The sequence below is a fragment of the Eucalyptus grandis genome, chromosome 8 (assembly GCF_016545825.1).
Source record: "Eucalyptus grandis isolate ANBG69807.140 chromosome 8, ASM1654582v1, whole genome shotgun sequence".
Classification (NCBI taxonomy): domain Eukaryota; kingdom Viridiplantae; phylum Streptophyta; class Magnoliopsida; order Myrtales; family Myrtaceae; genus Eucalyptus; species Eucalyptus grandis.
Genome location: NC_052619.1, coordinates 24,835,285 through 24,907,373, shown reverse-complemented (window position 1 = coordinate 24,907,373; position 72,089 = coordinate 24,835,285). Strand labels below are relative to the sequence as shown.

The following is a 72,089-nucleotide window of genomic DNA, read 5'->3' as shown; positions in this document are numbered from 1 at the left end:
AGATTGCTAAAGCTTAAACACCATTCCATTGGGGGAGTCCCAGCCTTAGACGGACAAGACAGAGGCCAGCTTAGGGGCTGATTGACTTAACCGAATAAAGAAAAGTGTGGTTTTCCCATGAGCTTTCTCTTTCTTTAAGTTGTTAGTGAGAAAGCAGAGGAGGATGATCTAATGAAATATCTTCAGCGACTTTCGACATTTTCATGATGCATACGGCAGAAACTGTGGCACCCACACATCAATCCAAGCGCGCCAAGTGCTGTCCAGCTAATAAAAGCGTAAAAAGGAGCTTTGATGGGGCCATCTTAAAAAGCAAGAGGACAATATTTGCGTAATAAATTGCAATTAGATTCTCTTTGTCCACTTATTAGAAATTTAATAATATGTGTGTGTGTGTGTGTGTGTGAGTGTGTGACTCAAGTGACTCACGTCCACGCCGAATTCAACATAACCGGGTTTTTTTTTAAGACTGCTCTAACAGCATGATGATGGGAGGAGCGGACCTATGTCTCTCCTTTCCAAGGATATGGCATGTGCAGCATACAAAAAATTGGAGTGAATCACATGAAGTAATATTAAATTGGATTCCAAAGATTTTCTTGAATAAATTAAGACACGTGATCGACAACTCATTTTGTCAATTATTTCACGACGCGTTGATGGATCCATCGTCAAAGTTGATGTGCTTTTCCAATGAAAAGGAAATATTAATCTTTCTTTGAGGAGTTTTAAGAAGACTAAGACTTACGAATTGACAGAGCTTACGGGTGCTTGATATGATAGAGTATGGATGTATATTTAAATAATTGGACTGCACCAATAACATTAAATCAGAATCTAAATCTACTAATGATATATCAATTAAATATCTAAATCTACTAATGATATATCAATTAAATTGAACACCGACCTCAACAAACCTAGTATTTAATTCGTGTAACCAGGAAGAAAAAAGGAACCTTTTTAAGTTAAATGGCCAAGAAGCCTGTATAAATAACCCTTTGAAGCTTAGTCCAATAAGCAGTACAAGTCTCATCCAAAACGACAAGTGAAAAAAAGAAAAACCAGGCTATCATCTCCCTCCTCTTTGCCTCAAAGCCATGGCTTGTGACAAGAGCTTCTCCAGCAATTACATGCTGTTGAGCCCAGAGAAAGTCGGTGTCATCGATCTCTTTCGCATTTTGATCCACAGTGATGTGGGCAACAGAAAATTCGTAGACTCCTCCGGGGAAGCAGAACAGAGCTTCCAGCGGAGGTGGATCATGTTTGTATCCGTTCTTGCGCAGAAGCTCCTGCTTCTTGTTGCCAAACCCCTGTCTGGGATCGGCTGGGCGATCGAGTTTTGGTTGAATCTCTTGTCGAGCAATCAGAACTTGGGAGGGCTTCTCGTCAACTACCTTCGAGGTTGGTTTGCGTGATTAGTTATTACTGCCTTCGAATTCCGAATGCGAGAATGCGTTCATGGCATGTATGCACGACCTTGCTTTTGTTAAAACAATTGTATATTTGCTTTATTACTTCATAACCATGTTCGAGGTCTCTCTACCTCGCGCTTTACTCGGCCTGTAGCATATTTGCAAAGCTGATGGTGCATGATCATTTAAAATATCTTTCGCTCACCGATACTGACATCGGGGGTTGTGTTGGTTGCTAAAAGATTTTGCTTGTTTTTGCTTTTGGCAGTCGAAGTCTGATTTTTGTTTATTATTGAGCATGTAAAATGTTTGAGTCACACGCATGTGCAATTAATATATTCTAATTTGGTCATAGTTCATTAGTTAAAGTGAATGTGTATCTAAAGGTCTGCTTGTTCTAGTCAACGGAAAAGTTTTTTCTACCAAAACTTCAATTCATAAAAATTATTTTCCTTTTAAAAGAGCTAGAAAACATTTTCTCCAATATTTTCCTAGTCTTAGGGTCCTTGGTCAATGAAACTTTTATTCTTATATAAATAATTTAAAAAATTATTTTTTAATTATATTTATTAAAAATGAATTTATTATTATTTTTTTCTTTTTCTTTTTTTAATTCTTTTTTTCCTTTCTCCTTCTTCCTTCATTGGTTGCATGCCATGACAACGACCAGTAGCCCAATGAATGGCAATGATAAGGGGCATTGAGCTTGAGTTTCGGCTGATCTAGGCAAGCTTAAGCTAGTTGAGGCCACTAAGCTTGGGACTCACCAAATCTAGGTGAGCTTGGGCTCAGCTAAGGTCGGTGAGCTTGGCTTGTGGTTGTCGCCGGTTAGTCGTGGCGGAGAAAGTTGAAAAAAGAAAGGAAAAGAAAAGAAAAAAGAAAAAAAAGAAAAACAATTAGAAGTTTTCACTATTTTAGAGTTTTTCAAATGATAGAAGATAAAAATAATTTATTTAAGTAGATTTTTTCGATTGGATAAAGTGAAAAAAAAGGGGACGTTGCCTATGTTCTTCAATTCGAGATTCAATTCATAGGCATAGAATGGCAAGTTCATCGAGCTTTGATTGATTTCCTTCGAGTTTCCGCACATCAAACATACTGCTGTGGAAGCTGTTCACAAACTAAAAGTATTGGTAGACTATTAGACTTCATTATCAGTCCATAGGATAGAGTTGATCATGGATTTAGCTGTCCACAGTGTTGGGAATGACTAATCCCCGAAAAACCGGATTCGACACTAAATCGAACCCCTAAATCAATGCGGAAGACGAAGCCGGGAAAACACGTATCACCGATCGTAAAGCACACCACGGAGTCGAGCGTGCCTTGTTAGCCACAGATTAAACACCAATGCTGAAGATCAAGGAAGAAATTCTTGTCTGTTCGATCCGATGACGACTTGAAGGGAAGAAAAGTGCGCCGTGTGCTTACTGTTCTTCGTTTTGGGAGAGAGAGAGCGTAAGGAGAAAAAGCGTACGTTATTTCCAACTTATGCCTTTTCTCTCTCTCTCCTCCCTTTTATACCTTCCCCCTCCACGGGCCCTATTCCCGTGGGCCGGGCCTTTTGGGCCCAACTTGAGCGGATGGGCCTTAAGCCCATCTCATAAATCCATCATCTCTCACTCGCACATGGTGGTGCAAAAACAACATGGGCGGATAGGCCCTTCTCGGCCCCATCGAGAAAAATCCATCATAGACTCTCACTTACCATGGTGGGCCAAACATAATCCTCTTTTCCTCTCTTCAACATTCATACCGGTGAATAATCCGTGCGACCAAAGCATACTTTGAGAGCTCGTTGCCATACATCGTTAGGAATATATAGCAGCTCATAATGGGCATCACATCCAAGTAGATTTAGTATGCAAGCACCCTAGATCGATCGATCACATTTATATCTCTCTTGATCTCTTTCAAACAATGATATATTGTATTCACAATTATGATTATCACAAAAACAGTCATAATTGGTTAACCGGTGAATACAAAAACTACAATGTGATTCTCCAAAAATCAATCTTCCTCTTCCCTTCAAACTCTCAATTTCAGTTCAGCTTGCTTTTCTAGAAATGCCCCATTAGATCAAATCAAACTCATAACCATTGGCAACATCCTAAGATAGCAAACACTAAATAGAAATTTTGAGAATAAGTAAGAGTCATGAGGGGACAAAAAAAAAATTGAGGAACTCTTTTCCTCAAGAGTCTCACACGACATAAAAAAAGTTGAGATCAAACTTTTGCCACTCTTATTGGTCGTCTCATGCATACGTAGTATGAAATACGTATTACGGTATTAACTCCTTTCCCATGGAGCGTATGTCTACACCTTTCAATACCGTACAGATGATAGTTCAGACATACCCAATGTCTAACTTGAGTTCACGTATCTACTCATTTACAAAATTCATCGAACTCACATCCGGCATCATAGACGAGATAAAGTAAAATATGTGGGGTATTTTACTCTCGGACATAGTAAGTATTATGTCCTCATCTTAACACCAGATTAAGGCGACATACGTGTTTTAAGCTTGAGCTCTCGATTATCACCTAGATAATAAGCTTAAAAACAGTCTCATCTCTATTTATCACATAGCAAATAGAGGCGATTACCCGTGTGAGTGGGCTAATCTTTTATCTGTCCGACATACTTCTTAACTTAAAAAATAATGCACCGAGCATTAAGATGCATAAAGATCACATAAAGATTCATAGGCATTAATGATGAAAACGCAAATTCATCAAATTGTGAACACTTAGGAAATTACAATATTTAGTACATCGGTCTCTCTACGAGTCCTAGAGATTTCACATGGCCACAAAGTACATCTCTAGGTATTGGCTTTGTTATAGGATCTGCAACCATTATGCGTAGCATGTACTCTAAGTTCACATCCTTTCGTGCAACCATATCCTTGACAAAATTATACTTGGTATCTATATGTTTGGTCTTGCCATGATATTTGGATCTTTAGTGTACACTTTTGCTACTTGATTATCATAGTTAACTAATAACAAATCTGCAGCACTTCCAACAACACCTAAATGATCCAATAATCTCTTAAGCCAAACATCTTCTTATACTGCTGCTGATAATGCCACGAACTCAATTTCCATCGTGGACAAGGCTATACCCTTTTGTTTCTTACTGCTCCAACATATGGTGCAATTATTCGGTAAGAAAACAAACCGAGGTAGATTCTCTTTCATTAAATTTTCCTCTCCAATCAGCATCGAGAATAGCCTTTGAGTTGCAGATCCTTTCCATAATAACTCAGCGTATAATCAGCAGTCCCCTTTAGATACCTTAGTATTCTTTTAACGGCTTTCCAATGTGCTTGACTTGGATTGGATTGGTAACTATTCATCATTCCAACTGCAAAGCATATGTCGGGTGTTGTACACATCATAGCATACATCAAGCTCCCAACAGCACTAGCATAAGGAACATATTTTGTTTGTTCCTTCTCTTGTGGAGTCCTTGGACACGAGCCTATGGCTCAATCCTTCACCTTTTGCAATAGGAGTGTTTATGGGTTTACAATCCCATATCATTCATCTCAAAGTTGGAAGACAACTTTGTCTCTTGACAAGTATTAACTAACTCCATATTGCTTCCGGCAATTAGTATATCATCAACATATAATGATATGATCACAAATTGATCCTTGGATCTTTTGATATATATACAATGATCCTCATCTATCATTGTAAGATCATATGCTATTATGGCATTATGAAAACGTATATATCATTGTCTTGACGATCGCTTAAGGCCATATATCGACCCCCAAAGTCGACATACCTTTTCTTCTTGGCCTTTCACTATGAAACCGACAGATTGTTCCATATTTATTTATTCCTCTAATTCTCCATTGAGGAAAGCAGTCTTTACATCCATTTGATGTAACTCAAGATCCAAACTAGCCACTATTGCCGAATTATGCGAATCGAGGTAAATCTCAATACAGAGAAAATGTATCTTCATAATCAATATCTTCCTGTTGATTATACCCCTTCGCCACAAGGTGAGCCTTATGCCTTTCTATCGAGCCATCAGCATTTCGCTTTATTTTGAGAACCCACTTGTTCCCAATAGCTTTGTGTCCTTTTGGAAGATCAACCAGTTCCCAGACTTGGTTTGATTTCATTGACTCCATTTCCTCTTTCATTGCATAAATCCATATTTCCTTATTAGGGCAATTCAGAGCCTCATTAATATTTCTTGGCTCATCCTCATCTTGTGGAGCAACCATAAAAGTTTCCCCTTCAATGTCAAAACGTCGACGGGGAATACTTTGGCGACTTGTTCACCTTATGGGAGATTGTACACTTAGTACATCATTCCCCATCATGCTCCCACTTGGATTAGGTAATGATGATGTCGTCACATTTAGGTGGTTGCAATTGAGAATGAGTTGAATTCAATTCATTACATCTCATATTACTCCCACTTGGACAAACTCCACTGACATCATTATCTTAATCCAAGGTTTCAAATAGGGAGTAATTTTCCCTATTTTGCCCCTCTTAGAAAATTCATCCACTAAGGATATGACATCCCGTGATTCAAATTCAGTTATGCTCCCACTTCCCTGCTCACCTACGAACACATACCCTTTCGAGTGTTCGGAGTATCTCATGAAAATACTCTTCTTTCATTTGGGACCATATTTCCCAAATTTGTGAGAGGATTCATTATAGGCAGCACAACCCCATGACTTAAGAAAACCTAAGTCCGGTTTTCTACCTATCCATAACTCATATGGAGTGGAACTAACTGATTTAGAAGGCACCCGGTTAAGTATTTAGGCAGCAGTTAACAACGCATCACTCCAAGAAGTGATATGTAAGTTAGCATACACCATCATGGACCTAACCATTTCCAGTAGGGTTCTGTTTCTTCTCTCCGCAACACCATTTTTGTTGAGGAGTATATGGAATAGACAACTGTCTTTCTATTCCTTTTTCATCACATAATTTTCTGAACTCATCAGATAAATATTCTTGACCTCGATCGGATCTCAATACTTTTATTTTCTTGTCTAATTGATTCTCTACCGGGTTCATAAACTTTTTGAAACAACTTATGCTTCAGATTTATGAGAAATCAGATAGACATATCCAAATCAAGTAGAATCATCTATAAAAGTGATGAAACAAACAGCCCCTTGCCTTCCTCTCATATTCATTGAACCACAGACATCAGAATAGTTAAATGCAGAGGAAATTCAGCTCTTTTACCTTTTCCAAATGGTTTCCTTGTCGTTTTCCCTTCTAGGCAATGCTTACATATAAGCAAATCGACTTTTTCAATATTGCCCAACAAGCCCTCTTTGGCTAGTCTTTTCATATGTTGTTGGCCCATATGACCAAGTCTAGCATGCCACCATATTCACATCATTATCATATAAAGTAGAAGACGTGAAACAAGGGAATAACATATTGACATCACCACAGTCAACATTTAGTACAATAAAACCATCCGAAAGTGACCAAAAAATCATAGTAGTTTGTATCCAAATACAAATCTACACATCTATTATGGAAGTTCATACTAAAAACCAAGCTTAACCAATGCATCAAAACAGACACTTAAATTTCGACGAATCTCCGGAGCATATAGAACATCATGTAGGAACAAGTTGCGTCCACCACGCATGTTCAATTGGCAGGTGCCAATCCCTTTAATTTCAGCTCTGGAGCTGTTTCCCACATAGATCCACTTAGTTCCGGTTGGTATCGTCGGAATTCTACGAAGGATCCTTTATCCTTCGCTACATCATGTTGCTCATGAATCTACAGTCCACAAAGGATTGGATTCAGCTAATAATGCAGAACTTGACACATAATCAAAGTTCTCAAATGTACAAGAGGTGTTTACCTTTTTCGGCTCACAACAATTGCGAGCATAGTGACATTCTTGTCACAATTGTAACACCTCACCCTTGACATTTTCTTCACTTGAGGACGTTTTCCTCTCTTGTGTTGGTTAACCCTTGATTTCTTGCAATAAGGACTTGATCATTTGCATGCCCATATATTGAACGAATCAATACGCTTGCGCTTAGAGCTCAAAGCCCTTTCGAGCTAGAACCAACATTGCCAATGTCTATTTTCGGCTCAAATGCCGACGGGCGATCCTCTACTAGCTCAAGGTGGCGCACGGCATCCTCTAGATCTTCCATAATATGGTCAAGAGCTTCTAGTGCTTCTAGCTTTTCCAGCACATATTGAATCTTCGTATTCAATATTCCACAATCGTTGCCGTTCATATCAGCAATTATGTTCTTAGTTCTTTGAAACCATTGATCCGAACACATCGAGACTAATATGCACGAATTATTAATGCCTATCATTTATGCATCCCTATTTGCACAGACTCATCATATTAATGAATAATTTCAAGTAAGGCTTGTAATCAAAAGGTCACTTTGTGTTTCCAATCATCCTCCAAAGTCCTAACTCAAAATTATTATTAATATAATTGTCTTATGCAAATACATTTTATGAAGTTACAAAAACTTCTATTACTACCCACATCTAACTACCCACAGCAACCAGCAGTAACAGAAAGCAATATATAATAGAATATCGAATAAAATAACAACGCTTTCACATGATACAACTAACATATCGGTTGCTACATCAACAACAATCAGGTAGTAAACATTACATAATTAATCAAAGAAATAATTAGGGAAAGTCCCTTCTAATCTATCAGTCAAAACATCTGAGAAAACCGAAGGCACATTTGCCAACCATGGAAAAACTTTTGGAGAGCTCTTATGTCGCCACCAAGGCGCATTCGCTCTCGCGCCATGTGGCGCTCAATCTAAGGGTTGAAGTTTTGGCCAACTCAATCCTATAGTATTCTCTTACAAAAGTTTCCACTAGACCCCTATAACCCGGGACCACGTTGACCTCCCATAGCCGATCTAACACTGCTTGCCATTCAGGTGGAAGAGTGTTCATCAAAGCCGGCACCTTCTCAAAGTCCGGCATAAGGTAACCATTCCAGATGATTTCCTGTATCATCTGATTGACCTTGATCATGTGTGATACTAAATCACCATCAAGCCACCGATAATCAGCTAACTCTTTCATCAGCCTTTTCAGTCTAGCTCTTCCTTCATCCGTTGTTGGGATTGCGGGTATCCGTGCATAACGCATCATAGTTCCGCAACAAATGCGTAACTAAAATGGATCACTTATAATCCATAATAAACAAAATGGAAAATACATAAATTTCCATGATTCATGCAACAAATGCAGAATAAAAATGGATTACTTACAACCCACACAGGCATAATGGAAAAAAGAAACAAATTCCTTTTTTTTTTTTTTTTTTTTTTTTTTTTTTTTCAGGTCAACGGTCAACGGTCAACGGTCGTCGGTCAACGGTGGTCAACGGTCGTCGGTCGGACCGGTCGGACCGGTCGGACCGGACGGACCGGTCGGACCGGACAGACCGGTCGGGCCGGTACGGGCGAACCGTCCGCACGTGCCGCGCGCGTGCGCGGGATGACGTCACGCAGACGTCACCCGGCACGTGCCGTGAGCGTGCCGGGCGTCGCGGTTCGGGTCGGGTCGTCGTCGGTCGGGTCGCCGGGCGGTGACCGCCCGGCGAAACGTCATCGGCGATGACGTCATCGGTGACGTCATCCGGGCGGTTACCGACCGTTGGATGACGTCACGGTGACGTCATCACATGACGTCAGCACGCGTCGGTCCGCGGACCGGCGCGTGCCGTTTCGCCGGTCGCCGGCGCGCACGTGCCGGTTCGTCACCGGCGCGTGTGGCGCACGCGCTGGCCATTGCCAGCGCTTCGGGCGCGTGTGGCGCACGCGCTGGCCATTGCCAGCGCTTCGGGCGCGTGGCGCCCACGCGCAAGCGGCTTGTGGCCGCGCGTGTGGGCGCGTGCCGTGTCGTCCGACGGCACATAACATGTCGCCGGACTCGTCTCGACGCCGCATTTCTCCCAGTACTTTCTGAATTTGTTTTTGACATTCGAAAACTCATGAAAATGGCCGAAGAAGTCTCGGGTGTCGGGATTTTCGCCGGTTCCGTACGGCCGAAAGTTTCTTCGCGAAAAACTCAATCAAAAACATCGGAATTGATCGGGAAAAACGTGAACCTGGCTCTGATACCAATGTTGGGAATGACTAATTCCCGAAAACCGGATTCGACACTAAATCGAACCCCTAAATCAATGCGGAAGACGAAGCCCGGGAAAAAACACGTATCACCGATCGTAAAGCACACCACGGAGTCGAGCGTACCTTGTTAGCCACAGATTAAACACCAATGCTGAAGATCAAGGAAGAAATTCTGGTCCTGTTCGATCCGATGACGACTTGAAGGGAAGAAAAGTGCGCCGTGTGCTTACTGTTCTTCGTTTTGGGAGAGAGAGAGCGTAAGGAGAAAAAAGCGTACGTTATTTCCAACTGATACCTTTTCTCTCTCTCTCCTCCCTTTTATACCTTCACCCTCCACGGGCCCTATTCCCGTGGGCCGGGCCTTTTGGGCCCAACCTTGAGCGGATGGGCCTTAAGCCCATCTCATAAATCCATCACACAGTATAAGCTTGAGTATAATTGTTGAGTTTCTATATATTTTATCGATTTCTTAGATTTGGTTCACTCAAACAAAATCATTTTCAAAAGGCAATTTAACATTTTCCTAAAAATGACTGGGCTTATCCAATACCTAATTGGGCTCATCTGTGCCCATCTATTGATCAGTCCACACGAGAACAACTTCTTATGAATTAGTTTACCAACCAAGATTTGGAAAACATACCTAGGTGAAGATATTGATCAGCAGTGCACTGCTCAAAAGCAGTAGATGCCTATCTAATTGTTTTGACTTTGTACTTGGAATGATGTTGACTTATAGTGTGGGGTTGTGAATAGGGAAGGTGGTGATGCCCCGTAAAGAGTCGGAAAGCTTCATATCTTTCATTGGCAATTTGGACAAGAGAGTGGAATTGGACACCTGCCTCAGTCCTGGTGAGCAAGAGTACTATGCGGCTCTCTCCATGATGGCTTCCAAAGCATCCTACGAAAACGAGGCCTACCTCCGAACGACAGTCGCCCAGCATTGGCAGGTAAACCAGAGAGAGACAGAGAGAATCTAAGACACAAATAAACACACCTCAATTTACATTTGAAAGCATGGATCATTTCATGACAACGTCAAAACATAAGAAGCTATGACCAGAAACAAGAAATCACAGTGTCAATCCGTCCGGAATACACAATGTGTGGCTTAATCAGTCCGTGAGAAATAATTCTAACCAATCAATCATACTTTATGCTCAAGAACTTAGTTGACTAAGTTCCTAATACAAGCTGAAAACAATGAATTTTGTCGATTATAATAATTATCTCTGTTGTTTCGTGCAGATGGAGTTCTTGGGGTTCTACGACTTCTGGAATGGTATGGAGCTATACAACAATCTCTGCATCTGTAAATAGTATACCAAGATGATAAGTGCCATATGTCTTCTTCGTTTTTCTTTTGCAGATTATGTAGATAAAATAACCACACAAGCCTTCATGCTACGTGACCGTGACACCATCGTGGTGGCCTTCCGAGGCACGGAACCTTTCAATGCGGACGATTGGTGCTCGGACTTTGACCTCTCGTGGTACGAGTTAGGACACACTGGGAAAATCCACGGAGGTTTCATGAAAGCCCTAGGGCTCCAAAGGAACGAAGGCTGGCCGCAAGAGTCTCCCGAAACGAAGCCGTTGGCTTACTATGAGGTAAGGAAGAAGCTAAAGTCACTGCTTGGCGAGAACGACAAAGTGAAGTACGTGTTGACCGGCCACAGTTTGGGAGGTGCGTTGGCGATACTCTTCCCAGCGATCTTGGCCATGCACGGGGAGACGGAGCTGATGGAGAGACTGGAGGGGGTCTACACATTTGGCCAACCCAGGGTTGGAGACGATAAGTTTGGGAAGTATTTGGAGGGGGTCTTGGAGGAACGTAAGATTAAGTACTTTAGATTCGTTTATGGATATGACATTGTGCCTAGGTTGCCTTACGATAATAAAGCTTTCATGTTCAAGCATTTCGGGAGATGTTGCCACTTCAATAGGAAATATGAAGGGAAGGTAAGGATCTCTCTCTCTCTCTCTCTCGTTGGTGGCTAAATTAGTTTCAGCGAGGTTAATTTTATTAGCTGGCGGATAAAATTGTTCTAATGGTAGCTTTAGTTAGATGCTAAGTAAGTGCATTAAATATTTTGCTGAAATTCAGATTTGGATAAAGCATGTTCCATTGGATTAGCATTGCTTCAGAAAAGTTTGCGGCCTTTTAAAGGCGAGAAGACTAAAGAAATCATTAACCTCACATAGCATGTTGTAATTGGATTAGACTATTCATTTGAATTTATCGTTTGCTTAATTTCTGATATGCAGATAGTCGAGGAAGAACCAAACAAGAATTATTTATCGCCTCTACATGTGGTATCAATGATGACGGACGCGTGGCATGAGCTCATAAGAAGCTTCACCATTTATCGTCAGATTGGACCAGGCTACAAAGAAGGATTGTTGTTGAGGATTTTTAGAGTGATTGGCCTGCTAATTCCAGGCATACCAGCTCATTGTCCTCAGGATTATGTAAACGCTACGAGGCTAGGAGCGCCAAAATTATTCCGACACCAACAATGACTATGGATAGTTAAAGCTCTATACAATGGAAAATTATCTCCTGAGATTGGATCACCAAAATTAATCAATTGTATTGTAAGAAAACAAACAACTATGCGGTTGATTTCGTGAGGACCGTAACCAATGGTCTATCCCACTCCTTATACTTATCTAGTATGTTATATAGATATCATTTGCTCATTTCCTAATAACTTTGATGCATGTATGCCCGCCAGACTTCCTCAGCACGATGGAGATTTCAAATCGGTCAAAGTAGCCATTACAAAGGTTATTATCAGCTTAGAGCGTTCACTTAGAGCTCATTAATGAATTTCGCTCAAGTCAAAATTGTCTTTTGGAACTTACTTGATACTTTCTCTACTTAACCAAAAATGGCACACTCCATCTGACTTCTGCAGAATGTTTCACCGTGGATTTAAAGGCCTAAAATTGGCTCCGACAAATTAATTTGAATTGAATAAAATTGACATATAGTCTTTGTTTCCAAGTACACAGAGTATTGCCCACTCCATCTATAGCATGAAGTTCTTCTATAATGTGGTCCATCTAGACTTGACGATTTCACCAAATACCAATTTGTTCAACCGTTGCACTTATCCTGACAAACACATTGGTGTACTCATGTTATTCAAGTGATACCACATCCCTTGGTCCTTCAAACTCCAGTTCTTTGCACTTATTTTTTTGTCCTCCATTTGCGGACGAAGATCTCCAATAACACGGATGTCTTGTTCTTAACAGTATCTCCAATAACACAGATTTCCCGTAGCATCAGTTGCAATGAATTTGTGTATGTAGAAGATATTTTGTCTTCACATTCAAATATACCAATTAGTTCACACAGAATGTTTTGTCATCTTTCAAATACATTAGGAGTTCCTCAAAAGGCGCTCAAGGAAGCCACATTTGGACATGATAGTGAGCGCGAGATGAGAATAACTAAACTTGTCAAAATTAGTTAGAAGCCATTCCTTTTCTCGAGTCACTTAATAGATTAATTCTCACGAAAATAATATTTTGTAAATGTTTAGGTGGATGCCATCCGCAGAAGTTGACGTGTGTTATGGTATAGATAAATAGAATGAGATTTCCTTTTCTTTGTTAACCATATATTTACCTTTCTTGGCGGTGATAGATCTCCATACTTTTTCAATTGTTAGTCACTTTTCCCAGTTCAAGTTCGAATTTCTAGATCATTTTTCTTAAAATTTCACTCTGCGATAGATTCACATGATTGTTTCACGTAATATTCGATGTCAGCTTGGGATATTCAAATGTCATTCTCATAGATCACAAACAATCTAAGAAATGTTTAAAACACAACCTTTGATGTACATGATTTGTATTTTTAAGACTGCAACGAAGACCACTTTATAGAGCTCAAAGAAACCCTTGTTTAGTTCGGCTTTCCAAGGGGCTCTAGGTCTCCAAAGCCTCTTGGGGAAAATATTTTGTGTTTGATTCACACTTTTGAGTCTCCATTTGCCAAATGCTAGCATTTGGAATGCTGAAAGCCCAAAGCAGGTTCGGACCTTCTTTGGGCTCTCAGCATTTTGGAATGCTAGTCTAGGGTTTAATGAATTTTTTTCTTTCCAATATTGCCCTTACCGATAATAATGTTTTCCTCTTTTATCCTCGAAAAATATTGTTCATCGCCTTCCTTCTTCCTCGCGAAGCTCAGTTGGTGGACGGCTAGATTTGGCCGCCGAGAAGCCTCACCTGAGGTCGCACGACCTAGGCGATGCTTGAGTCGCGCGGCCTCAGGCGACGCTGCATGGGTCGCACGATCTAGGCGACGCCGCCTAAGGTTGAGCGACTCAGGTGGACCCAAGCGATGCTGCTTGAGGTCGCGTAGCCTCAAGCGGCGTTGCCTGAGGTCGACGCAACCCAGGCAGCTAGGTGGCGCAACCCAGGTGTCGCCTGAGGTCACCGACCTCAAGCAAGCCGCCTCCCCACCACCACCGCCACCGCCACCGGTCGCCTCCCCATCGCCACCAACTGCATCCCCTCCACCACCAGCCACCTCCCCATCACCACCAGCACCACTGCAAGCAACTACATCTCCTCCTCCCTTTTTCTTTTCTTTTCTTTTATTTTTTCCTTCTTTCTTTTCCCCTTAAACTACTTTGCAAAATATACACAAAAATGGATTTCCAAACACACTTGCATTCACAAAATGTCCATTCATTCAAAGTTACTTGGGGAAATGCAAAGCCATTTTTCAAAAGTTGAACTAAACGGGCCCAAAGAGTCATAACTACCCAACTCTTAAGAATGAGTGAGAAAATAATCAACATGAACATGGGATTTGGGGAATCACACGTCCAAAAACGTGCCAACACCATCAGGAGAAAAATTGCTCGCGAAATGTAAATGGTCTTTTTACGTATTAGGGATGTGATTAGGAGTGTGCAAAACGGAATGTTTGAATTGGGAACTGCCGGATCATACCAAACTAGCCAATTTAGTCCTATTTCCAGGAGTATTGGTCTAGTTCCCAATTTGTAAAAGTGGAACCAGTCTTTGGGCAATTCTATTCCCTTGGAATCGATAACCAAACTAACTAAATATATATTTTTATTTTATTGTTTATTCAAAAAATAGTAAAATATGACTAAACACTATCTTGGTTAGGTTTAAAGTTGTGGAAAAAAATAATGAAAAAAAAAAGTAGTATGAAAAAATAAGTGATTAATTCCATTAGATTTGAACCGGAATCGGATCAGACCGATGGTCCCTAGGACCAATTGGTTTGATCCCCAGTTCCAATTTTTGAGAACCGGTTCTCTCTATCTAATTTTCGGTTTCACTTTGGAATTGGATCGGATCGGGAACCGATCACCTCGATCACTCCATTTCCTTCATCGGAACAAATGCCTTCAATGGGAACCACCATTCCCCAAAGCCCAGACCATGTTGGGCTTAGAGCCCAACGGTAGGCCGTAGGCCCTCCTTGATGAGGAGCTCCATCAGGAGCTGAAAGGTGCGGATTACGTGGGACTGCTGTTCCTGGCGAGCGAGCGAGGGAGGGAGAGAAGAGGAGAGAATTCGCGAGAGAGCCATCTGGGTTTTTTAGGTTCTTGAGAATTTGAATCAGATCCGAGGTCAGTTGAGCGCGTGGCTTCTTCTTTTTTCCTTTCCTTTCGTTGCCGATCTTGGTACCTTGTCGTTGAAAAATTGGAGAAATCCATGAGCTTTTCTGGGTATTCGATGATGACGATGATGATGTTGACGATGTTTGTGTGTGAGAAAGAGGTGCTGTGGTCTTTACGTGCAGGCGATTTGGATGTCGAGTGTGAGGAGGAGAGGTGTAGAAGAGTGTGTCCTGTGAGGGCCGAGACGAGGGCGAGGTTAGTCTTAGGGTTTGTGTATCCCGTTCTTGCTGCGGCCCTGCTTCTTGTTCGGTACCCATCATGGAGCGAAAACTTGTGGTGAGCATTTCATGTTTTTTTTTTTTTTTTTTTTTCTGTTTTTTTTTATTGCTGCTAGCTTATTTTGATGGTATTTGATCTTAATTATTGGCATTGCAATTTTAGGTTTTGGGTATCCCGTGGGAGGTCGACACCGACGGATTGAGAGAATATATGAGCAAGTTTGGGGAATTGGAGGATTGTGTTGTGATGAAGGTTTGTCCTTGCTTCCCTCTTGTGATGGATACCTGGGTGTTTCTTGTTTTGTTTAAAAGGGAAGAGTTGGATAGTTTCTTTGTTAAATGGTTCAATTAGGATTCTCTCTTTCTCCTATTTGTTACATGATGTGATTTGATGTAAAATCTTAGTTTGAATTGCACTTCCATCTTTTTGTTTTAATGGGTTTGGTGGTTGGGTTATCCTTTCTGATGGAACTCCATCCTATTTTTCTTGTTTAAGTTGCCACAACAATTTCTTTTTCCTTTAACTGTTGATGACAATGAGGTTGAGCATGGCCTTTGAGAGGTCAATAGAAGATTGATGATAGCTCAAACTTTGTAGGATTTCAGACCAAGTTGACTCGACTCAAAGCTGTCTTTCTCTTTGTTTTTTCCTTATCCATTTCTATAGCATAATGCAAAATTTGGTGAGCGTTCCACTGGCAGTGCCCGCTGGTTTCGCACTTATCATAGGATTGTTTCACCTTTTCTCTTCTTATGTAAATGCTAGTTGAAAGAATTTTTGTTTCCATGATTCTCCAGGAGCGGTCAACGGGCAGATCTCGTGGTTTTGGGTATGTAACATTCGCAACAGAGGAAGATGCTAAAGTAAGTGTTTTCCGAATGAGCATATGTTCCAGAAAGCAGCTACATGCATTTGATGAGCTCTGGTTGACATCTGCAGAGTGCACTGTCAGGCGAGCATTTTCTAGGAAACAGAATACTAGAAGTGAAAGTAGCTACACCAAAGGTTTTCTTTTACTCTTTGTTACTGTTTGTTACATTTAATAGTTTTTCTTTGTCTCCATAGAGTGGCTCTTGTTCTGCAAGATTATAGTTAATTAATCTGAGTCAGTTTTAACCTTTAAAGTTTACCTTGTTATCATAAGTTCCTTTTCCTCATGCAGGAGGAGATGAGAGCACCTCCTAGGAAAGCTACTCGGATATTTGTAGCTAGGATCCCACCATCTGTTACTGAAGCAACCTTTAGGAGGTACCTAACCTTTCCTGGAACATTCATTTCTTCACTTTTATGCCGAATTCATTGATCAAAATGGACAAGCTAGATATGGCGAAAAAAATAACTTCTTTTGAATGTGCAGCCACTTTGAGAAATATGGTGAGATAACGGATTTATTTATGCCCAAGGTACTCTCTCTCCCCCCCTCCTTCTCTCTCTCTCTCTCTCCCCCTCTCCCTCCCTCTCTCCCCCATGTGCTTGCTCTGGTGTGCTATCTGCTCCTATTTTCTCGTGTGTGAACACGAGTGTGCGCCTGTGCATCTGTTACTTTGCCTTATCATGCAGCTCAGCTTTTTCTGAAATTAACACAGCTTATTAGGTGACAACTACTATACACTGGTCTCTATCAATCTTTTGCAGGATCACGCCACAAAGGCACATCGTGGAATTGGTTTTATTACTTATGCAAGTGCAGGTGAGATCATGTTACATAAGCCTTTTACTTACATGTGGTTATTCTAGTATCATGCTTTCTTGATGTGGTGCTATTGGATAAAATTTTTAGAAGAGGATTATTTGGAAGGTGTATGTGCTGATTGTAAGGGCTGATACTTAAGTGATGTGTTTCTCATGCACTTTATACGATAGAGTTTCTGTATTGTGCAAATTGCGCATACTGCCAGCTGGAGTACATATAATTCCATATTTGGAAAACAGCAATCTTTCTTGCACGTATCTTGCCCATCTAGAATCACAAGGTGTATAAGAGAGAGATTGAGGATGGCAGAGTGTAGCTTGTTTAAGATTTAGAATGTTGAATATCAATGGAGAGCATGAAGAAGAGAAAAATATCATGAAAAAAGGAGGCTGTTCTTTGGGAACTCTATATTAGATTATGTTTGTTCCCCCTTTAAAAAGCATGTTTTTCTGTATTTTGTCTGCTGAACTGATTTCAGTGAATCAATTTTGCATGAAGTTAATGTGCGTCTGTAATAGCTGTAAAGTAGCAAAGTGAATTTATTTTAGGAGAAAAAAGCAAGGTAATGCATTCTTGTTAAAATTTTGATCATCGTCATCACCTGAGTGAGTCTGCAAAAGAAGATCATACAATGTTTAGTGCTATCCATTTCTTGAGGGTTGTAGAATCAATAAAGTTAGGAAATGAACATAGCGAGTTGTGGCTGCACTGGGATTCAAGATGTTCTCTGTGGCTTTTCCTGTGTTTCTCATAATATGTTTTCAAGAAACAGTAATAGCTCATTTTTCGACAATAGCCTGTGTATTACTTCGGAGCCGACACAATGGATGTCCTTGGAACTTCTTTCTTGAAGTTAGTTATTGATCACTTGAAAAATCGCCATGTGATTCTCTTCAATGAAAAACTATTTCTTTGTGCAATGATTACCATATGTCAAATATCTAGAAATATTGTGTGCTTTTTCATAATCTCTCACTATGTTTCATGTGGGATTGAGGGTATCATACTTAAACCATTCCGGTTCCTAGCTTGACAGCCAAAGTTGCTACAAACAGTGCGAAAAGTCAAATCCAAAAGCTTAAATTGTTAGATAAAGGGATACTATATACTAATGATGCCACGATGAACCCCTTAGACAAGTGATGTGGCATAACATTTAAACACCCTTGCTTACTTGCAAAGTGAACTAAAGTCATGTGAAGAGCACATGTGGAACCAAAGAATGTGGAACTGCAAGCAAAAGAGTAAATGGGGCATGATGGATTGGAACTTGCTTTTGATAATACGCTAGAAAATCAAACTTAGGTGGAGGAAGATCACGTGCATGTAAGGCCAAGAGAAATCCTCTGAACAAGTGATGTGGGATAACACTTCACAAAAGGAAAGTACAAATTTCAGTCAATCAAATGTAGAGATATAAAAAGATAATCTAACCTTTGAGTTATGTAATATCCATGGTAGTGCTCGTGCGAACCCATCCTGAATCTCTGTTGTCACCTTAAATGTTGAGTGTTACTTTACATTTGTCCTCTTTTGCTTTGGATAGTTGACATTTGAGACCCGAAAGAATCCAGTTGATGCATTCCTAGAGCCTATATTTTTCCCTTTTGCTTCCTGTGTACTACTATTCATTTGTCCTCTCAGCAATTTATGTTCATTAATCTTCTTATGGATGTCTTTTTTTCTTTGATGCCAGATGGATAGGGCAATGTGTATCGTCTAGCTGATCCATTTGATTATATTTATTGTGTTTACCTTTAGTACTTTGTATTTTGGGTGCTTTTGTACTGACTATAGTAATATGGAGATCATAGAAGTCGATCTGCTTTTGATTGTACAGACTCTGTGGACAACTTGATGGATGATACACATGAGCTGGGAGGTTCTGCAGTAGTTGTTGACCGAGCAACACCAAGGGCAAGTTCTTTATCATGAGTTTGTAGTTTGAAATTTCCTTTTTCTTTTATTTTCAAGAATTGGGTCTAAATATATTATCTAGAGTCACATAAGATACAGATGTATGAGCACGAGATTTTTACTCCATTTACAAAATGTACTCTCAGGAGGAGGATTTCAAACCAATTGGCAGAAATGCACAGGGTGGATACGGTGCGTATAATGCTTACATTTCTGCTGCAACTAGATACGCAGCCGTTGGTGCTCCTACCTTGTATGACCATTCGGGCTCACTTTATGGAAGTAAGCTATTTCAAATTATTACCATGTATATTACTTGCTTATGGAGGCATTCATAACTCTGTTTGGTTATGATTTCGGACTAGGAGGGGAACCTGTGCGAGGTCTGGGGAGAAAGATTTTTGTTGGCAGGCTCCCGCAAGAGGCAACTGCCGATGATCTCCGCCAACATTTTGGGAGATTTGGCCGTATTGCGGACGTTTATGTTCCTAAAGTGAGCAGCTAATTAAAAAATAAGGTTAAAACTGTGAACTCAAATTGTAATCTAACGATAATAGTAATGGCTTCATTCAGGATCCAAAGAGATCTGGCCATAGAGGCTTTGGTTTTGTTACGTTTGCTGAGGATGGTGTAGCCGAGCGCGTCTCTCGGAGGCCTCATGAGATCTGTGGACAGCAGGTATGGAAAATGGATCTATTAGTGTCATAAACATAGTTCATGTATTTCATCTAATGATTCTTGTATTAGACATTATGGGATGTACTATTAGGCTTTGCTTGGAGGGAGGGGGGAGAGAGAAAATAAGAGGTGAGGAGTGGAAAATTATGCGAGAATGAATTTGAGGGTAAGTGCAAAATCTTCTTCAGCCACCCATGATTTTCTTCTCCCTTCTCCTAAACAAAGCATCAAGATTGTGTGGAGAGATGGATCAGCCTTACTGTCATGGGAATTCTTCTAGTCTGATTGACTTATTAAAAAGAATCTTTCTAGTCTGATGCATTTGTCTTTGATCTCCATAACTTGGTACTAAAATTCTAGACAGGGTGATGCATGAGGGAGAGGTAGTAATTTTGTTGCCAGCTACAGAGGTCAGGTTGTGATTACTGATTGTAAAAGAAACTCACCTAAGTCTGATTTAAATTTCGTAAGTGGTGTGGACTATTGTTATAGGGACATGAATTGTTGGATTCTTATATTTTCCCTGGCGTCAAGCTTCTGGATTTTTCTTTCAAAATGCTTATATGTGCTTGAAACTTTGTAATCCATGTTTGTGTGAAGAATAGTTAGTCTTTTGTTATGTTATTAGCTGTGTATGATTTTTCATAGGACTTGGTGAGGTTGGACAAATCTAACAATTGCATACAAACACTAATATGTGGAGCATCTTCTTTATTCAATTATCTTTGTTGTGCAAGCAGTTGCAACCTTGTGCTTTTGGAAATGATCTTTGGAGAGACACATTAATCATCAATTGGCCCCGAAGAGTTTCCTATAGTGACACTATATTCCTTTTCCATGCTAAAAAAAAAAAAAAAAAAAAAAATTCCTCTTTTTCAGAATGCTTGAATTCCAATACTGCTATTAGTTGGCCTATTCTTTCATATATCATTGATAAGTTAATAACGGAGTTCTTTTCGCACACTTGCTATTTAGGTTGCAATTGATTCGGCAACACCTCTTGATGATGCTGGCCCCAGTGGAAGCTTTATGATGGGTAGTGCAGAGCCCTTTGGGGGCTATGGAGGTCCCATGCGCCCTTATGGCAGGATGTATGGAAGCTTTGATTTCAATGATGTAAGTATTAACTCTTTTGCATAACTCAATCCAGGGCTTTTCCTGTTTGTTGTGCCACTTTTGCTTAATTCTTTTTCTTTTTTCTTTTGGTTTTGTTTCTGCCGTGCATCTGAAAGGGAAGAAAGTAGTGATTTTAATGTGTTCACTGATTCCTATTTGTCTTCTGCAAATGACTATTTTTTTAAGCTTTAATCATGTGATGAAATATTTTTGAGAAGAGATGTATTCGTGTAATTTAACCTGCTTTACAGTCTTTAATGCAGTGGGGCGGCTATGGACTTGGTGGAGGGAGACCTTCAAGAGCGGATATGAGGTACAGACCATACTAGGGCTTCAGGGGGCTTTGGTATTATGTGCTTGGGGGTCAAAATGACAATGACATGCCGTGCATGCGGAATGTCGTGGTTACTTGTTTCTGAGAGCTTTTGGACAGATAAGATTGTCATCAGGTAGAAACAGAATGTCTAATTAGCATTATGGTATTATTACACCGCTACAGTTTGTACGACTCGTTTTTGAAGTGTGACAATGTTAATTACCTGACTTATCTAGTTGATCATTGCAGTACAGTCTGCACAAATCTGTAGTGAAAAAAGGATGTGCCCCTAAGTTTGGATGTTCACATTATTGCTGGTCCGAAATTTGGTAAGGATCTTGTTCTCAACTGCCCTGAGGACATTACCAAAAGTAGAAGGTATATATATGATTAACTCAACAATTTGACAATCGGGAGGTACACATTTTGAGAAATTTATCGGAACAGAACGGGAGAAATTATACATTTCATGACTCATAATGGCGTTTTCCGTTTGAATTTGGTTGTTCAACGGTGCATAGGGAAGGCATTGCATTCGCTTATGCATGTGATGTTTTGGTGTGTGCTCCCTTGCTATGTAGCACCGACATGTACACGCAACACGACAATTTTTTAAAAATAGAGAATTTCGACACGTTCCGACACGTTATATATTATTTATTTTTATAATAATAAAAATAGCCTAGAATTAATTTACACGAAAAATATTGAATAATATCATTCATTATTTTAATTTGTTACAATAATACATAAAACTTAGAGGAAAAAAATATTATTTAAAAAAAATGTTGATGATATTTTTAAATTTATTTATTTATCATATATGGCATTTTTATTACTTCTTTCATAGTAAAAGACTTTAAAAAAACTAAAAAATTATAAAAAACAAAACTGAAAAAAAAAAATTGACTCGTGAGTGTGTATATTTATAGCAATTTTATTACTTCTTTTATTACTTCTTTTATGTATATTTATATTTTGACCCCTCAAGTATTAGAAATTTTTAAAATTGACCCGTGCGTGTCGGAATTATGGTCGGAAGTCATTGCCTACGGACTCGCGTGTTGGACCAGCGTGTCGAAAGAGTTGACCACGTGTCGGAGCGTGTCGGACACGACACGAAGGTTTCCGGAGAGTGTCCGTGCTACATAGCTCCCTTGTATCATGTTTGAGATCTGAAGTACCATTACCCTTGTAGTTAGTGTTCTCAACAAAGTAGACAAGATATTAGGTGTTGTTTGTTATCCGAAAAGGACTTCACCTAGGGCTCCGTTGTCATTTATGAACTACACATGGTAATAAAAAAACTCATGGTTCAGCTTCTAGAAATCGGAGATTAGCCGGTCCTGGTACGTCTGATCAATGTCGTCACGGGAGATGGATAGCGAGTTTGGAGAGACACATAGGGATAACTTAGAAATTCGCAGTTACAACAATATGGGCACTGAAGGATGAGCTTGACTAGGCCTTTACCTATAAACCATCTCTTATTTTCATACTTACATGGAGGTGACGATTGTAAAGTGTAACGTTAGGGATAATATAGATTGCAAGATACTCGTCGGTTCTCAAGGGGTCGGAGCGAATGATCAGGACTTCAGTGAGGCGAGTTAGCATACTAGTTATTGTTTTCTTTTACTGTACCGAAAAAAAAGAAAAGAAAAGGAAAAAGAAAAATGCATATTTGCTAATTTAGGAACTTCTTTCAATATTGCTCCTTACATCTAGTCATAGCTGAAAATATCTGGATTGAAATGGCTCCAACCAAAAACCGTCCTTTTTTCCTTCGAAGTTATGAACAAGTATGAGGGGCCACAATATGCTTGAAGCTTGAACTGATTCATCGTAGTGACTCTCACAATCTTATTCGATACTACTCACTTTTGGACAAAACATATACAGAAGTCTAATCCATCGGAATCCATAACAATATCTGAGAGAATTCAAATCACAGCAAACCCAATTTCAAAATCAATTTGAAACCCAAAATTCAAAATCAATTTGAAACCCGAAACGAACCCACCAACAGTAGGGTGTGTCTCCCTTCACGTGGCATCTACTAGAAAATCGAAATTGCATGAACAAGAACAATGTCCACATACAGACGAAACCTGTAAATCTTGTTCATGCACGTGTTATTTCAAGATTGAGAGATGGATCTTTACGAAGGGGAAACGTTGAACCCAACCGAGGTGCTAAGGTGGTCCCCTTTCCTCCTCCTGTCTTCTTCTTTCTCGGACCCCACGAACAGTAGCTACACCGTCCCTCCTTGTACTGTCACCTGGCAAAGTTAGGGAGCTCCTTCTGTCAGATTTCTCCTGGAAAATATCCCCCCATCTTTTCCCAATTTTCTAGGAAAAAGAGCATCTCCCTTTCTTTCCTGGTCTCCCACATTCTAAACTGGCCTCTCAAAAGAAGAGACTTGCTCCTTCCTTTTTTCCCTCCAAGTCAACAGTACCACTATTCCGGTTTGGCGGAAAGATATTACTAGCCACACTGGACAAAACAGAAAATAGTCCTGTCTCAGAAGTATATTTATACTCGAGAAAGACAATGGCTGGATTGAAAATAATAGTTTTTCCTTGATTAAACGTGTGTACCAAAGGATACACGTTAATCCAAAAGCCTTTGAGAGATATGTTAAAATATTATCTATGTCATCGGGCAATTGTTATTACATGCCCTTTATATTTATGCAATCATTGTTCACTTAATAGTTTTAAGTTTTTCTGTCAAACTTTCTAACAAATGTAAACTTATATGCCTATAAATTTTATAGTTAAGTCATACATATATAAATTCATAGATATTTCAATGTTATGCTAGTATCACGGTTCGTGAATCCTCCCGTACTTGTGATCCTCCCGTACTCGTGACACTTGCATTATAGTACATAAAACTAAAAGCTACAACCATTTTGTGTCATATTACATAATTTTGGATTAATACTATGAAAGACCTTAAATTGGTAAGCATGTAATAAATTTACTCTTAACTAATTTTTTATCACCAAAACCTCAAACTAGTATATTTATGACAAATTTACCCCTAATTATTTTTTGTTAAATTAGATTTCACAAATTGGAATAAATAGAAGGTAAAATCCCAAATTGATACACTCATCAACTGTCATATCATTCAACTTGGTAATTTAATAGTAAAATTTAACAGAAGATAATGAAAGATAAATTTATTATAAGTATACTTGTTTGAGATTTTTAATGATAAAAACTTCAATTTTTGATGAATTTTTCCCAAATGTACTAGTTTGGGGTTCTTTTTGTACTATTAACCCAATTTATTATACTTAACTTTGTCATGCTAATAATTTAGAGTGATTCTAAATACTCCTATAATGTCTTTACATTCTTTGTAAACAGATATATCACCAATAGTAAGGAAAAAAGTGATAAATTATTTGATATAGCAAATTAAGAGACTTGATATGTATTTTCTTGGAAATTTCTTTTTGACAAACTTATTTCTAAGGAAGTAAAATCTAAAAAGAGAAAAAGAAACATAGTGCCTTTAAAATACATGTGATACCCATAAACAATAAAAACAAAACATATGAAATGCTTAATTATGATAACTAGATCCTAAATAGAAATAGAAATAAATAAACAAAAAGAAGGCGGGCCACCATTTCAAATTGCAAATGAATGATTGAAAGCAATTTTGTCTTTTTAGCGAAAATTGGGGGTGAGTTTAGTCATATAAAAAGTAGAAATAGTGCTGCCCTAAAAAAAGGCTAGGGTTTAGGCTGGCACCATACATTCGTGTAAATAGATTACACAGAACGAAAATGCTTAATTAGAGTGATTATACATAGAAGGAAATCAGGTGTTACCCTATGAGTAGGTGCTGTTAATTGGAAGAGTAATTTTGGAAACATAAAAGTTAGACAAAATAATGTTTTGGCTTATTAATTTAAGGGTAATTACATGGTGGAGGTGCAGGAGGGGCTGGTAGCACTATTCCATATGGCCTAGCATTGGGGCGGCGATGGGAAGTGGCCCTCACCATGAGTAGCGACGGCAAGCGAGTCCTCACCTACTCATGGCAATAGCCACTACCAAAAGGTAGGATTAATTTGCGATAAATATGATAGGAGCATGGATGTATCAATTTGAGATTATTTGTGATATTAATCCATTAATTTATCATTGACTTCCTTAAAAAATGGTTTTTTTCTTTATATATAATCTGTCATGATTATGCACTTAGTGCATAACTCAACACTAATTTCAATTAAACAAATTTCTTTTTCCCAGGCTGATTACCAGAGCAATATGTTCTCCTGATCAAAAAAATAAAGGACCATGCATCGACATATGAAGAGGGTCATGATTGTGGTACGACCTGCTTACTGTATAGAGTGCAAAAGCATTATAGATTCTTCACTTTATTTTTCCCATATGACTTCCCAAGAAAATTTTTATTTCCCCCATCTCCCTTCTTTCTTGACCTTTGCTTTTCTTAAGGCTTTTTGCATGTCCAAACAAAAGGTGAGCCGTACATATTCATTTACCTTTTTTGTCTAGTCCTGCTTCGTGATATAGATAATATTCTATCAAATAAATTCAATTCCTTTCGAAATTCAGAATATATAAAAAGCAATTTAAATATAAAAAATTTAACACATAGTGGCTGTTTTACAGCATTTTACGTGTATTATTCATTAATCTGGAAATTTCTATGTTTAATCAAATATTAAGAGTCCGTTTGTTTCATAAAAAATGAATAATCAATTATAATACTTAAAATAATTAGTCAATGAAATTTTTTATAATTTTAATTAGAAATACAAGCAATCATTTTTTGAAAAATATTTTCTAAATGATTTATTTTACATGAAATAAGTGGACTCTTAAAATAAACTAGTACCAAAAGGGAGAGAGAGAAAAGGACTTAAAGTCAAGTATCCCACCTCACTTGTTCATGCGAAGATTTCGAGGATTGACCTGTGCTTGTTCTTTCACCATCTATCAATCTAGTACTCCAAGACTTCATCAGTTATTTAAAACAAAACTTGGGTGCACTATTCACGCCGAAATCAGCTAATCCCAAAAAAATCTAAACAATATATTTATAATTCAAGAGGGGGGAAGAACATGGTTCAATGTCTTTAATCATCGATAATAGTGTATGAACAAATCGTGTAATCAGCACTCACTTTGACAAAGCCTTGTGTCTCCACAACATGACGCAATCGAGGCATCAAAATGTCAAAAAAAGGTCAAAAAGAAGGACAAAAAGAAGAATAAAAAAGATAAAAGAATAAAAAAAGAGGAATAATCTCTTGCTTCTCTCTGCCATCCACCGCCAGCTACTGGGAAACCGACTCGGCCAGTCGCCCGAGCCGCTCCACGAGCTTCGGCGCCAGCTTCCTGGCCGGTCTCTTCTCCTTCCCCGGTCGAAAGTCGAACCCGAAGAACGCGTCCGCCACGTCCTCGGAGCTCCAGCCCGCCTTCCGGAGCCGGTCCGAGAACCGATCCGCTTTCAGGAGCAGGGAGTCGAGCACCGCCTGGCGGTCCACCGCGAACGCCGTCCCGCCACTGAAGACGTCGTCGGCGGACGCCGAGACCTCCAGCATCTCCGACACGTCCGATTCGCTCCACCCGCCGCCCCTCAACACCGACCCGATCCGCTCCATGTACTCGTCGACCCATTTGGGGTGCCGGGTATCCGCTGGCAAGTCGAAGAACCTCTCCGGCGACGAGGAGGACGACTGCGACGAGGAGGACGAGGACGAGGAGATTCTCCGGCGGCGGTCGAAGGCGGCGTCGCTCCAGAACTCGACCCACCTCGTCGACCTCCCCGCTCCGCCGCCGCGGCCGTCCACGCTTCGCCTCGCCCCGAGAGACCTCTGCCTCTGGAGAGCTGCTTCTTCTTCGTGTTCGTAGTCAGAGCTCCGGAAGAGTGACTCGCGGTGGAAGAAATCGGAGAGGTCCGAGCCGCAGCAGAAGACCCGATGCTCGTCGACGAAGAAGATGGGGTTCCCGGCGAGCGACGGAGCGGAAGGGATGTAGCAATGGCTGAAGATCGGTATCAAGATCGGAGCTTTCTTGAGGGCGTTCCTCGCGACCCGGAGGGACTTCTCCGGGTCGGGCGGCTTCGGGCCCCAGCATTTGGGCCAGAACGCGTTGCGGGCCACCTGGAGGGAGACGGAGGCGGTGGGGAGGTCGAGGGAGGCGCGGAGGTGGAGGCGGGCCGGGCCGGCGGCGGCGCGCCAGTTGGGGAAGCCGGGGCCGACGGGGAGGCCGGCGGAGAGGACGGCGCGGAGGTCGGGAGGGAAGGAGAAGCCGAACTCCGCCTCGGCGCGCGCGAAGTCGGCCTCGGACAGGCCGGGCTGGACCTGGACGCCGGAGCTGCGGAGGTGGGTCATGGCCTGGTCGGAGAGGGAGGAGAAGGAGAGGAGGCCGTTCCGGGAGGCCGCGGCGGAAGGGGCGGCGGCCGCGCGGGCGGAGAGGCGGCGGAGGCCGGCAACGTGGGCCGGGGTTATGCCGGTGATGCGCCGGTCCACGTCGACCATTGTCGGGCGTTTCGGAGAAGCAGAGGAGGTCGGCTGATCTCACTTCCCTTGTCGCCGTTGGTCGTTGGCTGCTGCAGCGTTCATGTGCGTGTGTCTGTAGAGAGAGAGAGAGAGAGAGAGACTTCGACGTGAAGTGGAGAAACGTTCAGAGTTGGGAATGCAGAGAGCTTAGAGAGAGAAAGCGATATGGAGATGGATATTTATAGCAGAGATGAGAGAGAGAGAGAGGGGGAGACGACGGTGTTCATGATTTGTGTTAAGAGGTAATTTTCAATCCAAATCCGTACTTGTCGATTTGGGAAAGTCTGAACCCAATCCCTAATTAGTAAAATTGTGACTAGGCTCAAACTAATAATTCGGATTTGTTATTGATTTGATTCGATTTTATACCGTTCACGTCACATCAAAACACTAAAGATCACGAAAATTTCGTTCGCATACATTATTAGATATTAATGATGAATTGATAATGTCGAAAGAAGAATGAATCTTTGGTTCCATAATATAAAGCAATCTTTGATAGGAAGAATTCGCTCGGTAAGGTTAAACTATAAATTTTATTAAATATAATGAAAAAGATTTATCTATTATACTCATTAATTTGGTTCGATTTATCAGTTTGCTAAGTTATAAACCAAAGGTTCGACAAAAAAAAAAAATTATAAATTAAGGCACACTAATAGATCAATAACAAACGAATTTCCTACCAAATCATTAGTAGAAGTTAACCACACGATGCATGAAAATTTTTAAGTGTTCATTTTGTAATCTACACATTATATTAATAAAAGCGTTAAGAGATTTAAGCATTGCGTGCTTATATGATATACTAACTCTAAGAAAATAAATAAAGTAGAAGAAGCATCACGTCAATTTCTTTGCAATGAGAATAAGCCAGTTCCAACATTACACAATCCTAGGTGTCAAGTATAGAGGCAACTCAGAAAAAAGTCTCTGTTACATAGATTCTTTGAGTAAGCTTGAGATCCAACGCCAAGGAAAAGGGTTTCCATGTACTTTTCCTTAAATTACTGGTCAAAATCCTCCTAGATTACATGATATGGCTTTTGGAGTACCCAGCTTTGCACGATCACAAGGAGATGTCGATCTGTGTCTGGAATCCTGGATGGCATAATCCCCCACTATAAAGGAGCCGTGGAATCAAGGAGAAGAATGAGGAAGAAATAGCTTCTTGTATGTTAGTACATCATCTTTTGGGAAGATATACTATTCAAATACCATCAAGTGCGGTCTTGTCCTCCATGATGTCACGAATATGACACATGTTAGCAAACTTCTGGTTCGCAAATGTCGTCAACATTAGCTACCTCATGTGGAGAAATTTCATAACTTTGACTAATTTAAAGTCCTTAAGTTCATCACCTCGTACCCAATTCGTTAGTTTAGTGCACACGATTGTTTGGAAAACTGCCGAGATCTCTTGCCCTTGTAAATATTTAACAACAATGGGATTGTGATGGAGGATGATTAGGATGGGGATGAGGGGACTTATCATGCGATTGGTGTGGCCAGATGCTTTAAAAGGTTTGGATACCTAATATTAGTGTAGAAAATTTAATGCCCTCATGTGCGCTTTTGATTCTAGATATCAAATCTTTACATTTTCTTGAGTGTTGGCTTTTAATATATGTTTTGTGAGTTGGAAGATTAAGCTTTCTCAAAATATAATCAAATGAGCATATGCTTGAGAAGTTATTATTAGTCGAGAAGGCCTTCCACCTTTGAAGTCATCACCTCATTTAGCCACTATATTAAGGGGCATGCGTAAGAGTGTTAGATGAAAGAATCCCATATTGCAAAAGTGATGTGGTGTTAAACAGCTAAAGAGGCGGCGCGGCGGCTAAGTGAATTTGGATTGCCAATTTGTGATTTATTGGTGTGTCAATTCTAGATGAATTGTCAATTTGATGTGCGAATCTAGGATCCGAACTTGAGGCATTGTCCAGCTTGCTTTCTTGGGAAAATAAATAGACGAATTCTCTTCAGTTGGGGCTGTGATTCTTTAAGCAACGGCTCTATCCATCGGATTTGATGGGGAAAGGAGCACGGTCAAGTGAACTGACTCTTGTCTTTGTTCGTTGAAATTATTCCTGATCAGTCTCAATTGGTCCAAAGTTAGTACTGTTTAACTTTTGATTTTCTTTACCTTTTTCCATCTCAGTTAAAAGCTCATTTTGCAATCATCAAACGTTGAATGGGAGGAAATGAAAAGGCTAGGGCAGACATGGATCATTGCCCCTAGTTGTAGGCTAATAACGTTAACCTCTCTCTCCCTCTTTCTCAATTGTTGTGTATATTTTAAGGAAAAAGGAGGGGTCGGCTCCGCTAATGAAAGTTGCCAACTAATCATTGGTCATCACGAAAGGATTAGGAACGAGGGATGTCCCTTGGGATTAGGACATTGCTCCATCGTTCTGGGTTTTAGCACTCCCAAGAACCAAAGATATTACAAAGCAACATGCCTGGAATGATGAAGTTTTGTGTCTACATGCTTTGGAACGAAGAAGAGAACGTTGGGCTGTTAAATTACACGAGTCTTTAACGCGCACATGCCATACATCCAATTACGATTTCTTGTTTTTGTCAAGTGGCTTAATTATATTCCTTTTTTGGGATAGCAATATGTTGCATTATGATCTTACTACTTTCCTATGATAGTGTTTTGCAAACTAATTTAGGGTTTTGCTCTTCTCAATCACTAATCGAATGAATTTCAACCAGCCTCATTATGAGTAAATTAAGTTTGCATGCGGGTGATGTTCATATAAGTTGGGAACCCACCATTCAAGATTTTATCGGAGGTAGATGAAGAAAAATATAACATCTAATCTTAAACATAATTGCTCCATAAAAATTGGCCATTCAGGACATAGGAATAGCGTTGCTCGTGACACTACTGTGGTAAAATGCATCTACTGACTCTTTTAGTGGTGCTTAGAAGCATATCATTTATGAGCTTAAAGGCATTGAAGTCTCTTGCATCACTTAGAAGTGGGGCTTAAACACTTGGAAACATATTTACCTTGTTCTTTACCTGTTTCTAACTTTCTAGTGAATGTTCTCAGGGACATTTACAAGCTATGTAGTGGTGTATCCCATGTTAGGTCTCCGACAGAAATCAAAGAAGTCTCTCTACACCACTGGAGCAGATATGAGACAGCTGCCTTATCACCGTCCGCATCAATAAGAATCAAGAGAAAAGTGCTGTGTTTTTGACCATGTCCGCTTTTTGGAAGCATCAGAACGGTTGCCGGAATGGAAAGCTCGTTTCCTTTTGAGAGCTGCCCCTCGTTGTTGTTGAATAGATCCCGTTTCTGAAAGCGATAGCGACTTATTATAAATACAAAGCCAGAATTTATGCATCGCACCAGAACCCATGAAAGATTAAAGAATAGAAAAATGTTGGATTTGATGTAAAAGAGATGCGTTGTCAAAGGCCGGCCATGGCCAGTTCTGAAGTGGAATTTGTGTGCTGGCCCTTCTCGATGCACCGATTTGACCTATTCCCGTGAAAAAATAATTTAAATAATATTGATATTGACACGTAATATAATATGATATGACACAATATATCAACACGATTTAAAAAAAAAAAAAAAATAGAGAATTTCAAAATGTTAACATATATTGTATATTAAATATATATTTATATATATACATTATTTTAATCAAATTAATTTATTCAAATTCACAAATAAATAAATAATAATAAAGAGATTGGAATGAATTTATATTAAAAAATCAATCCATCATTTGTTAGTATCATTCATTATTTCAATTTGACAAATTCAATTTCATTCCAATAATCCTTAAAATTTCGAGAATAAAACAAGCAATCCACATTTTGGACTTGCGTGTTGGAAGAGAAGAGAAAAAAACAAATTTGGGTGTGAATTGTGTGTCGCGATAAGCAAGAGTTGGAAGAGAAAAAAGACTAAGTTTTCTTCTTTTCTCTCATTATTTATTATTTTTTTTTAAATTGACCATATGCGTATCAAAATTCTAGACTCAAGTGTCGAAAAGTGTCGGGAGAGTTAACTACGTGTCAGATTTTATAACATGTATTGCCTGAGTGTTGGATACGTGTCGGAATGTCCGATATAACACGAAAACTCCCGGAGAGTGTCGGTGCTTCATAGTGAATAACATGGTGCCCGTGAATGCTTCATTTCTTTCATGGAAAAATCTGACATATTTGAAAAATGTCTTTTAAGAAGCTATTTACCGGAAAAATGATGATACTTTCCATTATTTGGTTGAAATTTTAAAATGAATTGCAAATTTTCTTCCATGGTTTATAAAGCAAAACTCGCTTGTATTTTAATCTAAACAGACATGTACTCTTTGTGTGATATAAGGATCCGGCCTAAAATGGCATGCACTTTTTTTCCGGCCGACCAATCTTGGAAGATAAGTGCGAGACATTTACGTAAAAGTGAACTGTGTTATGACAAAATTGCAAAAGTGACGCGTCAAATTGCAATACCATGAGAAAAAAAGAAGTAGCGGGTCAATTGTCAGACGGAACCTTCTAGAGTATATGCATTTGCCCGCCAAGATTGCATTACAAATGCGACAAACCAATGCGAAGACAGAACGTCTATCATAGATGACCGTAGTGTTATATCCAATCCGATCGCAGGATGAAAGATTAAAGAAGGGGCCGTGAAGTGACATGAAAGGCTGTACTGAATTAGACAGCTAAACAACTATGAAAGTAAGCTTAGTGAAATGGAAATACATGAATTAGTGGATTTAGAACTTTGTACATCTACATGCCGATAATTTGAAAATAGGTCCATTTCACATAGGCCTTCGCCACCCCGAGGAACCCAAACTTGCCGTTTGGGTCCCAAACCTGGTGCCAAGGACCTTGGCTTGGACAACGGGTACTAGACCCTGACCTCACGGACCTAGGCATTGGCTGCTATGATCCTCGGGCCCAAGCGCTAGGTTTCCTTGAGCTTAGTCATTAGGAACCTGGGCACGAGTGACAGGAACTTGGGGCTCAGCCTCGGGGGAACTTGGTGGGCACTGGTGATTCAGGCATGGAAGTCGGGTGTTGAGGCACAATAGACAAGGACTTGGACAGGGTCAGCGGGGTTTATTGGCCTAGCCTCAAGGAACTCGGGCCTGGCTGTCAAGGACCTGGTGTAGAGGTTGTCGTCCCTATGCCCAAAAATGGGGTTTCATGTCCAAGTTCTAATATCTAATTGTATTTTGAAAAATGATTTTTATTGTTAAAAGAAGAAACCAAATTGAGATACTTAGGAGTGAGAAATTTGTTTGGGCTGAACAACACCTCGAAGGTTGGAAATTGTCTGCTTTTATTGAGACTCGAGTGAGCTTGGAATGTTTACCATGTTTGATCCATTAGAAATAAGAAAATCACTTTTCTACGTTAAGCTTGCGATAGACTTCGTCTACCGATTCCTCTCGATGCATCAATTCTTTTTTAGGCCAAACGCGTTTCCTTTATTTCTCAAACATAAACATCAAGCGCACTTGTGGACCATCATAACGAAGCGAGTCCTAGAAGACCCAATCCATTATTCTATCAGTCTCTCTACTACATGGGCTAAAATTAAATATGAGAAGTGGAGTGGCGGATCACGGGCCTCGGAGATTGGTGCGCGCTCTTCCTGCACCAACCCATCTGCGGACTTCGAATAATTTATCAAAACTCGAACGGTCGGACTCAAGCTGAATGCTGTTCTGGAAAAGAGAAACTTGAGGGCGTCCACCATGGCTAGGGTTTCAGCTTGATTTGCAAAGGAGAGGCGAGGTGAGTTCGCAAACCCCTCGATGAGAGTTCCAGAGGAGCTACGACATGCGCAGGCTATCGCTCCATCGACTGTTCAGGTTACGTGAGGTCCACCTATATCAGCCTCCGGAGCACCTTGTTTTGGAGGGATCCACTCTGGAGGTGAGTTTGTCTCCCGTGTTTCCCGGCTACAAGTACATAGTTTTTGTCTATGTACCTATGTAATGAAAGATACTTCTTTTCCTTCTTCTAATTCTTCTTTCTTTCTTTTTGTTTATTTATATTTTTTAATAGGAAAGTCCTCCTCCAAAACCTATTATTACTTGGGATCCAAGTCCAAGACTTTCTTTCCATGGCATTATTGATCACCTTAATTGGAAACTCACCGAACAAGGGAATGTCATGGCTTTTCGGCTCTGAACGAAAAAAAATTATGATAAGAGTCACAAAATTTGATTCATAAATCAAGTCATAAGTCTTCTATACTCGGCAATTTTACAGGCATTTTTGCTTTCAGAAAGATTCAAAGTGTTCTTTGCTTTTGCTGTATAATTGATTTTCTTTTTTCTAGTGGGCTACATATTACTGGACCAAGATAGAAATTGTCATCCCGGGCACGCACGCACCATCACTTGATGAAATGCTCTAGAACTTCATTACATCAGACAGATGTCCACCGCATTGGTGGACTTGCTATATGAAAATAACATGTGTCCAAGGTGATATAGACCGAGTTCATCTCCACCATTATGTGTGTGAAAAATAAGCTGATGATATTTGTCATGAAGCAAGTACAACAAATCACTTATTGGAAAAAAACAACGGAAACTCCACTAATTTCATAACATGGATGAATTACATTGCACGAAATATGCCATATGTAACATCTACATTGCAAAGACCCTTGCATGCCTCTTTATTCTAGAAGAAAAGAACAAAGAAGATTGAGAGACGGAGACTGCAATCTCCTCAGACCTCATCTAATTTCACATTAGGAGGCATATACTCTACTCATTCTGAATTATTCATGCGGGCTACTTGGCCAGAACTCCGCAGCTGGACTTGATGAGGCTCTCGGCCATGATGCGGTTGTCGCTAGAGTCTCAGTGGCTAAGGAGATTGATGTGATTGAAGGGCCTGTATTGCCAAGGGTGTGCTTCGTTGATGAACTCCTCAGGTGTCTCGATCATCCCTGTGAGATACAAGAATGTCCCAAGAGAGTATCTCAGTTTACTCTCTTCTTTAACCGCCAGTCGGTGGTCACAAAGCCTTGATCCTTCCATTGCTCCATGCCTGATCAGCAACAAACCACATCAAACAAGAAATGACTACAATGAACTAGTGCCAAGAAGAATTTTCACGAGCAAATAAGCGACTTACGACACAATCTTCACCGGCCATGACCATGAAATTCGAAGCCGAGGGTTCGAAAGTGAACCACGCCCCATCTTCGGTCCGCACTTCCAAGCCCCTAATGTTGTTCTGGTGCAAGTAGGACAAGAAGCTTTTGTCCGTGTGCTCGGTCGGGTTCGCGCTAGCCTTGACGCCTTCCGGTTTCTTGTACTTCAAGAATCGAAGAAGGTATGTGCTCGAGTCGATGTAAGATCATAGCATTTCTTGACACCGTAGTTCTCGCAGACCATTCTGAACACTACTTTCTCCATCTCAGCTATGAACAGCTTTTCTGCCGCCATAGAAACAGAGAAATTAAATTAGAGAAGTCGACTTTAATTTTGTCTATATTATCAAGCTAAGACTATCTTTATTAAACCACTATAATTTCTCTATTGAGACAAAACGAACGCGGTCTGCTTATCAAAACATCAAATCCAAAAGAAATAGATTATTACTAAGCATTCTTATACAGGCTTACAAGATGTTAATTTAGAGTGATATTGCAGATGGCAAATAAGCATTCGAAACCTCTATTGGCAAGAGTTTGCAACGTCAATATTGTCAACAATGATTGCACATATGGATAGTATTAGACAGAAAAGGGAAAAGATTAGTACCAGAAGTGGTCATTCCCAGACGGCCACAGGAGATAGGTATACTTTTCGCACTCTTGAAGTCTTAGATGAATTGTAAGTGCACAATATCTATAAGTAATAAAGTGATGAGTGAGTATCGTTCCCACCATGATTATCTCTAATTATCCAATTATTTACTGGAAATCCAAAAATTTAGCTAACTAAGTCAGAAAGGTAAGTAAAAAGTGAATTAAATCAATTACAGGACTGAAATATAAGAGATCCGAAACTTAAATGATTCAAAAGCTAATTAAAATTGCAAAGTAAACCTAATATAAAGTAAAACCAAAAATTAACAAGGAAAATTTCAAAATTTTAACCAATATCACAAAGCGTTAGAGCATCCAACTTCATTTAACCACTCATGATTAATTCTCTTAACTTGTCATGCAACAAATTAATTCTTAATTGTGTTGGTGAAATTTCCTTAAGTTAGATTACAAGCTAACCTCGGTCTAATAATCCCTAATTAGGTATGTTAACCCACACTAACCTTAGGTGAGTTTAAACTACCTAAAAGCATTAAGTTCCTGTGGAAATTCTCGGATTCAATCTAAGTAGTCCAAATCTAGATCTGTTATTGCAACCACACAAACAACCCAGTGTACCTTGACCTAGATTTAATTTGTGGTTTAATATCACTAGTGCTCATGCATGCAATCTCCACCTAGTATCATGCATACATCGAAAATCATTTTAAAGTTGGCCAAACTTCTAAAAGCATTAAGATCGTGATAGAAAACGCCACAATGAAAATAATTATATTGCATGAATAAGTCTTAAAAATCAATCAATCATGGTTAAGATCCATTGTAGCTCTAACAAAAGAAATTTAGAACATAATTAAAGCTAAACTAACAACAAAAATTAAGGAGAACATAATGCTAAATTAAAACAAATTCACCAATTTAAGTCCTAAATAGGCTTGGGTTTGCCTCCTCCTTCTCTCCTTGACATGCGCCAATTCTATTAATAAAATAGAAGCATAAAAGCTAATTGAAAAAACCTAAAATCTAGTTGTTGCTCCAAGGCTTCTTCGAAAACTGAAATATGTGGCAGAAGAGGGTTTTATATAGTCTCCAAAAATCTATCCTAGGTCAGCCTTCCACTAGATCTTGAATAGGACTCCTCTTTAAATTAGGAGAATTTCTTCTTAAGATTCATATTCTTGATTTTCTTTGAACCTAGATTTAATTATGGTCAAATCCACCAAATTTTGTTCTTGGCTGGCTTTTCTTCAAGATAAGATATTCTGAAAGATACTAAAATATTCTTAATATTGAGATATCCTTAAGGATATTGAAATCTTTTAGAAGATGCCGTGACATAGGGACTAATCTGCAAATCTAGCATGGACACATGGATAATTACGCATAAGGTCTTGGCGTGTTCTGTAAATGATGCGCACAATCCATTATAAATTTGAAAGTCATATTTCCTACAAAATTCAATAAAATTACATGAGTAGCAAATAAATTCACCCAAAATTCATCAAAATTGAGCAAATATCGAGCTTAAATTAGTAAAAATACTCTATCTAAAATAGAGTTACCAATTACCCCCAACTTAAAGGTTTGCTAGTCCTCGAGCAAACAATAGAAGCAAACAAACCTTATCTCCAATTATCACAATCCATTCACAATTACTTGGATCACTACTTAAAAGGAAAACATAAATCCCATCGAACCCAAAAAACAATACATAAGCTATATCTAACCTTAACCGTGCAATCTGTGTATGTGATCCTTGACTTTTCAAATCGTGTATGCTCAAATAAATCAAGTTGATATGCAACACCCCAAACTCAAAACCCATTAATCAAGTCCCATAGGTTTACTTTTCAGTTCTCTCTCCACTAATGAATAGCATTACCCAGTTAACAATCAATAGGTCTTTAAGGCTTATAATATAGCTCGGCTAATGATAGAATATAAAGGATTTAAGCCCAATGCACCCCATAAACATATCAATTCTCAAAGCATTTGAATTAAATAGGATTCAAGCCATATCCTCCATCTGCTTACACTATCATAATCATGTAATTCACAAACACTTAACACTTTAAAACTTCAATTACTTCTCTTTTTCCTTCTTTCATTGCTGAATTTCTTTCTTTCTTTCTTTCCTTTTTTTTTTTGACTTTTCATGAATGCTTATATCACCTTCTTGATTGAGTATAGCATATTAATTTCAATTGGACATCAAACAAATTCTAAGACAGGTGAGTTCTAGAGAATCACATACTTTCCACTGATCTTTTCTAAGCACAAATAACTCAAAAAACAAGGATAAGTGCTCAAAATATGAATTGCACATTCAAAATTAAGACTAACTCATATATCAATCTCAAGTTAAACAAGATTTATATCCTCTTAAAAATTGCAACAACTCAATCATGAAAAGGACATCAATCTTGTAAATTAAGGTTATCCTATAAAGTTTGCTTAAAAAATATTTTAAAAATTTCAAATAAGCCTAGAAATTTTCAAGACTCACAAAATTTTAGCACAAAAAATTTCAATCCCCTACCCCCAACTTAAAATAAAGTATTGTCCTCAATGCATAAGAATAAAGAATTAGACACGAGTAATGATGCAACCACATTAGAGTAGAGTAAGGTTTGAAATACTCCCTTGAATATGTAATGATGTAAATTGTCCATGTTGAATCAGGCCTAGTAGGGTATGATTGGCTTAGGTTTATGGTTAGAGATTGATGAAGAAAATTTCTTGGCTGCATGGTGGCATAGCCATGTGCCTCTAACCCTTCTTCTACCTCTATGGCACATAACAGAGCAGTACAATATGCATTATACCTCATACTTGTGCACACTGCTATCCTTGCAAAACAGAAAATTTGTCGCCACAATAATTTTTTTTTTTTTTAAATTTTTAAAGATAACACACAAACCAAACAAACACAAGAAATAGAAGATTAAAATTTGGGTTGCCTCCCAAGAAGCACTTGCTTTATAGTTTGCAGCCGAACTCTTCCCATGTTTTTAAGCAAGTGAAACCAAGGTGATGAAAGATGTTTGGGCATCGAAATCTTCTCCATAATAATGCTTGAGCCTAGGACTATTCACCTTGAAAGTCCCTTTTTTCTCATTGGTAATCTCGATGGCTCCAAAAGACAATACTTTGGTGATGGTGTAAGGACCGGTCCATCTAGACTTCAACTTACCTAGAAACAAAAGAAGACATGAGTTATATAATAAAACCTTTTCACCCACATGAAACTCTTTCCTTAAGATGTGTCAATCACACTATCTCTTCGTTTTCTCCTTGTAAATTCTCGCAATTTCATATGCATCATTGCGCATCTCTTCCAACGCATCCAATTGAAGTAGTCTTTTCTCACCTGCTGCTTGCATATTAAAGTTAAGTTTATGCAAAACCCAATATGCCTTGTGTTCCAACTCAACAGGTAGATGCCATACTTTACCATATAAAGCCGAAAATTTGACATACTAATAGGAGTTTTGAAAGCAGTTCTATAAGCCCACAAAGCATCATTAAGTTTTCTTGCCCAATCCTTCCTATTAGCGCTCACGGTCTTTTCCAAAATTCTCTTTATCTTCGTATTAGATATCTCAGTTTGATCCCTAGTTTGTGGATGATAAGCAGTAGTTACCTTATAAGTGACTCCATATTTATGCAAAAGAGACTCAAACTATTTATTCATGAAGTGTGTGCCTTTGTCACTTATAATGGCCATAGGCTTACCAAACCAAGTAAAGATGTGCTTTTTCAAGAAATTACAAACAACCCTAGCATCATTAGATTGCAAAGCCACAGCCTGTACTCATTTAGATATATACTCACAAGCAACCAATATGTAAATGTTACCAAAAGAAGGTGGAAATGGACCCATGAAGTCAATGCCCCAAACATCAAACAATCTACACACCATAATATTGTTTAAGGGCATTTCATGTCTTCCAGATATGTTCCCAGTCCCTTGACACCTATTATAGTGAGAAACATGAGCATATGCATCCTTAAAAAGAGTAGGCCAATAAAATCCATATTGTAAGAGCTTAGCATTAGTCTTGATGGCACTGTAGTGATCACTTGCCTCTCTATCATAACAATAAAAATAGAATGTTATAGATTTCTTCATTAGCAACACAACATCTAATAACTTAGCACATATTGTGACATCCCAAATTTTCACTTCTACTTTCAATTAAATTAATCGGGCATTTCATCGACGTGCCTATAGAGTTGTTCTCAGAGCTGATCATTCTCAAGATAACTAGACTATCTGGGAAAGCCATTAAGGAATTTTAATGCAATAGACTTGATAATTCGACTAGGAAATCGGCTACTCGATCGTGTTCATCTTTAGAGGTTATTACGACACAGTTTAAAATCGATCAAAGATCAGAAATAGGTTGGTTCGATTGAGATGTGTGGCTAAATGTGAGTGACTCCACTAAATTGGAAAATTCTCCTCGACCGGCACTAGATTGATTTTTCTATTATTTTTGTACCCTGTGTCCGTATTTGAATCCTCGAGATTTTCACGATAATCGAGAGTTGTCAATGTGTCGAGTGGGTTCACTGTGGCTTAAAGAAAATCGACTATGGGTCATTTGAACTAAAAATTTCTAAAAGCTACCCGATAGCCTAGGTCACGCTAAAATCGCGCTAGAGTGAAATTAACCATGAATTTGAATCCGATTTTAGAAATTAAAAGTTTTTTCATGTCACAAATCATTTTAGAAATGTTGACTAGTCTCAAAAGATTTTTTTGCAAACCGAGACTTTTTGGTAAAAAGTTGAAGTAGGGTCGTTTTCGTCCAGAAAATGTCGGGGATCGTTTTTGATAGCGAAATTGAGAAGCAAGATGATTCAATTGGTGAGAAAAAAATACCAATTTGATTATCAACTCGATAATTGAATTTTTAGAGACCAAATTGAATTAATTCGAGGAGGATTTAGGGTCTAACGAAGAGAAATCGAGCCAAATTCGTGTATACCCATCACCCACGAAGTTTGGACTATCTTGGACTTCTAGAAGCGAGCCTTGGTAGCTGATTTTGGTCCATGGAACTCAGCTGGTGGTGGAGGATGGTTAAGGGGGACAAATTGAGAGAAAAAAGGAGACCAAGTGGCCCCCTTATCCCCTTATCTCTCCCTCTCTCCCTCACGTACTAGTCGATTGCCCCTCTTCTCCCTTCATTATGCCTTGAGAGCTTCAAATTTATAGAGAATAAAACTAGCAAGCTCCGAGCAAGCCAGCACGCCGCCGGGACTGCTCGCAGTCGCCATTTGCTGCTCGTGACGCCATCGCTGCCCACGCGCGCCCTCCGCCTTAACCGCACCCAGCTTGCCACCGATCCTTCTTTGTTTGAGTGCCATCCAGCACCGTGAGGCTTGGCCAGAGCCCGTCCAGCCACCTCCGACTGCCGTAGGTTGCCGAGTACCCCTGCTGCCTTCGTTGACCGTGTCTCGCCCATCCAGCCGCCAAAGCCACGCCAATTAGCCTTAAATAGAACCCGAACCAGTGGGTTTCCAGCAGCGCTTGAGGCCCGTTTTGGCCCGCTTCCCGACCCCGAAAGCCAAGCCTGCTTTGGAGATAGTTGAGCCCCATCACATCCCCGTCGAATTGAATTGAGCAGTTTAATAAACAAGTGAGTTTAACTCACTAATGCTCTCTTAGTAAGTTAATGATGCTTAAGGGTTGATTAGCTTAGGTTAAGCATGGCTTAGGTGGATAGTTAGATTAGATTAGTGAATTTTAATTATTTACCGATGCATGTTAGGTGGATAGTTAGTGCAATTAGGGTCTAGACAAACTCTAGTATTTATCTAGAGTGATTCAGAAATTTTCCGGGTCCGTCTCGGCATTTAATTAGGCTTTTTTTTTTAGGCCTAAGTCGCATTTCGGTATTTATTTATTAATTTTCATAATTAATTATTTATTTATTTTCTGAAAATTAGACTAGGATAACTGGTAACCGGAATTTTATGCTGATTGTGACGGTATGATTTGTGTATTTAATTGAGCTCGAATTTATACTGATTTGGTGTAAATCGTGATTTTAGGATTTTCTTCCTAAATTTATTTATTTTCAGTTAGTATTTAATTGGAAAATAACCAAGCATTGGTTTATGCCAAAAATATTTTGGTGGACCATATGAAATGGTTGGATTTGTGGAAATGAAATTATTATATTTTGGCTAAGGCCAATCGTGAACCCACAAATGTCTATTTTTATCGGGTATGATAAAAAGTGAAAAAGAATGGTATACTAGTTCGGCTTGATGACTCGGTATGTCATCTTGGAGAAAGAATGATATACTATATTAGCTCGATGACTCGAAATGTCATCTTGGAGAGAGAACGGTATACTAGTTTGGCTCGATGACTCAGTATGTCATCTTGAAGAAAGAATGGCATACTATATCAGCTTGATGACTCGATATGTCATCTCGGAGAATGAACGTTATATTATATCAGCTCGATGACTCGATATGTCATCTTGGAGAAGTAATAGTATACTATTTATTAGCCTTGAGGTTAGCTACTATCTATTTTTTCATCTTAGAGTAAGCTGTCCACAAGGTGGTTGGATTTTATGGATAGTGTTGATTGAAATGACCAGGGAATGGTCGGGTTGACATATAATCGACTAGGTCGATTGATTGATGAGTCAATTTGAGTGAACGATTTGATTTGTTAATGTGATTCGATGAGATTATAAATTGTGTTGAATTGCAGGAAGGAATTGAGGCCAAGGTAAGTCCTCTGACTCATGATTGTGCCTAGGCAGTCCTTAGGGCGTATTTGCTTCCTAATCGGGTCTTTGGAGGTAGAACTTCCTGAGTCGTCGTCTCACCCCATTGTGGGATGACATTTCAGGTCCATAGATGGCAGCCCCTCCTGCTCCTCCCGAGCTTTTTGGCGAATCGAAGAAGTTCACAGAACAGAGTTATCATATTCCGATACATGGGCACGCTGAAGGGCTGGAATAAGTTCTGGTGAGGTCCATAGTCTGGGTCAATGAGGGTTTACCCAAAAAGGTGCCCCATTGATACAGGTCATGGTACCGCCATTACAGTGATGGACAAAGGGAGGGCCCTCTACCGGAATCTGATATACCTTTGTATGTGATGGAGGTCACTTTTAGTAAGAGTATTGCAGACCCTAAGGATGGATTAGTGGTGGATGCAAAGGATCCCAAGCTTGATGATCCCGACTCTCCGGTGTACTCAGCCGTGGGCTCTAGTTGGAGTGTGGAAGAAGGAGAGATCATGGGGGATGATGATGATGACCCAGAGTAGATTGAAAACCCCCACCCTTGTTTATAAACTTTGTTTTCTGAGCTTGTTTAAGTTGAATCTGACTTGGTAGTTCGCCTTGTATATATGTGCATTGGTTTGCAATGTATATAAGTGTGGTTGTTTTTCAGGTTCAAAATTTATGGTCCTACTTTTATATCCCATTGTTTTATTGTCTGGGAATTATTTATATACTTCCGCATGTGTATTAAAATGAAATGGTCGGTGATGCGTTTTGAGACATCGCTATTTAATCGACCAAGTTGGGATGGGCGCTCGCACGAGGATCGGGGCGTGACACATACCTTAAACAAGTAGGGATACTCCCAAAAGTATTTCTTAACATCGAAGCAAAACTTCTTCCTTTATTGATAATTCAAGTTAGGGGGAAGGATGTCACTTACAAAATAGTTCATAATATCTGCATATTATGGAATTTCGGTTTTCAAGAAAAAGAGTGTTTAATTAGGAAAGTCATTCAAGATTGCTACCTCATCACTAGAGGCATTCGTCAACCTAGATAGGTGATCGACCATAAGGTTTTCGGTCCCTTTCTTGTCCTTGATCTCTAAATCAAACTCTTGAAGCAATAAGATCCAACGATCAACCTTGGTTTCGCATCTTTCTTTGCCAACAAGTACCTTAAAGCTACATGATCAATATAAACAATCACTTTAGAGCCGATCAAATAAGAACAAAATTTATCAAAAATAAAAATAATTGCCAAAATCTCCTTTTCAGTAGTGGCATAATTTAATTGGGCTCCATTAAGGGTTTGGCTAGCATAATATATGGCTCGAAAAATTCCATCCTCTCTTTGACCTAACACGACTCCAATGGCATAATCACAAGCATTGCACATCAATTCAAAAGGCAAGCTCCAATCCGGTGGCATCATTACAGGAGACAAAATCAAGTTCTCCTTCAAGATCTCAAATGCTTGTGAACACTTAGAGTTAAAATCAAACTTAGCATCTTTTTCAAGCAATTTTGTGAGTGGTCTTGCTATCTTGGGGAAGTCCCTTATAAATCACCTATGAAATCATGCATGTTCGAAAAATCCTCGAAGTACTTTCACAAAAGTAAGGGTGTCAATTTGGAGATAACTTCAATTTTGACTCAATCCATCTCAATACCTTTAGCAAGGATTTTATGGCCTAACACTATCATACAATGACACTTCTCCTGATTTAGCACAAGATTAGTTTCTTCACATCTTTGTAACACCAAAAGTAAATTCTGCAAGCATGAATCAAAAGATGTGCCAAAAACAAAGAAATCATCCATGAAAATCTTGATGCATTTCTTTGTCATGTTAAAAATATGCATCTTTGAAAAGTAGTGGGTGCATTACAAAGACTAAAAGACATCTTTCTATATGCAAACGTACCGTAAGGACAAATGAATGTAGTCTTTTCTTGATCATCAGGGGCAATAGGGATTTGGTTATATCCTGAATATTTATCCAAAAAACAATAATACTCATGCCTTGCAAGTTTCTCTAACATTTGATCAATGAAAGGTAAAGGAAAGTAATCCTTACGAGTGGCATCATTCAATTTTCTATAATTCATGCAAACTCGCCAACCCGTAATCGTTTTAGTTGGAACTAATTTATTATTTTCATTGGTTATAACAATCGTCCCTCCCTTTTTCGGCACTACTTGCAAGGGCTCATTCAATCACTATCAGAAATTGGATAGATAATACTTGCATCGAGTAGCTTAATCACTTCGGCTTTTCACAACTTCTTACATTTTTGGATTGAGCCTTTTTTGTGGTTGGATAATTGGTTTGTATTGCTCATTCATCAAAATTTTGTGCATGCAAATTGAACGACTTATTCCCTTTATGTCTACAATGGTCCATCCAATTGCACTCTTGTACTCTCTAAGCACTCTAAGTAACTTCTCCTCCATCACCCCCATCAAAGAAGAATAAATAATCACTAGATAAGAAACACCCTTAAGGAAAGTATATTTTAAATAAGAAGGTAATGGTTTAAGCTCAAAAGTTGGTGGTTTTGCAATGGAGGGTTTCGGCTTCTTTGCACTTGACTCCAAATCTTCAAATTTTGGTACTTTTCATCTAAGGTATGGTGGATTTGCTTCTAAAAACTCCACGGCCTCCTCAATTTCTTCATTATCGGCCTCTTCCTCCTTTGGCCGAACCAAACATGCCTCTATAGGGTCTTGAATTGTGGTCAATTTAAACATGATCTCCACTTCCCTATTGACAGTGTCTATCCTTAAGCAATCACTCGATCCCTCGAGGTTTTTCATGGCCTTGAAGATATTGAAAGTGACTCTATCTTTTTCTACTCTAAGGATCAATTTTCCTTATTATACATCAATAAGAGCTCTTCCTGTGACTAGGAATAGTCGGCCTAAAATGATAGGAACTTCATAATCCTCCTCTTGCACAACGAAATCCGCCGTGAAGATAAATTTATCCCGCCTTCACTAAAATATTCTCCACCACGCCTCTTGGGTATTTGATAGATCTATTCACCAATTGTAGAGACACGGTGGTCACCTTTACTTCCCCATGTCTAGTTTCACAAATCCCGAATAAGACATTAGGTTTATACTAGCATCAAGATCACATGAATCTTTATTAAAGTAAGCACTATCAATATTGCATGGAATAGTAAAACTCCCTGAATTTTTTAATATTGGTGATAGCTTATTTTGAAGGATTCTTCATTCAACTTCACGGTCTCATACTCCTCTAATGTCATCTTGTTAGTTAGGATCTCTTTCAAGAACTTAGCATAACTTGGCATTTGAGTTAAAGTATCTATAAAAGGAATGTTGATGTATAATTGTTTCAGATAATTTAAAAGTTTCGAAAATTGCTTATCTTGCTTGTGTTTAGCTAGTCTCTCAGGAAAAGGAATAGGTGGTGTCACGTCCCGATCCTCAGGCACGCACACATCCTTCCAACTTGGTCAATTTTATAATGCGATATCCCAAGACTATATATCGCCGACCCTTTCATTTATTAAGCACATGCAGAAGCAGTTATAATCCCCTGAACAATAAATACGATGGGATAGAAAAGCAAGACCATATTTTTCATATTGAAACTTATAACCAAACTTTTATACAAAACACAAACCATAGTACTTCACCACTTTTTACTCTATCTCTATTCACATCAAAATGGAGATCTCAAAAGAAGATAGAATCTCAGTCCATCCGGGTTGTATTCAAGACCCCTCTCGGTATTATCTTATTCTTCCAAAAATCCTTCTCCTCAGGTTTCACCTCCGAGTTCTCCTTCTCAGACTCCTTCTCCTCATCAGGGTCCTGAAATGTTTTCCCCAAACTGGGATGAGATTATGTCTCAGCGAGTTCTACCCCACTAAGGCCCGATTAGTAAACCATTATACTATAGGCTGTCTAAACACGCATAAGGCAAAGGACTTACCTTGGCCTAAGATCCCATCTGCATGTTAGCACAGGTCAAATAGACACCCAAGCAATCACATCACAGATCGAAGCATCGATCCAATCGACCTAGTCGATTACATGCCAACAAGACCACTCACGGTCATTTCCAATCAGTCAATCAATTCACGACATCAAATCAAAGTAATGATTAATCGACCTAGTCGATTACATCTCAGCCTAACCATTTCCCGGTCATTCAAGATATTGCTATTCAGTCATAACTGATAGAACCAATCACCGAGCCACGTGCATTCTCCGAGATGATGTACTATTCACCGAGCCACGTGCCTTTCATGATGATTCATCCCATTTCTAAAGTATCCACAACCTTAATTCGTACTCAATGTACCCAAATAATCAATTTAGGAACATATCCTAACCACAAGTAAATCAATTCAACACAAACTAAAGCTCAAATAAATAAACGAACTGCGCCATGACAATCAGCACGAGATTTCGGTCGTCGGCCATCTCAATCTTAATTTCCGAAAATAAATAAATAATTTCGAAAATTAATTATTAAATATTAAAAATTCCGTTTAGCTCAACATAAGATCTAATTAAATAAACGGATTGCACCACCCAGCATAAATTTCTGGTCATGAGCCATCCCAGTTGAATTTTTGGAAAATAAATAATTAATTAATATAATTCCAAGAAATAATATTTAAATACTAAAAATCCACTTAGGCCCGAAAAGCCTAATTGAAGCCCACTAAGAGTCGGGAAAAATCCCGAGATGCTTTCAATAAATAGTAGACTACGTCTACTTGCTAATTGCACAATTAATTTGTCTAATTTACATCACAATTAACTAATAATCGCTAATCTATTCTAATCTAACAACATAAACCTAATTAATTAAAACTAAACAACCCTTAAGCATAATTAGTCAACTAATAAGGGATTAGTGAGATTACTCACCGGAATCGCGCTCAAAACGTATCGATCCGACGGGGATGACACGAGGAACGATTCTTTCCAAAGCACGGCTTGAGTTCGGGGCCTGGAAACAGCCCAAAGCGGCCCACAAGCTGGCTGGAAACCCACTCCGTGGGGTGGCTGCGATGGTTGAAAACAGACACGAAACAACCACAAATCAAAGCAGCAAGGGCGGCAAGGTGCGGGGGAGGGCCGGTGGAGGTCCGGCGGGGTCGAACGGCAGCTGGAGGTGGCCAGACAGGGGCGGAATAAGGTTGGGCTGTCACACCCCGAACCTCGAGAGCGCCAACATCCCACCATGGTCATGCAAATATGCGACATCCCAGGATATGCCGCCGACCCATTCTTTTAATTACACATGCGGAAGCGAAACAAATCCCCTGACAACATTTAACTTGGGATAGAAAAGCAGGCAATCAATCACAATACCAAATATTCATTTACAAACACAAAGGGTTTAAATATAACACTGGATTGTCTACAAAATAGACCAGCTCGACAAAAAGGGGGATTATCCTAAAACCAACTAGTGACACATTCTCCAATCCTTATGACTTCACATCTTCAACTTCTCAAGGCCAACCAAAGCTATCTAGTCGCTCCGTCCACCAGGGACCCAAAATTTTTAATCCCCAAACCAGGATGAGACAATGTCTCAGCAAGTTCAACCCCCTAAACCCTTATTAGAAAGAAAATACGCCCCGGGTGGCCTAGCCACATTACACAGAAGACTTACCTCACATTAGCCTTCATTTGCAGGTTAACACAATTTATATAATTCAACCACGTACAATTATGATAACCAAACAACCATGGCACAATCACATCATCAGAACAATTCAACCACTTGGATCGTCTCAACGATCAATCGACTCAGCCGATTACATGTCATTCTAACAAATTAATCATTGCTCTCAACCACGGCCCTATAGGAAGGTTTAACAACCAGTGGCAATCACGGCCCCACTCGGCACGATCTTTAATTAAGTGGTCCATCACGGCCTCACTGGGCACGACCTCTCATAGGTGGTCAATCACGGCCCTATTAGGCACGACCTCTCATAGGTGGTCCATCACGGCCTCATTGAGCACGACCTCTAATAGATGGTCAATCATAGCCCTATTAGGCACAACCTCTCATAGGTGGTCCATCACGGTCTCATTGGGCACGACCTCTAATAGGTGGTCAATTACGGCCAATCTCTCATCAATTTCCACACTTAGAATTTTATAAAGAATCCCTATTTATCACAATCACACTCCATTTGCCACAATCAATCATCAAATTCAAATTCTAAATACACAGCAGCGATCGGCACGAAATTCTGAGAGAATAAGGTTCCGACGAAATTTTCGGAATTTAATAAATAATTAAATTTATTCCGAAAATTAATTAAATAATAATATCCATATTTTTCGCAATCCATATTCAATTTATAATATCCAATCATCAATTTCAAAATCCGAATACACAGCAACGATCGGCACGAAATTTCGAGCAACCGGGGTCAAAAATAATTTTTCCATTTTTTTAATAATATTTTAATAATTACGGAATATAATATAATATTATAAATTTTCAGAATTTCGAAGCAATTAAATAATTCAAAATTAAAATCCTATTATGTCCCATCAAGGTTTATTATTAAATAAACTATCTTAGGCTTTAATTAAACACACTTTAAATTAAACAAACCTTTTAACCCAAATCACAATTAAATAAACTCAAATATCCACCAAAACTTGCTTAACTTAGACTAAGCACACTTAGGGCATAATTAACCGTCTAATCAAGGTTTAGTGAGCTAAAGTCATCAGATTAGCGAGCAAACGACGAGGACGACGCGAGGATCGACTTTCCTCAAGGCGGGCCGAGCATTCGGGCTCGGGAAGGCGGTCAAAACGGGCCACGAGCGGGCTGCAATACCCATTTTCTGCAGCTGCTGCTTTGGGGCTGGAGGAGGTGGATCCGGCGCTGGAATAAGCGGAGGATCGGGGCGGCAGCTCGACGGTGGCTCGGACGGGCGAGGCGGCGGCCAGGCAAGGCCTCACGGCGGCGGGGACAAGCTCTGGCAGCTCCTGGAATGTGCGAACAGGGCGAGACGGAGGCGGCGGGGGCGTCGGCCAAGCGCGGGCGAGCGCGGGCGGACGGGCGTGACGGTGAGCTCCGGTGAACGGGCGACGAGCGACGGCCATGGCTGCAGCTTCTTCGACAAGCCTAGATCTGATGGGTCTTCGAGCAAGAACCCGAGATGGAGGAGAGAGAGGTCGCGACGGGAGAGGAGGAAGACGGAGGGCGTGCGGCCAAGGCGGAACGGCGACGGCAAGTGCGGACGGCCGGCGACGAGCGGCTGAGCGGGCGGCGAAGGGTTGCTCCGGCTTCTGTGCAAATTTTCTGGTCTTCGCACACCAACCATGGAGGAGAGAGGCGACGGGGGAGAGAGGAAGAAGAGAGGGAGGAGAGAGAAGAAGGGGGCCAATTTCTTTTCTTTTTCCCTTTTTTTTTAATCCAACAAATTGGCCCACCATGACATCACTTGATGATGTCATACTCCACTCACAAAAACTCCCACAACCTTATTCCAATGGGTCCATTTTATTTTTCTGTCGGAGCATGAAATTTTGTACAACTAATTCTTCAATTCCACTTGATTCCCTTCCAATGGAATCAAATTGAAGTCCATAAAATTAATCCAATGTCACCACACTTCAATTAACATCTTCATTTGTCCATAGAACCAACTTAAGTCCTAATAGCAAGACCAAAGGCGGGCCTACTAATTTCTCGAGCCAAATTAGCCATTCTTCGATTATTTTGCCGAAAAACTCTCCTTGCATGAAAAAATCTTCCGAAGATGAGTCGATACTCCTAAAATGATTTGTGACACACCCAGACTTTCAATTTCTGAATTCGATCTCAATTCCACGGTTAATTTCACTTTGGCACGATACTAGTGTGGCCCAACCTACCGGGTAGCCTTCAGGAATTTTAATGCATTTGACCTGTGGTTGATCATCTCAAGCCACAATGTACATCTTTGAAACATTGGCGACTTTCGGTTGTCGGGGGTAATATCAAGGTTTCAAATACGAACACAGGGTACCTAATCGATAGAAAAGTCGGTTCAGTGCCGATCGACACGAATTGTGCGATCTGGTGGAATCACCCACACCTGATCACATGCCTCTGTCGAGTTGACCTATCTCCGATCTCTAATCGATTTTAATTGTGCCGTAATGACCCTTGCAGACTAGCTCGGTCGAAAGGTCGCTTCCTGGTCAAATTCTCGAGTTTGATGCATTAGAAACTCTTAACAGCTTCACTCGATAGACTACTTTCCACATGAGTGGCCAACTCAAGGAAAAAAACTATATGCGTGCCAACGAAATGCCCGTCTCAATTTATTGAAAATAGAATCGGAAAATCGGGATGTCACATGGGCAGAGGCGGATTTGCACAGGGGAGGACGCCTGGGCACGAGGGGGGGGGGGAGCTAAACATGCGGCGTCACGCGTGTAGAGCGAGGTGGCCCAGCCGCGCGGCGACGGTGATGGTAGCTCCGGTTTTCAGGCGAGCTGCTCCGTTTCTGTCTTGCTGGTTCGTTCGAACTAGAGGAGAGAGAGAGGGCGACGGCGGTGGTTGAGGAGGGTGAGGGAGAGGCGAGGCGGGTGGTGAGCGGCGGATGCACGGGTGTGGGCGGCGGCGAGCGGCGGCTTTGGTGAGCTGTTGCTACTGCTCTTCTTCGACTTATAGTTCGCTCACTCGGATGCGCGGAAGGGAGAAGGAGAGATAGTGTGTCGAGAGAGAGAGAGAGAGAGAGAGAGAGAGAGAGAGAGAGAGAGAGAGAGAGAGAGAGAAGATAAGGGTTGACCGATCAAAAGAAAAGAGAGAGAAGAGTGAGTCGGTGGGGGGGCTGTCCGCACGAAGGGGAGGGGAGAGGAGAGAGAAAGAGAGAGAAAAAGGGAGAGAGAGAGAAAAAGAAAATAATTAATATCATTATTCATATTTTCCTTTTCTCTTCCCCTTTTCCTTTCTATTTTCTTTTGGTCTTAAATTTTTCCTCCGATAATTTCTTTATTGAATTTTCAGACTTGGCAATAAATTGATAGACGATGAGACGGTCATAAAAATGAATTGTGACACGCTCGAATATTCGATTACCGAAACCAATTTAAATTTTATGTTTAGAATAGATCAGACGCGATTTTAGTCCAATCCAACCAATTGAGTAGCTTTTAAAGATTTTATTGTAGATACATCCCTTAACAGCTTCACCCAATAGGTTAGTTAACTTGTGAGTGATCAGTTCAGAGAAAAAAGACCATAGGCACGTCGATGACATGCCCATTTCACTTTATTGAAACGGGGTCGAATTTCAGGATGTCACAATTCTTCCCCTCTTATAAAAATTTCATCCTCGAAATTTAAACCATTACACTTTGTTCAAAAGGTGGGGGTACAATTGTCTCATCAACTTTCAGTCTCCCAAGTCACTCCTTTAACGCCGCGGTGTTGCTAGACCACTTTGACCAACGGAATGGTCTTTGTATACAGAACTTGCTCTTTACGATCGACAATCTGGACTGGGCTTTTAGCGTATGACACACAATCATCCACGTCAATTCCTCGAAATTGAGCACGTGGGTAGGGTCAGGCTCGTATTTTCTTAACATCGACACATGAAAGACGTCATGCACTTGCGCCAATATTGGTGGCAACGTAAGACGATATGCTAGTTTTCCAATTCTTTCAAGAACCTTAAATGGACCTACGTAACTTGGACTCAGCTTGCCTTTCTTACCAAAGCGCGAAGTTCCCCTCGTTAGTGACACTTTCAGAAAAACGTGATCACCAACTTGGAATTCCAAAGACCTTCGACGCTTATCTGCATAACTTTTCTGCCTGCTCTGGGCTGTCTTTAATCTGTCTCTGATCATTGCCACGGCATCTACTGATTGCTGAACCAACTCTAGGCCTGTGATTTTCCTTTCCCCGACTTCATCCCAACATACTGGAGTTCTGCATGCTCTACCATACAACGCTTCAAATGGAGCCATCTTGATGCTTTGCTGATAATTGTTATTATAGGCGAATTCTACCAAGTGAAGCTAATCTTCTAAACTTCCTTTGAAGTCTATTACACACGCTCTCAGCATGTCTTCAAAAGTTTGAATTGTCCTTTCAGACTGACCATCCATATGAGGATGATACGCCGTACTGTACTGAAACTTTGTACCTAGAGCACTCTGCAAGCTCTTCCAAAAAAAAAAAAATAGCAGTAAACCTCGGGTCTTTATCTGAAGTTATCGTAACCGGCACTCCATGCATTCGAACCACTTGACGCACGTATAAATCTGCGTGTCTATCAAGACTGAGGTCCTTTCGAACTGCGATGAAGTGAGCCGACTTTGTTAGCTTGTCAACTACTATCCAAATCGAATCATTTCCTCTTTGACTTCTTAGTAGTCCAGTCACAAAATCCATCGTGATATGCTCCCATTTCCACTTTAAGATCGCAAGAGGTTGCATAAGTCCTCCCAGCTTGCAATGCTAGGCTTTTACTTGCTGACAAGTCAAATACTTGGCCACATGTTTGGCGATGTCTGCCTTCATACCTGACCACCAATAGTGTTGACGCAGATTCTGATACATTTTAGTGCTTTTAGGATGAATGCTGTAACTGCTACGATGTGCCTCAGATAAAATTTCTTCTCTAAGCTCAACATCGTCAGGTACAACCAAACGTCCTTAGAACCTTAGAGTCCCGTCGTCAGAAACTTGAAAATCAGCCTTTCTTTTATCGGTATCCTCTTGAAGAATTCTTTATACATCTGGATCTGTCGGTTGGAGTTATTTGATTATGACCTGGACATCTGGTTCAATTCTGAGAGTGGCCATAAGACTCCAGAGGTGGCCTACCTCAAATTTGAATTCCGAATCCCGAGCTCTCTCGATTAAGTTCCACTCCTTAACCAAGACTTGCGCTATTGAAGACTTTCGACTCAATGCATCGGTGACCTTGTTCGCCTTTCCCGAGTGATATAGAATATCACAATCGTAATCCTTCAGCAATTCCATCCATCGGCGCTGTCTCATGTTCAACTCCTTCTGAGAGAACAAATACTTGAGACTCTTATGATCCGTGAAAATCTGAAACTTTTCTCCGCACAAGTAATGCCTCCAAATCTTCAACGCAAATATGATGGCTGCGAGTTCCAAGTCATGCGTCGGATAATTCAATTCATGAGGTCTCAAGGCGACGTAAAAGCGTACGCAACAACCGCCATGTTGCATCGCATGCAACCCAATCCCCGAATGACGCATCACTATAGATCTCGAATCCTCCGGGACCGAGATGGAATTGTCAGTACAGGTGCGGTAGTCAGCTTTTCCTTCAGCTCTTGGAAACTACGCTCGCACTTGTCTAACCATACGAATTTCTCTTCTTTCTTCAGGAGCTTTGTCAAAGGCGACGCTATCGATGAGAACCCTTCCATTAACCGTCTGTAATAACTTGCTAATCCTAGAAAACTTCTGATTTCTATCATTGATGTCGGTCTCTGCCAATTGATCACGGTTTCTATCTTGCTCGGGTCTACGGAGATTCCTTCTCCGGAAATCACATGACCTAAGAACGCAACACGAGTCAACCAAAACTCGCATTTGCTAAACTTAGCATACAATTGATGTGTTCTTAAAATTTGGAGCACTAATCTTAGATGATTCTCGTGCTCTTCATCACTTTTCGAGTGGACCAAGATATCATCTATGAACACGATCATAAACTAATTTAAGTATTCCTTGAACACTCTGTTCATCAAATCCATAAATGCAGCTGGAGCATTCGTCAACCCGAATGGCATCACTGTGAACTCATAATGACCATACCGAGTACGAAATGCCGACTTAGGACTATCCTCCTTCTTAATCCTTGACTGATGGTATTCAGCCCTCAAGTTGATCTTCATGAATATTGACGCTCCTTGCAGTTGATCAAACAAGTCGTCAATCCTTAGCAGAGGGTATTTATTCTTGATCATTACCTGATTGAGTTGCCAATAATTGATGCATGATTGCAACGAACCCTCTTCTTTTTCCTCACAAACAAACTAATGTTTCCCAAAGGCAATGCAATGATATGCATGAATTCTTTATTCAACAATCGTCACCTTTGAACCCTCGTTCTAACAATTCAGACAACGATCTCTGATAATAAGTCTTAGAGAGTGGCTCCGCCTCGGGTGTTAATTTCATCACAAGTTCTATCTTTTTTTTTTTTTTTGACAGGTTTGACAATTTCTGTGACAACACCTCAATAAATTCTTGGACTACTGAGATGTCCTCCTTCTTCAATTCTCCAATTTGTCCTATCCCAGACAACCATCAGGTAATCCTGAGCAATCTTCGTCTACCCAATGGTTTGCCTCTTGTGACGAGATTAGGGAAATCAAGGGCCTTCCTCGACTTCTGATAAATTCGAAATTTTCCTCCGTTGACGGACTAAACTATATCTCATTACAACAACACTTCCTTACAACAAAAGCTCCTCGAGCCAAACCTTTATATATATATGGTATCAAAGTTATACATAGGCAACTAGTCAAGTATGACTGTAGTTGGAGTTTCTTCTTTTTACAGCTTTAATACAGCAACGGGAATTCTACAACCTTTACTCACCAACTTGTTACGTTACTCTAATAAAAACACCTCAAGAACACTCTTCCTCTGGTCGATGCAAGGTCGGTCCATTCATGTTTCTTTAGCCATTGTAGTGGCATTCTCCCAACAACAGTTGTACTCATGTTCTCCCGGATTTACGCGGACAATCCCTCGCTCGATGGCCATACTGGTCACATTCGTGGCACACTTCGGTTATACTCTTCCCACTGAACGTCTTGTAGCGTGTTCCCTTTGTTATGTTCTATTGGCGACAGCGGAAACTGCAGTGGTTTCCCTTGTTTTCTAGGGCAGTTCCTGGCTATGTGACCTGGCTGGCTACACCCAAAACAAGTACCTGACCTAGAATGGCATGGGGCTACTCCGTGTCGCCTTCCACATAAGTGACACATGTTATTCCGACCCAATCTTGACTTTCCGAACCTGCTCTTCTGGTTGGGTGAAATGGAATGCCCTTCTTCTGACATCGGCCTCTTCCCTAGTCGATTGTCCTCTCTACTTGAATTGAATCCTAACCCGAATGCGGTGGCTTGTTCCCCGATCAAAATTCCAAGTTGGACATTAGCAAAAAGGTGCGACAACAACATCGGTTACTACCGTGGCGGCAGCATGAACAGCGACAACAGAGGCGGCTTGATCTTGAGCTTGTTGATCCAACAATTTTCCAAGGTTCCCTAGCGCCTGAACAATCCCGTCAAGCCTAGGATCTCTCGGTGCTGCTACACTAGTACCGATCTGCAGCGGTACTCCTTCACTTGCGCTGGCCAGAGCCGACGCTCTACCACCACTACGACCTCCTCGAGCACCGACCCATGTCGGCATTCCACCCGAGCAATAGGTCTGATGGTATGCCTCTTAGGAGTCTTTCGCTCCTCATCACTCATGGTTCAGCCTTTACACTGAAACCTGTCTTCCAAATCCACACTGGATTAGAAGATGAGCGATCCATACACAACAAACAATTCTAGCATCCAGCTAACACGGACATGCGCCAATTATGAATTTAAAGGCATTTCCTACTAACTATCTCATGGGTTATCGCACCTTATCACTCCAATCTTGAACCTGGCTCTGATACCACAAAAAGAGGATGTCACGCCCCGATCCTCGGGCACGCACACATCCTTCTCACTTGGTCGATTTTATAATGCGATATCCCAGGACTATATATCGCTGACCCTTTCATTAATTAAGCACATGCGGAAGCAGTTATAATCCCCTAAACAATAAATACAATGGGATAGAAAAGTAAGGCCATATTTTTCATATTGAAACTTATAACCAAACTTTTATACAAAACACAAACTAGAGTATTTCACCACTTTTTACTCTATCTCTATTCACATCAAAATGGAGATCTCAAAAGAAGATAGAATCTCAGTCCATTCGGGTCGTATTCAAGACCCCTCTCGGTATTATTTTCTTCTTCCAAAAATCCTTCTCCTCAGGTTTCACCTCCGAGTTCTCCTTCTCAGACTCCTTCTCCTCATCGGGGTCCTGAAATGTTTTCTTCAAACTGGGATGAGATTACGTCTCAGCGAGTTCTACCCCCACTAAGGCCCGATTAGTAAACCATTATACTATAGGCTGTCTAAACACGCACAGGGCAAATGACTTACCTTGACCTCAGATCCCACCTGCATGTTAGCACAGGTCAAATAGACACCCAAGCAATCACATCACGGATCGAAGCATCGATCAAATCGACCTAGTCAATTACATGCCAACAAGACCACTCACGGTCATTTCCAATCAGTCAATCAATTCACGACATCAAATCAAAGCAATGATCAATCGACCTAGTCGATTACATGTTAGCTTGACCATTTCCCGGTCATTCAAGCTATTGCTATTCAGTCATAACTGATAGAACCAATCACCGAGCCACGTGCATTCTCCAATGAGACATACTTTGTCACCGAGCCACGTGCATTGTCCGAGATGATGTACTACTCACCGATCCATGTGCCTTTCATGATGATTCATCCCATTTCTAAAGTAATTATCCATAACCTTAATTCGTACTCAATTTACCCAAATAATCAATTTAGGAACATATCATAAAAATCCACAATTAAATCAATTCAGCACAAATTAAAGCTCAAATAAATAAACGAAGCTGGCACACGACAATCAGCACGAGATTTCGGTCGTTGGCTATCTCAATCTTAATTTCCGAAAAATAATTAATTAATTCATTTCGAAAATTAATTATTAAATATGAAAAGTTCCGTTTAGCTCAACATAAGACCCAATTAAATAAACGGACTGCACCACGATCACCAGCATAAATTTCCGTCACGAGCAATCCCAATTGAATTTTCAGAAAATAAATAATTAATTAATATAATTCCAAAAAAATAATTTTGAAATACTAAAAAATCCACTTAGGCCCGAAAAGCCTAATTGAAGCCCACTAAGGGTCTTAGGGAAAAATCCCGAGATGCTTTCAATAAATAGTAGACTACGTCTACTTGCTAATTGCACAATTAATTTGTCTAATTTACATCACAATTAACTAATAATCGCTAATCTATTATAATCTAACCACCTAAACCTAATTAATTAAAAATAAACAACTATTAAGCATAATTAGCCAACTAATAAGGGATTAGTGAGATTACTCACCGGAATCGCGCGCAAAACATATCAATCGACGGGGATGACATGAGGAACAATTCTTCCCAAAGCATGGCTTGGGTTTGGGACCGGAAACGGCCTAAAGCGGCCCACGAGCCAGCTGGAAACCCACTCCGTGGGGTGGCTGCGATGGCTGAAAATAGACACGAAACAACCACAAATCAAAGCAGCAAGGGCGGCAAGGTGCGGGGGAGGGCCGGTGGAGGTCCGGCGGGGTCGAACGGTAGCCGGAGGTAGTCGGACGGGGGCGAAACGGGGGGCTAGGTAGAGGCGGATTCGCACAGGGGAGGACGCCTGGGCACGAGGGGGGGCGGTTAAACGTGCGGCATCGTGTGGGCAGAGCAGCACGGTGGCCGGCGCAGCAGCGACGGTGACGGCAGCTCCGATCTTCAAGCGAGCTGCTCCGTTTTGTCTTGTTGGTTCATTCGAACCGAGGAGAGAGAGAGGGCATCGGCGGGCGAGGAGGGTGAGGGAGAGGCGAAGGCGGGCGGTGAGCGGCGGACGCACGGGCGCGGGCGCGGGCGGCCGCGGCGGCGGCTTGGGCGAGCCGCCGCTCGCTCTTCTTCGGCTTACAGTTCGCTCGCTTGGATGCGCGGAAGGGAGAAGGAGAGAGTGTGTTGAGAGAGAGAGAGAGAGAAGAGAAGAGAGATAGAGAGAGAAAATAAGGGTTGACCGGTCAAAAGAAAAGAGAGAGAGAGACGAGTGAGTCGGGGGGCTGTCCGCACGAAAGGGAGGGGAGAGGAGAGAGAAGAGAGAGAAAAGAGAGAAAAAGGGAGAGAGAGAGAAAAAGAAAATAATTAATATCATTATTCATATTTTCCTTTTCTCTTCCCCTTTTCCTTTCTATTTTCTTTTTGGTCTTCAATTTTTCCTCCGATAATTTCTTTATTGAATTTTCGGACTCGACAATAAATTGATAGACGATGAGACGGTCCTAAAAATGAATTGTGACACGCTCGAATATTTGATTCCCAAAACCAATTTAAATTTCATGGTTAGAATTGATCAAACGCGATTTTAGTCCAATCCAACCAATTGAGTAGCTTTTAGGGATTTTTACTGCAGATACATCCTTAACGGCTTCACCCAATAGGTTAGTTAACTCGTGAGTGATCGGTTCGAGAGAAAAAGGACCATAGGCACGTCGACGACATGCCCATTTTACTTTATTGAAACGAGATTGAATTTCAGGATGTCACGGTGGAACATATGTCATTAGAGATGGCTTGCTCTTTAGTGACTCATGCTTGTGTTTAGCCTTGGTAGAAGGTTTGGCCTTTTTCTCTCCTACTACATCCTCATCTCGATCTTGCTTTTCAACTTTTTTTCTACTTCTCAATGTAATTGCCTTTGCATTCTCTATGGGATTCCTCTCGGTACCGTTTGATAAGGTACCATTTTGTCTCTTATTAATTATTTGAGCTAGTTGCTCCACTTGCTTTTCTATGTTTAGAATTGATGCTTCTTGATTGTGGAGTCTTACATCGGTGCTTCTCATGAAATCTTGGGTGGTTTGAGCTTGTTTTTCCATGGCTTGGGCTTACTTGTCCACAGTTTGGGCTAGCTTGGCAACCAAATCCTCCATGTTAGATTTCGGCTTCTCTATTGGTGGTGGTGGTGGTACTCTCAGTCCTTGTTGATTTTGACCTCCCCAATTTTGCCATCCTGGATTGTAAGTATTGGACTAAAATTTTTTTTGAGAACCCCTGTTAAACTTTGAAACAAAGTTAGCATGTTCAAAATAATTGGTATAAGGGTTATCTTCTTGACAATCGGTGCTAATATGATTTCCACCACAAAATTCATAAGATATTCCTTGTGTTTTCAAAGAAGCAATCATCTTGCTTAATGCGTCAAGTTTTGCATTCAAAACCGTATTGGTGTCAACTTCATGAACTCCATTTGGCTTCTAGGCTTAGTATCTCTCAGTTGGCCATTGGTAGCTATTACTTTCTAACTCTTCAAGTAGATCAAAAGCTTCTTTGAGTGACTTGTTTTGCAAAGTGCCTCCAATTGCCGCATCTAGATTAGCCCGAACGGTGAGATGCGCTCCATTATAGAATGTGTGCACTTGCATCCAAATTGGCAGTCCATGGTGTGGGCATCTTTTTGACAATTCCTTAAACCTCTCCCATGCTTCATAAAAAGGGTTTACTATCCATATGAGTAAATGTAGTAATATCATTATGCATTTTGACTGATTTTGCAGGATGAAAATACTTACTTAGGAATTTTTGAGCTAAGTCCTACCAAGAAGTAATAGAGCTTGCAAGAAAAGAAGTCAACCAAGTTTTAGTTTCATCATGAAGAGAAATAGGAATAATCTTAAGAGCGTCATCAATAACACCATTAAATTTAATAGTATCACAAATTTTAAGGAATGTTTCTAATTATAGATTTGGATTATCATTAGGTGATCCACTAAATTGCCCTGCATTTTGAAGCATTTGACTTAAGGATGGCTTGATATCAAAATTATTGACTTGTACCATCGGCCTCCTTATACTTGATTGTGCTTCTTGAATTGTTGGTGTAGTATAATCTATCAAAGTTCTCCTTGGAGGTGTGTCTTCTTGATTTTCGGCCATTGTAATGGAGATTGCTTGTGCTTGCTTTTTTCTTTTACTAACAAAGGTTCTTTCAATCTTAGGATCAAATTTTTCAAGGTCTCCTTGTTGGCTTCAAGTTATGCGATGTTTCTCCCACCTTTTATGGAGAGGTGAGTTTGGCCTACAAAAGAAATAAATTAAAAAGAAAATAAAGGCTAGTCTAAACTAAGAATCGCTCGATATCAATAGTAATTGGAAAATTATCAAAACAATCCCTAGCAATGGTGCCAAAAACTTGTTATCTGAATTGCAAGTGCAAAATATATACAAGTAATAAAGTGATGAGTGAGTATTGTTCCCACCAAGATTGTCTCTAATTATCCAATTACTTACCGAAGGTCATTAATCCAAAAATTTAGCTAACAGTGTCAAAAAGGTAAGTAAAAAGTGAACTAAACCAATTAAATGACTGAAATATAAAATAGTCAAAACTTAAATGATTCAAAGACTAATTAAAATTGCAAAGTAAACCTAATCAAAAGTAAACCAAAAATTAACAAGGCAAATTTCAAGATTTTAATCAAGATCACGAAGCGTTAGAGCATCCAACTTTACTTAACCACTTATAATTAATTCTCTTAACTTGTCATGCAACAAATTAATTTCCAATTGTGTTGGTGAAATTTCCCTAAGTTAGATTATGTGCCAACCTCAGCCTAATAATCCTTAATTAGGTATGTCAACCCTCACTAGCCTTAGGTGAATTTAAACTACCTAAAAGCATTAAGTTCTCGTGGAAATTCCCAAATTCAATCTAAGTAGTCCCAACCTAGATCTACTACCATAACCACACAAACAACCTAGTGTACCTTGACCTAGATTTAATTTATGATTTAATATCACCAGTGCTCAAGCATGCAATCTCCACCCGGTATCATGCATACATCGAAAATCATTTAAAAGTTGGCTAAACTCTAAAAGCATTAAGATCGTGATAGAGAACACTAAAATGAAAGCAATTATATTGCATGAACAAGTATTAAAAATTAATCAATCAAGATTAAGATCCATTGTAGCTCTAACAAAAGATATCTAGACATAATTAAAGTTAAACTAACAACAAAAATTAAAGAGAACATAATGCTAAATTAAAACAAATTTACCAATTTAAGTCACAAATAGGTTTGGGTTTGCCTCCTCCTTCTCTCCTTGACATGTGCCAATTCTATTAATAAAATAGAAGCATAAAAGCTAGCTGAAAAAACCTAAATCTGGTTGGGGCTCCAAGGATTCCCCAAAAACCGAAATATGTGGCACAAGAGGGGCACAAGAGGGGTCTGTATAGTCTCCAAAAATCTGCCCCAGGTCAACCTCCCATTAGATCTTGAATAGGACTCCTCAGTAAATGATGTGCACGGTCCCTTATAAATCCAAAAGTTATATTTCCTATAAAATTCAATAAAATTACATGAGTTGGAAATAAATTCACCCAGAATTCATCAAAACTAAGCAAATATCAACCTTAAATTAGTAAAAATACTCTATCTAAAATAGAGTTATCATGAAGCTTCTTGGCTTCATCAATGGTCAGGGCCTTGACGAGAGGAGAACTGGGGGCATTGTCGGCCGAGCCAAGGGGAGGCCTGAAGTTGGTGATCTTGATCTTGGTCTTGGTGGGGAGGTCGAAGAGATCCTCGGTGACGCTAAAGACAGAGTCATGAAGGCCAAGAAGGACGCCGGGGTGATCGATGATGAAGCACCCGTGATCCTCAAGAGCCTGCGCCATCACTTTGCAAGCTTCTGCCCACGAACTCGTCCCTGGTTTGGTGCATTCCTCGGAGTACACTGTCACCGGGATCTTCAACGCCATTTTTGTACCTGCCATCTCTCTCAGCTCTCTATCTTTCAGAGCACACACCAGGAGCAAGGCTGTGTTTAAGCTGGTCTCTTGGTCGGAAGCTCTCGGCGGGATGAGTTGCCAGACGTTGTTTGACCTTTTTATGGGCAATTGAGGGAGAACTTTGTCACTTTTTCTTGATCCACGCTGACGGTGGGGAAAAAGACGAATTATATGTGACACATCTGTCTCGAGTGCAGAAATTGTTCTGGCGAACCCATCCATCCGCCAACTTTGGGATCTGATAGAATCCACGTCAAAGACACATGCGACCAACTATATTCAGTGGTTCTATTCGGGTTGGTACACATATTACATTTATGTAATAATCTTGGAAACGTACTTGTAAAGTAAATACACCTACAAATGGCTTTTTAAATTAATGTAATGTCCTTTCATCTAATAATTTAAAGATCGACACTTACATGTATTTCCTCGATATTGCTTTAATATTAGCTTTGCCCAAAGAATTGGGAGATCATGAGGTGGAATCTGCCTCAGCAAGCGAGATTGTATTTAATCATCGGGATAAGTTAATTACTGACCAAAGACTCTGAAGGTTTATTGGGGATATGCATTGGATTTTGTTAATTAGAAATGTTTAACAAAACAAGTTAAATAATCTTGTCATTAATCCCCAGAGCCTGCTGAAAAGCTGAGAGAGGAGACATGATCATGATTCATGAGTCATGACTGTATGTAAATTTTGATATATCATTCAGCCACACCAGTCATATACGTATAGATTCCTATGTTACACTTATTTCCTATCTATGTCCAAAAATAATCTACTAGGCATATTCACGTGATAATCCTTGATTTTATAAATTTCCTCCTCGTTTCTTTTTTATTTTTCTCATTCTCCTTTCAAATTCGTACGTTGCTTAAACACGTCTCAAAGTTTAAAAAAATCATGCGAGGCCGCTTAATCTTTTCATTATTTAAGTTGTGGAATTCATGATTTAACTAGGGGTACTGGACTGACATATCGGTTAAATGATATTGTGCAAAGCATAGGTTAACTAGCAGGTACTCTTTGGGAAAATTATTAAAATAATCATAAATCTATTGTAATTTTTCCAATTCAATCCTATTTTTTTTTATACTAATTCAATCCTAAATCTTTTGTAATTGTGCCAATTTAGTTCATCTCACCAAATTTGGGCGGCCGGTGGAGAAGTGGATACCAACTAGGGCTGGTCGTGCGACCGATGCTTACATGGCAATGTTTAAATAATATTATATATATTTTTCGAATTTTTATTAACTTTTATTTCTATTTTTATTTTTTCTTCTTCCTCTGCCCGATCACCAGACTAGCTAGAGGTTATGGTTCGCAAAGGCGAGCTCACCCAGTGCCATGATGGCGAGGCTCGCTGACCAAAAGAAGAACAAGGAAGGAGAGGAAAGGAAAAAAAAAATAAAATATTATTAAAAAGTTGCTACGTCGGCATCCGCCGATAGCCATCATTCATGTCAATGCCGATTGGCCAAATTTAGCCTGGATGGACTGAATTGACACTATTGCAAAATGTTTATGATTGAATTGGGAAAAAAAAGGTTTGGGACTAAATTGGAAGTTTAAGACTATTTTGGTAATTTTCCCGGTACTCTTTTGGGTTTCCTCATCTCACCCAGGTACGGGAGGCTACTAAATCTGCCTGCTCGACAATAGGCCCTTTTGAAGAAAAGACGGGCTACTAAACCTGCTTATCCATAATTTTAAACAAGAAGGAATTCTTGACGTTACTATTTCATAACCAGGGGCATTGGGCCGATACATCAGTCAAATGATATTGTGTGAAGCATAGGTCAACCAGCAAGTACTCTTTCGAGTTTCATCATCTCACCCTAAATGCAAGAGGCTAGTAAATTTGTTAACCCAACAATAGCTTTTCTGAAGAAGGGATGAGTTACTTCTCAACCCCTCCCCCAAAAAAAAAAAAGATGGTTCCCCCAATTGCCAAGTGTATTTTTATCTTCCCCAATATCTTCCCCACCTAATAAGAAATTTTACGTCTCAAAGTTCAAAAGTAGTTTAAGGACTCGCTTAGATCCATAGCTCTGTAAATTTAAACAAAAAGAAATTCTTGAAGTTACTGTTTTTATGATTTAAATTAATATTTTGTCCCACCAAACACAATTGCAAATAAATAAAAACATCAATAATTAAATAAATTTACACAATCTATTCACCGTCAAGTTTAAGATAAATTTGAATGAAGTTCCACTTTTGAAGTTCAGTGAAGAAAGAAAAATTATTAATGATGTTTTTGTTGGGTTGAAATTTATTTATTTGTTATTAAAATATGATTACGACGACTATAAGAAATAAATATATTAGGACCAAGCTCTGCTTGTGTAGAAACAGGGGCCCACCCGATGTTGAATTTGTCCTCGTTATGTGATTCCTGAATAGAAGGTTTCAAATAGATTCACTGGGGGAGCGGAAAAGTCTTCTCTCTCCTCTCTCTTTTCTCATTGTCTTCTTCAATCTTCAGCCATGAGTCATGAGGGAGGATGAGATTGAGCTAGTCTCAGTCTCTCCTCCCCCTTTTGTTGATTTTGTTTGCATTTTATTGGTCCTTCTTGCTATTTCTTTTCTCTCGATTTAAATTTGAAAGCTTTCTTTTCCTGGTCTAATTTTCAATTTGAGAGTTTGAACTCTCCCGGACTAGTTTTAGATTTAGGTGATATTCTCTCTCGATTTAGATCTAGGAGTTTAATAAATATGCTTTAAGGATTCGATGCTCTTCTGCTCTGTTTGTGTATAGGTTATCTACTTCTAGCCTCAATGATAGTTGCGGGAGATTTGGCGTCTTGTTAAATCACAAAAATTTACTCATTCACATGTTAGAAATGTGTTTGTTTAACCTATTTTGTTGTCTTGGTATGGTAATGGTGTAGGGGAAGTCAAACTTAGACACATACCAAAAACAGGCAACGTTGTAATTATTAGAGAAGGAATTTCCGTTATGTGCTTGTCATTAACAAAGACATGATATTCAGTGATCAGTTGCCGATTTTGTTTGATAAATCCATTCTTGCAAAACAAGTATGTGCTTAATTTTGTTGGTGCTACATTAATCCTCCTTTTGTTTTGGATTTGAATTAATTTTTCAGTATTCTTATTCTGTTTCAATTTGTTTCATCAAGAAGAATACATACTGCTATATCCTTTTGGACAATGAATATAATTTTCTTTCCAAAAAATAAATCAGAAAGTTTCGACATTTATCCTCGTTTCTCTCCTTGTTACAAAAAAGACACGAAATCTTATTATAAATTTTGATAAATTATCCAGCCGTACCAGTCCTATACGTAAAAATTCCCGGACGTTGAAGCTCTGCATTTGTTTTCACGGTTCTCTCTCTCTCTCTCTCTCTCTCTCTCTCTCTCTTCACTTAAACTCTTCTTTCTATCTCTCAATCCACAAATCATCTAACCAACTTAGATTTTGCTTCTAATATCTTCAAATCAAAGCCACAATCTCTTTCTTTTAGCTTCAATCTTCCTCGAATCTAACCTGTTTCTTCCAAATCCATTCAATTCCATCCCAAACGCCCAAAAAATCATTAAGAATCCTCCCTCTCGTGTGAGAACGCCTATCAAACACAAAGCTGGAAAGAGGGGGAGCAGTTCTTCATCACATTGGAGAGCATAAGGAAGTGAAGAGGAGGTCGCATCGACTCATCTGGGAGTTGGGTTCAACAAATGGAAACCAAGCTTGTTTCGATAGATATCACACACATTTCCTGCTAGTAAAATGGTCTGTCTGAGGAGCAAATCAAGCTAACGTTCAAGGTGAAGAATGGTTTGTCTGAGGAACAATTCAAGCTAACATTCACGATCAAGAAGGTTTAAGGTCTCCCGAAGCAACCTACAAAAGGACTGAATTTTGGTGTGGCGATGGCCTTAACTCGTGTTTTTGCAACTTTTGGTGTCGGCCTTGAAGGTGAGACATTTGGAGTCCTAAAGGATCGCCAATATTTTTGGAGAGTCTACGATAAAAAGTATGGACATCAATGAGAAAGGAGAAGTTTGCATAAGGAAAAATGCTTGGGACGGCCAAACCAAACTTGAGGGGTCGGTGTCAAGGATAATGGCACAAATCAGGAAATCAAAATCAAATTAAATCAGTCCAGTGTTAAAGTCAAGGAAGAATCTCATGTAACAAGCAATTGCTAAGATCAAGGGATCGTAAATTCAATTTGATTGATTCTAATGGCTTGTAATCTCTTGTATGAATACATGTATTCAGCTCATGGAAAATGTATCAGTTGCAGAAAATATTTTTCTCACAATTCTCTCGATTCTCTTAAATTTTATATGGTATCAAAGCATTTTTGCTCAACCAAGCCCTCGATCCCATTGGTTATTGAGTCACTCATCTCCTCCGATGCCAAAGAAGCAGCCACCATGAGTTTAACCAGTTACAACACCAACTCATCTACAACTGATCTCATTACTATTGGTAACAGTGGTCTCGTCACTATTGGCAACACTGTCCATCTTACTGTGAAGCTCACAACTGGTAAATTTCCCTCTTCGCGAGCACAACTTCGAGCTATTTTAATCGAGCATGATCTGCTCCAATTTGTTGACAGCACACACCCTTGTCCATCACTTGATTCATCCGGATCAGCTAGTGCAAAACACACATTATGGATCCGCCAGGACCAGCTATTGTTATCTGCCATTTTCGGCTAAGTTTTTGAATCCATTTTGCCGCTGATTGCGTTTAGCGAAATCTCTCAAAAGACAGTGAAAAAGCTCACCGTTGACACCTAAATTTTACCATTTTATTTATGACTTAGTCTTATAGAAAATTAATGATTAATTTTTAAATCCTAACCAAAAAATAATTTTCACTAAATTGAATCACATGTAGAGGTTAGGAGCATTAGCATTACTATCACTAATTATTCAAATTTTCAGAAAAAAAAGGAAAATTATAAAGAAAAAAAAAAGGCCTGATCCTTTTCTTTTCTCCTCTCCTTTGTATGTCTTTTCGCTTGGGCCAAGCCTCGCTTCATTTCCTTTTCTCCAAGCCTAGCCCACGTGCTGGTCTTCTTCCTCCTCCCGCTTGTCATACCTCTACAAAAAAGGAGAGTACAGGTTAGACAGAGCGGAAGGATGGCGAGCAGCAAAGGGCAGCACAATTATGGGGTCCAGGCTAGGCCGACCACCGAGTTGGTGATGGCAGACATCATTGCACTGGCCAGTGTCTCAAAAGGGAGGCCGAGAGAGAAAAGGAGGAGGAGAGGAGCAAGAGAGTGAGAGATGGAGAGAGCTGTGGAGAGCGGAGGGCGAGTTAGAGGGCAAGCTAGAGGGAGAGAGTGAGATCGAGAGAGTGTCGCCGTTGCTCGGGATCCGCTTGTTGCTTGCCGTCCGAATCAGGTAGGCCTTCCGAACAGGTGCCCCGTTTGAGAGGTGTCGGGCCGAAGCTCGCGACCGACTAGTTTGTGCGAGCTGCGATCCTACCGATCCTTCATGGATGTTTTTGTGTGCTCTGGCATGTTCAGTTAGGAGCCTAGGCCCGTGTTGAGTCTCAATCGAGCCAAAAATCTCCTTTCATGGATGTTTATGCTTGACAAAATGCTTGAGAGAGAGTTGAATTGCTTTTGTCGTCCAAGCTTAAGATCAACTCATTTTTTTCTTCTCTATACGTTGAATCGCGTCTGCTATTTGTGTTTCTCTTGTTTTGTTATGTGATTTAGCAAAAATGTTCGCTCGTTGTTGAGTTGGCGCGCATCCTCTCCTTTTGCTGGAGTTACATTGCCCCTATCAGCAAAGCCGGTGGTTTGAGGTCGCACTAGTTAGGCTATTCTTCCTTATGCCTATTCATTCACGCTTGTGTCACGGGCCAAGAGATTCCTTGGCCTCAAAACGATCCGTGCGGCGCTTGACGAATAGAATTCGCCAGGCCAGCCTTTCTTCTTTAGCTGTTTCACGAATAATATGGTGAATGCTTCTTTGTGCGAGATCCTACCATGCCTAGCTTCGCTCAGGTGTCTAGTCCATCAAGTGAGACAGCAGATCTCTTTAGGTTCAACAATTGGTTTCGGCCTTGCCATGGCCTCGTTAGGAGAGCGACATCAGCTCCCGACCAGTTTGTGCACTGGAGGCCAACCCCGCCTTCAGAGCTCCTAAGTAATATAATCCTTCTATCTTAGAACTCCTAGCACCACCAGTTGTGTTCATCCCTTCTGCCTCCTCACTCTTCACTCGATAACCCCAAGTACCACTCACAAGTGTCACGAGTAAGGGAGGATTCACGGATCGTGACATTCTCCCCCACTCAAATTCGCAACGCCCTCATTACGATCTGCTCTGTCGCTTCCTTGCGTCACTTAACCATTGATGTGCCACTTTTTGGGATTTCACATCGAATGGTCACGCTCGCCCAACAAAATAGGTTTTTCCTCCATTGGTAGCCTCTTTTGATCTCAGCTACTCGACCATCCTCGGTCACCTGCGCTTTCTTTGGCAAGTGTGACATTTTTCGCCAACTGCATCTTTTGGCAGCACCATTTTTGCCTATTTAGTTTCTTTGACCCCAGCAAACTAAATGGAGGTTCTTTCCTTGTTGAAAACGTGGCAGTAGAGCTCTTCTTCGAATTCACCGATCAATCCAGGAACGTTATCCCTATTCAACAAAAGTTTGGTTCTTCTCGAACTCCCGATCAGCTTGGTGAGGAACTGACTCGTCCTAGTATCATTGCCATCCTAGGAGCAGAGACCCCAGCTTCGTTTGAGCATCTTTTGCCCTGGCCATTCACTTTCCGCCCATTAGGACCGAACTAGGCACTCATCAGTTCGACGCACTAGAGCGAGAAGCCCAATTCTCCGACTCACGCACTTATTGGAGGGATTCCTGCTCTAATACCACTTGTCACAGGCCGAGAGATTCCTTGGCCTCGGAACGACCCGTTTGGCGTCTGATGAACGGAATTCGCCAAGCTAGCCTTTCTTCTTTAGCTGTTCCATGAACAATACGGTGAATACTTCTTCGTGCGAGATCCTACTATGCCCAGCTTCGCTTGGGTGTCTAGTCCATCGAGTGAGATAGCAGATCTCTTTAGGTTTAACAACTAGTTTCGGTATTGCCATGGCCTCGTTAGGAGAGCAGCATCAGCTCCCGACCAGTTTGTGCACGGGAGGCCAACCCTTCCTTCAGAGCTTCTAAATGATATAATCCTTATATTCTAGAACTCTTAGCACCAACCATCTTGACGCCACTCTCACGGACCAGTTGTGTTCATCCCTTTTGCCTCATCACTCTTTACTCAATAACCCTAAGCACCACTCATAAGTGTCACGAGTACGGGATGATTCATGGAATGTGACACTTGTTTGTTTGCTAGGTTGCTGGTTTTCAAGGTTTCAGATTGATAGAGTTTTATTTTGTTAAAATTTGTGGTCGTCGGAGTTGTGGGCATCGGCTAGAGTAGTGGCAAGTGGTTGGTACTGGTTCTATGGTGGCATAGCATGGAGATCAGTAATCGATGTGATGGTGGCGTCGAGTGTTCCTAGTGGTTGGTACTGGTTCCTAGTTGGCAGGGTCTTCAAGCTGGAGGAAGAATGCCTGGAGGTTGAAGATGAAGAGAATAGGACGAAATAAGGAAGAGGACAAAAAGGGAGGAGAAAATGAAAAAAATATTAGAAAACCAAAAACTTTCAAAAATAATAATATGAGAATATAAAAAATTATTTTTAATTGGGAAAATGTCACAAATAGTCCATGGACTTCTACTTAATGTGCAACTCGTTCATGAGCTTTTGATTTGTTCAATTTGGTTTTTGAACTATCGATAAATGTCTAATTTAGTCCTTCTGTTCAAACTGTTAAGTGATGACCCTTTTTCCTTCTTTTTTTTCTTCTCTCTTCCTTCCACCGGCCATGGTGGAGGGAAGCCAAGCATCCAAAGAGGGCCACCCTTGCCTATGTCCGGCGAGGACGGCCCTCGTCGGACGTCGGCTTCCCTCCTCCGGCTCCGCCATGGCTAGTGGAGGGAAGAGAGAAGAAGAAGAAGAAAAAAGAACAAAATGCCCAATTCCGTTAATTTTAACTAACGGAAGGATGAAATTGGTCAATTTTCAAATAGTCAAGGACTAGATCGGACATTTATCGATAGTTCATGGACCAAATTAAGCAAATCGAAAGTTCGGGAATGAGATTGCACATTAAGTAGAAGTCCATGGACCATTTGTGACATTTTCCTTTTTAATCTCGACATGGGTCAAAGCGGGTTTACCTTGTCCAAACCCGTTTACCCAAATATAATAATATTAAATATTAAAAATACATTATAATTTTCAAAAATTAAAAATATGAAAATTAAAAAAATTCAAAGAACATTAAAAAGTCAAAAACTTCTTGAAAATTCAAAGACTTTAAGAAAATATTAACAGATCAATATTTTTAAAAAAAAATCAAAAATATTAAAAATTAAAAAAAAATCAAATTTTTTAGAAAATTCCAAAATTCAGAAAATGTTTAAAAATTTCTGTAGTAATTAGAAAATTAATAAAAAGGAAAAAAATTCAAAAAGATTAAAAATCCAGAATTTTGGAAAAATTGAAATTTTAATTTTTACGAAAAATCCAAGAAACTCAAAAATTAAAAATTAAAAATCCTCAAAAAAGGTTAAAATTAATCTTTTGGGTTATTTTCTCTTAAAAAGTGGAAGTCGTTCAATTTGGAATTAGGCTCAAGATTGACCAAGCCCGTAGGGCTCTATCTTAAAGTTTCAATTGTCTTTAGAGACAAATGCCCTTGATTGCGCAATATTGATACATTGATTTTAGCTTTCCTTTAGTCTAGTTAGGATTAGTATTTATCTTTTCCTTAGTGTTTAGTCTTGCTATCCCATGAAATGTATTTAATATTTTCCTTGATTGTTGATTATTACGATAATGATTATGTATTCACATGATCGTTTCACATGTTAGTAGATGGATATAAAATCAATCCAAACTGTCTGGAAAAAAAATCATTTTTAAATGAACCAAGATTAGGTACTAAAATGGCACTAATTGGTTAATTAGTGTAATCAAGTTCTCGACTCTAGATTCTTTAGTTACGTGGGAAGTGAGGTACACTCATGTCTCACTTGATTTCTAGCCGAATTTAATAGGCTAGTGGCGACTCCTTATTATAAAATTGTTATGAATACCCTATATTGCATGAGGAATGGGTTTGGAAGAGCCCATACCTAATGATGGGCCGTAGGTCCGTCTTTTAGGCAATACCCCTTAACATATTCCCTCCCTTGATGGGTATGCATGATAGTTTGACGACTCTATTGGATACTTGGTTTTAAACCTTAGAGAACTTAGACTAAAATTTATCTTGTTCAAAAAAATATTTTTGTTTGGCAGCGAGGATATCAAATATGTCTCTAATGTGAGTGTTAAATATTTTTGCAGTGTGGACTTACAAGGGAGGAGTGTTTGTTAACCCTTTGTTTTGCGAGTGTGGAGTTGATGATGGATTCCTATATGTTTGATTGTTGCTTGTTTATTAACTGTTTTGCATGTGTTCTCTGCATTTCACTACATCTTAGCACCTACAACCTACTGATAGACCTGGGCCGTACATGGACTACTTAGGATGGTGTTGAGATGGATATCACTCCTACTCCGATCATGTAGTATGATTTGCCCACCTCAACTTCAAAATTTCTTTCTTGGTATCGAGAGTTACCACCCCGATTGGCAATCGCGCGACACGAATCGACTCTTTGATGAACCTAGAGTCATGGGAACCCCGACCTAACCACAATCACGTCGGTTTAGTTCGATAATTCTATGGCTCCATTTTGAGCCGTATAGAATAGAAATCGAACCACATCCCATACGCATGTCTATGTGTTAAAAAAAAAAAAAAAACAGATAGAGACAAATCGCCACCCACCGTAAGTATCATTTTTCTTTTTTTTTTTTTTTATTTTTTATTTTTGATCGAAACTTTCATTTTGAAATTCATGGAGATCACTCAAATGTCCTCGGTGATGTATATTTATAATTGAAAAAAATTGGTAATCACTCTTGATAAGTAAACATTGAACGCAAGTTCTAAACACCTCTAATT

The 72,089-nt window shown here is 40.0% G+C and overlaps 3 protein-coding genes and 1 non-coding gene across 5 annotated transcripts; 3 read left to right on the top strand and 1 right to left on the bottom strand.

Moving 5' to 3' along the window:
* Positions 1–1,008: 1,008 nt before the first annotated feature.
* LOC104457107 (triacylglycerol lipase OBL1) lies at positions 1,009–12,300 on the top strand. Its single transcript, XM_010072046.3, has 5 exons — positions 1,009–1,404; positions 10,333–10,526; positions 10,825–10,858; positions 10,946–11,538; positions 11,845–12,300. Exons 1-5 carry the CDS (start codon positions 1,101–1,103, stop codon positions 12,097–12,099), a joined length of 1,380 nt encoding a protein of 459 aa, XP_010070348.2. The 5' UTR covers positions 1,009–1,100; the 3' UTR covers positions 12,100–12,300.
* A 2,748-nt stretch (positions 12,301–15,048) lies between these two features.
* LOC104457106 (heterogeneous nuclear ribonucleoprotein A1-like 2) lies at positions 15,049–21,503 on the top strand. Of its 2 annotated transcripts, none has more exons than XM_010072044.3 (14): positions 15,049–15,203; positions 15,377–15,530; positions 15,636–15,725; positions 16,271–16,336; positions 16,413–16,478; positions 16,636–16,721; positions 16,831–16,876; positions 17,109–17,163; positions 19,007–19,083; positions 19,230–19,365; positions 19,449–19,576; positions 19,657–19,761; positions 20,737–20,877; positions 21,129–21,503. In XM_010072044.3, exons 2-14 carry the CDS (start codon positions 15,513–15,515, stop codon positions 21,204–21,206), a joined length of 1,092 nt encoding a protein of 363 aa, XP_010070346.1. In that variant the 5' UTR covers positions 15,049–15,203; positions 15,377–15,512; the 3' UTR covers positions 21,207–21,503. The 2 variants fall into 2 exon arrangements, with proteins under 2 accessions (XP_010070346.1, XP_010070347.1); XM_010072045.3 differs by having other exon boundaries at positions 15,084–15,203; positions 15,353–15,530.
* Positions 21,504–26,298: 4,795 nt separating this feature from the next.
* Positions 26,299–27,887, bottom strand: LOC104457286. Its single transcript, XM_039299520.1, has one exon. It carries the CDS (start codon positions 27,726–27,728, stop codon positions 26,523–26,525), a length of 1,206 nt encoding a protein of 401 aa, XP_039155454.1. The 5' UTR covers positions 27,729–27,887; the 3' UTR covers positions 26,299–26,522.
* Positions 27,888–59,634: 31,747 nt separating this feature from the next.
* Positions 59,635–59,741, top strand: LOC120287939. Its single transcript, XR_005546193.1, has one exon. It is a non-coding gene; the product is annotated as a small nucleolar RNA R71 (small nucleolar RNA).
* The last annotated feature ends 12,348 nt before the right edge of the window (positions 59,742–72,089 follow it).

Excerpts from the sequence above, each read along its gene's own strand:
- LOC104457106 (XM_010072044.3), top strand. Across the intron at positions 16,479-16,635 it reads TGAAAGTAGCTACACCAAAG|GAGGAGATGAGAGCACCTCC; the intron begins GTTTTCTTTTAC and ends TTCCTCATGCAG. Across the intron at positions 20,878-21,128 it reads GAAGCTTTGATTTCAATGAT|TCTTTAATGCAGTGGGGCGG; the intron begins GTAAGTATTAAC and ends CCTGCTTTACAG.
- LOC104457286 (XM_039299520.1), bottom strand. The coding sequence starts at position 27,728 with ATGGTCGACGTGGACCGGCGCATCACCGGCATAACCCCGGCCCACGTT.
- LOC104457107 (XM_010072046.3), top strand. The coding sequence starts at position 1,101 with ATGGCTTGTGACAAGAGCTTCTCCAGCAATTACATGCTGTTGAGCCCA. Across the intron at positions 1,405-10,332 it reads TCTCGTCAACTACCTTCGAG|GGAAGGTGGTGATGCCCCGT; the intron begins GTTGGTTTGCGT and ends GGTTGTGAATAG. Across the intron at positions 10,527-10,824 it reads CAGTCGCCCAGCATTGGCAG|ATGGAGTTCTTGGGGTTCTA; the intron begins GTAAACCAGAGA and ends TGTTTCGTGCAG.